Here is a 72,089-nt window from a genome sequence, read left to right on the forward strand (position 1 = left end):
GTCTGTATCAACGTGTCTGTATCAACGTGTCTGTATCAACGTGTCTGTATTACCTGTCTGTATCAACGTGTCTGTATTACCTGTCTGTATCAACGTGTCTGTATCACCTGTCTGTATCACCTGTCTGTATTACCTGTCTGTATCACCTGTCTGTATCAACGTGTCTGTATCAACGTGTCTGTATCAACGTGTCTGTATCACCTGTCTGTATCACCTGTCTGTATCAACGTGTCTGTATCAACGTGTCTGTATCACCTGTCTGTATCAACGTGTCTGTATCAACGTGTCTGTATCACCTGTCTGTATCAACGTGTCTGTATCAACGTGTCTGTATCAACGTGTCTGTATAAACGTGTCTGTATCACCTGTCTGTATTACCTGTCTGTATCACCTGTCTGTATCACCTGTCTGTATCACCTGTCTGTATCAACGTGTCTGTATCAACGTGTCTGTATCACCTGTCTGTATCAACGTGTCTGTATCAACGTGTCTGTATCACCTGTCTGTATCAACGTGTCTGTATCAACATGTCTGTATCACCTGTCTGTATCACCTGTCTGTATCAACGTGTCTGTATCACCTACATGTGTGTCTGTATCACCTGTCTGTATCACTTACATGTGTGTCTGGATCACCTGTCTGGATCACCTGCATGTGTGTCAGTATCACCTGCATGTGTGTCTATATCACCTGCATGTGTGTCTGTATCACCTGCATGTGTGTCTGTATCACCTGCATGTGTGTCTGTATCACCTGCATGTGTGTCTGTATCACCTGCATGTGTGTCTGTATCACCTGCATGTGTGCCTGTATCACCTGCATGTGTGTCTGTATCACCTAAATATGTGCCTGTATCACCTGCATGTGAGTCTGTATCACCTGCATGTGAGTCTGTATCACCTGCATGTGAGTCTGTATCACCTGCATGTGAGTCTGTATCACCTGCATGTGAGTCTGTATCACCTGCATGTGAGTCTGTATCACCTGCATGTGAGTCTGTATCACCTGCATGTGAGTCTGTATCACCTGCATGTGTGTCTGTATCACCTGCATGTGTGCCTGTATCACCTGCATGTGAGTCTGTATCACCTGCATGTGAGTCTGTATCACCTGCATGTGAGTCTGTATCACCTGCATGTGAGTCTGTATCACCTGCATATGTGCCTGTATCACCTGCATGTGTGTCTGTATCACCTGCATGTGTGTCTGTATCACCTGCATGTGTGTCTGTATCACCTGCATATGTGCTTGTATCACTTGCATATGTGTCTGTCTTACCTGCATGTGTGTCTGTATCACCTGTCTGTATCACCTGCATGTGTGTCTGTATCACCTGCATGTGAGTCTGTGTCACCTGCATATGTGCCTGTATCACCTGTCTGTATCACCTGCATGTGTGTCTGTATCACCTGCATGTGTGTCTGTATCACCTGCATGTGAGTCTGTGTCACCTGCATATGTGCCTGTATCACCTGTCTGTATCACCTGCATGTGTGCCTGTATCACCTGCATGTGTGCCTGTATTACCTGCATATGTGCTTGTATCACCTGCATATGTGTCTGTATTACCTACATGTGAGTCTGTATCACCTACATGTGAGTCTGTATCACCTGCATGTGTGTCTGTATCACCTTCATGTGTGTCTGTATCACCTGCATATGTGTCTGTATTACCTACATGTGAGTCTGTATCACCTGCATGTATGTCTGTATCACCTGCATGTGTGTCTGTATCACCTGCATGTGTGCATGTATCACCTGCATATGTGCTTGTATCACCTGCATATGTGTCTGTATTACCTACATGTGAGTCTGTATCACCTACATGTGAGTCTGTATCACCTGCATGTGTGTCTGTATCACCTGCATGTGTGTCTGTATCACCTGCATATGTGCTTGTATCACCTGCATGTGTGTCTGTATCACCTTCATGTGTGTCTGTATCACCTGCATGTGTGCCTGTATCACCTGCATGTGTGCCTGTATCACCTGCATATGTGCTTGTATCACCTACATGTGAGTCTGTATCACCTACATGTGAGTCTGTATCACCTGCATGTGTGTCTGTATCACCTGCATGTGTGTCTGTATCACCTTCATGTGTGTCTGTATCACCTGCATGTGTGTCTGTATCACCTGCATGTGTGCCTGTATCACCTGCATGTGTGTCTGTATCACCTGCATATGTGCTTGTATCACCTGCATATGTGCCTGTATTACCTACATGTGAGTCTGTATCACCTACATATGTGTCTGTATCACCTGCATGTGTGTCTGTATCACCTGCATGTATGTCTGTATCACCTGCATGTGTATTTGTATCACCTGCATGTGAGTCTGTATCACCTGCATGTGAGTCTGTATCACCTGCATGTGTGTCTGTATCACCTGCATATGTGTCTTGTATCACCTGCATATGTGTCTGTATCACCTGCATGTGTGTCTGTATCACCTGCATGTGTGTCTGTATCACCTGCATATGTGCTTGTATCACCTGCATGTGTGTTGTATCACCTACATGTGAGTCTGTATCACCTACATGTGTGTCTATCACCTGCATATGTGCTTGTATCACCTACATGTGAGTCTGTATCACCTACATGTGAGTCTGTATCACCTGCATGTGTGTCTGTATCACCTGCATGTGTGTCTGTATCACCTGCATATGTGCTTGTATCACCTGCATATGTGCCTGTATTACCTACATGTGAGTCTGTATCACCTGCATGTGTGTCTGTATCACCTGCATGTGTGTCTGTATCACCTGCATGTGTGTCTGTATCACCTGCATATGTGCTTGTATCACCTGCATATGTGCCTGTATTACCTACATGTGAGTCTGTATCACCTACATATGTGTCTGTATCACCTGCATGTGTGTCTGTATCACCTGCATGTGTGTCTGTATCACCTGCATGTATGTCTGTATCACCTGCATGTGTATTTGTATCACCTGCATGTGAGTCTGTATCACCTGCATGTGAGTCTGTATCACCTGCATGTGTGTCTGTATCACCTGCATATGTGTCTGTATCACCTACATGTGAGTCTGTATCACCTACATGTGAGTCTGTATCACCTACATGTGTGTCTATCACCTGCATATGTGTCTGTATCACCTGCATGTGTGTCTGTATCACCTGCATATGTGCTTGTATCACCTGCATATGTGCCTGTATCACCTTCATGTGTGTCTGTATCACCTGCATATGTGCTTGTATCACCTGCATATGTGTCTGTATTACCTACATGTGAGTCTGTATCACCTACATATGTGTCTGTATCACCTGCATGTGTGTCTGTATCACCTGCATGTATGTCTGTATCACCTGCATGTGTATTTGTATCACCTGCATATGTGCTTGTATCACCTGCATATGTGTCTGTATTACCTACATGTGAGTCTGTATCACCTACATATGTGTCTGTATCACCTGCATGCGTGTCTGTATCACCTGCATGTATGTCTGTATCACCTGCATGTGTATTTGTATCACCTGCATGTGAGTCTGTATCACCTGCATGTGAGTCTGTATCACCTGCATGTGTGTCTGTATTACATTTACATTTACATTACATTTAAGTCATTTAGCAGTATCACCTGCATGTGTGTCTGTATCACCTGCATGTATGTCTGTATCACCTGCATGTGTATTTGTATCACCTGCATGTGAGTCTGTATCACCTGCATGTGAGTCTGTATCACCTGCATGTGTGTCTGTATCACCTGCATATGTGCTTGTATCACCTGCATATGTGTCTGTATTACCTACATGTGAGTCTGTATCACCTACATGTGAGTCTGTATCACCTACATGTGTGTCTATCACCTGCATATGTGTCTGTATCACCTGCATATGTGTCTGTATCACCTGCATATGTGCTTGTATCACCTGCATATGTGCCTGTATCACCTTCATGTGTGTCTGTATCACCTGCATATGTGCTTGTATCACCTGCATATGTGCCTGTATCACCTACATATGTGTCTGTATCACCTGCATGTATGTCTGTATCACCTGCATGTGTATTTGTATCACCTGCATGTATGTCTGTATCACCTGCATGTGTATTTGTATCACCTGCATGTGAGTCTGTATCACCTGCATGTGTGTCTGTATCACCTGCATGTGTGTCTGTATCACCTGCATGTGTGCTTGTATCACCTGCATATGTGTCTGTATTACCTACATGTGAGTCTGTATCACCTACATGTGAGTCTGTATCACCTACATGTGTGTCTGTATCACCTGCATGTGTGTCTGTATCACCTGCATGTGTGTCTGTATCACCTGCATATGTGCTTGTATCACCTGCATATGTGCCTGTATCACCTTCATGTGTGTCTGTATCACCTGCATATGTGCTTGTATCACCTGCATGTGTATTTGTATCACCTACATGTAAGTCTGTATCACCTACATGTGTGTCTATCACCTGCATATGTGCTTGTATCACCTACATGTGAGTCTGTATCACCTACATGTGAGTCTGTATCACCTGCATGTGTGTCTGTATCACCTGCATGTGTGTCTGTATCACCTGCATATGTGCTTGTATCACCTGCATATGTGCCTGTATCACCTTCATGTGTGTCTATCACCTGCATATGTGCTGTATCACCTACATGTGAGTCTGTATCACCTGCATGTGAGTCTGTATCACCTGCATGTGAGTCTGTATCACCTGCATGTGTGCCTGTATCACCTGCATGTGTGCCTGTATCACCTGCATGTGTGCCTGTATCACCTGCATGTGTGCCTGTATCACCTGCATGTTTGCCTGTATCACCTGCATGTGTGCCTGTATCACCTGCATGTGTTCCTGTATCACCTGCATGTGTGCATGTATCACCTGCATGTGTGCATGTATCACCTGCATGTGTGCCTGTATCACCTGCATGTGTGTCTGTATCACCTGCATGTGTGTCTGTATCACCTGCATGTGAGTCTGTATCACCTGCATGTGTGCCTGTATCACCTGCATGTGTAGTCTGTATCACCTGCATGTGAGTCTGTATCACCTGCATGTGTGCCTGTATCACCTGCATGTGTGCCTGTATCACCTGCATGTGTGCCTGTATCACCTGCATGTGAGTCTGTATCACCTGCATGCGTGTAGTCTGTATCACCTGCATGTTTGCCTGTATCACCTGCATGTGTGCCTGTATCACCTGCATGTGTTCCTGTATCACCTGCATATGTGCCTGTATCACCTGCATGTGTGCATGTATCACCTGCATGTGTGCATGTATCACCTGCATGTGTGCCTGTATCACCTACATATGTGCCTGTATCACCTACATGTGTGCTTGTATTACCTAAATATGTGCCTGTATCACCTGCATATGTGCCTGTATCACCTGCATGTGTGCCTGTATCACCTACATGTGTGCCTGTATCACCTGCATGTGTGCCTGTATCACCTGCATGTGTGCCTGTATCACCTGCATGTGTGCCTGTATCACCTACATGTGTCTGTATCACCTGCATGTGTGCCTGTATCACCTACATGTGTGCCTGTATCACCTGCATGTGTGCCTGTATCACCTGCATGTGTGCCTGTATCACCTGCATGTGTGCCTGTATCACCTGCATATGTGCCTGTATATGCATATGTGCCTCCTACAACCTTTTCCACCTTCCTACTACCTCTTCCATCCCAACCCTCCTACTCCAATACTCCCATTTATGGGCCCTGGTCAGAAGTAGTGCACTATATAGGGGATAGGATGTCATTTGGGATGTAGATATAGATCCCCAGTAATCCCTGTTCCAAGTACATCCTGTGTCAGACTTAGCAGTCAATTCCATCCAATGATGAAGTGCTGGTGAACAGAGATGCTCGGTAGATGAAGTGTTCTAGAAGGGGCTGTTGTAGCTCTGCCATCTAAGGGCACCGTGACACAACGATAGGGGCTGCATTCCTTGGCAGGGCAGACTGAGAGGGAGGAGGCATGGGGAGAAACAGAGATCTCCAAAACTGCTGACAGACAGACAGACATGCTGACCATCCCCCTTGGGTAGAAGAATCTCTCTCTCTCTAACTACATTATTCCAATTAGTGACCTCTCTCATGTCCCTCATTGTCTGTCCCCAAGAAATAATTACAGGAAGCACTGGAACCAACACGGGGACAAACACTGGGATGGGAAAACTGTCCTTTGTCTCTGGATCTCGTCTCTGTCTCTCTAATGAGTTGCTAGATCACATCCTAAAATAGAGCCTTCCAATGTCCCATGTTGTTGTTGTTGTTGTAGTAGGGGGCAAAAGATCGTGAGACCTGGCATCAGATTAAGGCTCTAAACATGGAGTGTAACATATTGAACTTTGTCATACACTGTCCAATCCAGCTGAGTCTCTTATAGGGAGGTTCCCTGTCACTTTCAAACCCAAGCTCTGAGCAGCACTAGACAGGATGAGACTGGTTCTGAGCAGCACTAGACAGGATGAGACTGGCTCTGAGCAGGACTAGACAGGATGAGACTGGCTCTGAGCAGGACTAGACAGGATGAGACTGGCTCTGAGCAGGACTAGACAGGATGAGACTGGCTCTGAGCAGGACTAGACAGGATGAGACTGGCTCTGAGCAGGACTAGACAGGATGAGACTGGCTCTGAGCAGGACTAGACAGGATGAGACTGGCTCTGAGCAGGACTAGACAGAATGAGACTGGCTCTGAGCAGGACTAGACAGGATGAGACTGGCTCTGAGCAGGACTAGACAGGATGAGACTGGCTCTGAGCACTAGACATGATGAGACTGGCTCTGAGCAGCACTAGACAGAATGAGACTGGCTCTGAGCAGGACTAGACAGAATGAGACTGGCTCTGAGCAGGACTAGACAGGATGAGACTGGCTCTGAGCAGGACTAGACAGGATGAGACTGGCTCTGAGCAGGACTAGACAGAATGAGACTGGCTCTGAGCATGACTAGACAGAATGAGACTGGCTCTGAGCAGGACTAGACAGAATGAGACTTGCTCTGAGCAGCACTAGACAGAATGAGACTGGCTCTGAGCAGGACTAGACAGAATGAGACTTGCTCTGAGCAGCACTAGACAGAATGAGACTGGCTCTGAGCAGGACTAGACAGGATGAGACTGGCTCTGAGCAGGACTAGACAGGATGAGACTGGCTCTGAGCAGGACTAGACAGGATGAGACTGGCTCTGAGCAGGACTAGACAGGATGAGACTGGCTCTGAGCAGGACTAGACAGGATGAGACTGGCTCTGAGCAGGACTAGACAGAATGAGACTGGCTCTGAGCAGCACTAGACAGAATGAGACTGGCTCTGAGCAGCACTAGACAGGATGAGACTGGCTCTGAGCAGGACTAGACAGAATGAGACTGGCTCTGAGCAGGACTAGACAGGATGAGACTGGCTCTGAGCAGGACTAGACAGGATGAGACTGGCTCTGAGCAGGACTAGACAGGATGAGACTGGCTCTGAGGACTAGACAGAATGAGACTGGCTCTGACTAGACAGAATGAGACTGGCTCTGAGCAGCACTAGGGATGAGACTGGCTCTGAGCAGCACTAGACAGGATGAGACTGGCTCTGAGCAGGACTAGACAGAATGAGACTGGCTCTGAGCAGGACTAGACAGGATGAGACTGGCTCTGAGCAGGACTAGACAGAATGAGACTGGCTCTGAGCAGGACTAGACAGGATGAGACTGGCTCTGAGCAGGACTAGACAGGATGAGACTGGCTCTGAGCAGGACTAGACAGGATGAGACTGGCTCTGAGCAGGACTAGAGAGACAAGAATCTTCTGGACTAATTTCTAATGCGGAGGAAGTGGATGCTTTTTTCGACTCAATGTACTTGAATAAAAACACAGGGAACCCCTAGCAAATTCAGGAAATGATTTAGGGCCCGCTTCCTGCCTGTCTGCTGACTTTTTCCTCTACAGATCTTGTCAATACGGAGCAACCATATATGGGGATACCCAACACACACTCACAGGCACACCTACATTTAGGCCTACACACTCAATGCTTCCTCTGGCGAGGCCTTAAACAACCTCTGTTATAAAACAGTGGTTCCCTTCGGCACCAAGGTTGCCTCTCCATTGGGATATTAACTCTAATGGACGTTGGCCCTTTTCTCTAGCAAACCTCTTGAATTTCACAGCCCTTATATAAGTGTTCACTTTGGCTGACTTTTTATTTTCCTAACAAGAGTGCCTCCGCTTTGGCTGGTGGACATGTCTTGGACCTCTCGGCTCTTGAGCCGGCCGCTGCAGACTCCTGGCATTGAGCTTCCCCATGGTGCCGTGAATAGATTGGATCTTTGACAGACACACATTGAGAGTGGAGTGGTATGCACTGGACTGGTCAAGGGAAGTGATCATTTGTTAGCTGTTGCATTGATAGTGAAAGAACGCAAAAAGAGCCATGGAAATGTGCTTTTGTGTTTCTTTTTCTGAAGCCTCTGAAACGAATAGGCCTCTGCAGCACAGTCCTCCTTTTGTTTCCATTACGATGCAACATAACGACAGACACCACTGCAATATCATCAGGTACATGCACATGTGTTATCATAATGAACTAAATGAATTAATATGACTAAATGGGGAAATTGGCTGTAAAGTCAACTCAGATTGAAAAGTCATACGGCAGAGAACAATGAGGTTGTTCCCAAATCCTGTGTGTGTGTGTGTATGTGTGTGAGTGTGAGTGAGAGAGAGAGAGGGGGCACAGCTACCATCTTTCCTCTCCATCTTTGAAAAACTCAATTTCATCGAGATGCATTCCTACAATACAGATATGAGCATGTGTAGACAACAACAGAACCCTACTTCCCGATCAAACATCCTATACAGCCTCTAGCAAGTACTGGAACACTGTTCTTCTTTAACATATCTAATGACTAAAGGTTAACCATTAAAAATATTTATGGTACACAATGGAGAAGAAGAATGGAGCCGGCGGGACAAGTACTCTGGAAAAGCACCACAAAGACTGAGTGCAAGAGGAGGAGCGAGAGAGGTGGAGGGAGAGAGGAGGAGAGAAAGGAGAGAGGAGGAGGGAGAGAAGAGGGAGAGAGAGAGAGGGAGAGGAGGGAGAGGAGGGAGAGAGGAGGAGAGAAAGGAGAGAGGAGGAGGGAGAGAGAGGAGAGAGAAAGAGAGGAGAGAAAGGAGGGAGAGAGGGAGAGAGAGAGGAGAGGAGGGAGAGAGGGGAGAGAAAGAGAGGAGGAGAGGGGGAGAGGGGGGGAGAGAGAGAGGAGAGGAGGGAGAGAGGGGGAGAGAGGAGAGGGAGGGAGACAGGGGGAGAGAAAGAGAGGAGAGGAGGGGGAGAGAAAGAGAGGAGAGGAGGGGGAGAGAAAGAGAGAGAGGAGGGAGGGAGAGAGGGGGAGAGAGAGAGGGAGAGGAGGGAGAGAGGGGAGAGAAAGAGAGGAGGGAGGGAGACAGGGGAGAGAAAGAGAGGAGAGGAGGGAGAGAGGGGGAGAGAAAGAGAGGAGGGAGAGAGGGGGAGAGAAAGAGAGGAGGGAAGGGGGAGAGAAAGAGGAGAGGGGGGAGAGAGGGGAGATGAGGGGGAGAGAAAGAGGAGATGAGGGGGAGAGAAAGAGGAGATGAGGGGAGAGAAAGAGAGGAGAGGAGGGGGAGAGAAAGAGAGGAGAGGAGGGGGAGAGAAAGAGAGGAGAGGAGGGGGAGAGAAAGAGAGGAGAGGAGGGAGAGAGGAGGGAGAGAGAAAAGAGAGGAGAGAGAGGGTGAGAAAGAGGAGAGGAGGGAGAGAGAAAGAGAGGAGAGAGGGGGTGAGAAAGAGGAGAGGAGGGAGAGGGGGAGAGAAAGAGAGGAGGGAGGGAGGGAGAGAGAGGGAGAGAGAGAGGGAGAGAGAGAGGGTGAGAAAGGAGAGGAGGGAGAGAGGGGGAGATAAAGAGAGGAGAGAGAGGGGGAGAAAGAAGGTTGAGAAAGAGGAGAGAGAGAGAAAGGGAGGAGAGGAGGGAGAGAGGGGGAAGAAAGAGAAGAGAGGGGGATAAAGAGAGGAGAGAGGAGGGAGAAAGGGAGGAGAGGAGTGAGAGAGGGGGTGAGAGCGTGAGAGACTGTTTCTCTACTTTATCTGAAAGATCAGACATCTTATATCTCTCCCATCTCAATCAAGGTGTGTGGTTTCAGGAAGGATGAACTTAAGTGGAGCCCGTTAGTGACGCACAACTCAGGGTCAGGAGGCTTGAGCTTGATTGATGGAGGACCAGTCTCAATGGCAGATCTAACTGTGACGGCCAAGATGCAAGTTTTATTTAACCTTTATTTAGGCAGGGAGTCCCATTGAGACCAAGGTCTCTTTTTCAAGAGTGCACTGCATGACAAGACCACCAGCAATTATCCAATACAAGTAATTACAGCAATTACACAATAAATGTTAGAGACAGATACTTCAATCATGTATTGGAACAGTCACAACACAACTCTAGTATTTATTGGTCGACACTTCCTGGCAGTTTCCTGCCAGTCCTAGCATGAACTTCTGGTAACACTATGCCTGCCAGTCCTAGCATGAACTTCTGGTAACACTATGCCTGCCAGTCCTAGCATGAACTTCTGGTAACACTATGCCTGCCAGTCCTAGCATGAACTTCTGGTAACACTATGCCTGCCAGTCCTAGCATGAACTTCTGGTAACACTATGCCTGTCAGTCCTAGCATGAACTTCTGGTAACACTATGCCTGTCAGTCCTAGCATGAACTTCTGGTAACACTATGCCTGTCAGTCCAAGCATGAACTTCTGGTAACACTATGCCTGCCAGTCCTAGCATGAACTTCTGGTAACACTATGCCTGTCAGTCCTAGCATGAACTTCTGGTAACACTATGCCTGCCAGTCCTAGCATGAACTTCTGGTAACACTATGCCTGTCAGTCCTAGCATGAACTTCTGGTAACACTATGCCTGTCAGTCCTAGCATGAACTTCTGGTAACACTATGCCTGCCAGTCCTAGCATGAACTTCTGGTAACACTATGCCTGCCAGTCCTAGCATGAACTTCTGGTAACAATATGCCTGTCAGTCCAAGCATGAACTTCTGGTAACACTCATGCCTGTCAGTCCTAGCATGAACTTCTGGTAACACTATGCCTGCCAGTCCTAGCATGAACTTCTGGTAACACTATGCCTGTCAGTCCTAGCATGAACTTCTGGTAACACTATGCCTGCCAGTCCTAGCATGAACTTCTGGTAACACTATGCCTGTCAGTCCTATCATGAACTTCTGGTAACACTATGCCTGCCAGTCCTAGCATGAACTTATGACTGTAACACTATGCCTGCCAGTCCTAGCATGAACTTCTGGTAACACTATGCCTGCCAGTCCTAGCATGAACTTCTGGTAACACTATGCCTGCCAGTCCTAGCATGAACTTCTGGTAACACTATGCCTGCCAGTCCTAGCATGAACTTCTGGTAACACTATGCCTGCCAGTCCTAGCATGAACTATCTGGTAACACTATGCCTGCCAGTCCTAGCATGAACTTCTGGTAACACTATGCCTGCCAGTCCTAGCATGAACTTCTGGTAACACTATGCCTGCCAGTCCTAGCATGAACTTCTGGTAACACTATGCCTGCCAGTCCTAGCATGAACTTCTGGTAACACTATGCCTGCACTTTAAAAAACAAATCCAATGCAGACCTTTTTATCTCAATATCAAATCATTTCTGGTTAACAATTAAGTACCTACCTTCAATTAAATTGGGGAAAAAAATGAGCAAAGAGTAATTTCTCAGGACTGTCTGGGAGTGGTTGTAGGGAGGGGGAATCTGAAAACGTGATGTTATTGGCAGAGAGGTTTGGAACACTTTTTTTATTGGTCGATTGACTAATTTACCACATGGTGATGTCACCAGGAAGGCCACAACTCCCTCCCACCAAAACAGGCTGAAATGTCAGTTTATTGGATTATATATATTTTAAACAGTTCTTACACTAAGGGCATTATACATTTCACAACATTATTACAACCTCATAGTGTGTAAATATATACAAAAACATCTAATTGACTGCACTGTGTATTCATGTAGTGTATTCTTCCCTGAGCTCATAGTAACATATATGCAATGTTTTCACACTTTATTTATACACTGGATTCTCAACATAGCTCACTGTGATATCTACTGCTGCACACACTCAGTATATATTTGTGTTGTATAAACTGCTGCAGTCCACCAACACCTGAACAACAGTCCAGGACTGATTGTACTTTCAGTTCTGTCAGATGTGTCTCACGTTTGGAAATCAACTAAATCTATCGAACTTATTAGAAAATATGCTCAAGTTTCCATTATCTGAAGAGGCAATGACACAGGAATGTCCATCTGTGTGTGTGTGTGTGTCTACCACCTTGTGTGGCCATTAGCAATGCTAATGACAGGCTAACCTTTGGCAGGTAGATGGAAAGGGGTTTCACAAACTTCTCAATTAAAAGTTAACAAATTAGCCTGTCTACCAGGCAGAATATTGATTATGTGCACCAATCCAGTGCTAAGGTCATGTGCACTTTAATTAAAGGGAAACTGTTTTTGGTGCCCTGACGTGGTTTAAGCATCGTTGTTGTTTACCTGTGTTTGATACCATTCTATTGTTATGAGCAGTCCTCCCCTCAGCAGCCCCCACTGGTAACGAGTATAATAAACCTGGTATCCAAGTCAAAATGATGGTATGGCATAGTGTAGACGCAACGATTGCATTTGGATTACTGAGTGTTATTTGGGTTGTTAACTGGTTTCGTTCTGACATTTGATTTCTTGTTTGACATTTCTGCTGCCCTGTACAGAGCAGGTAACAAGCATTTCTACTGCACTGTACAGAGCTAGTAACAAGTTCATTTCTGCTGCCTGTACAGAGCTAGTAACAAGCATTTCTGCACAGAGCAGGTAACAAGCATTTATGCTGCACTGTACAGAGCTAGTAACAAGCATTTCTGCTGCCCTGTTCAGAGCTAGTAACAGCATTTCTACTGCACTGTACAGAGCTAGTAACAAGCATTTATGCTGCACTGTACAGAGCAGGTAACAATCAGCCTGTACAGTTCATTTCTACCCAGTCATGCAGCCTGTACAGTTCACTGTACAGAGCTAGTAACAAGCATTTATGCTGCCCTGTACAGAGCTAGTAACAAGCATTTATGCTGCACTGTACAGAGCTAGTAACAAGCATTTCTACTGCACTGTACAGAGCTAGTAACAAGCATTTATGCTGCCCTGTACAGAGCTGTAACAAGCATTTATGCTGCACTGTACAGAGCTAGTAACAAGCATTTCTACTGCACTGTACCAGAGCTAGTAACAAGCATTTATGCATCAGCCTGTACAGAGCTAGTAACAAGCATTTCTGCTGCACTGTCCAGAGCAGGTAACAAGCATTTCTGCTGCCCTGTACAGAGCAGGTAACAAGCATTTCTACTGCACTGTACAGAGCTAGTAACAAGCATTTCTGCTGCCCTGTCCAGAGCTAGTAACAAGCATTTCTGCTGCACTGGCTATAGCATCTGCTAAACTGTGATTTAATCATGATTCTACAATCATGGTCAACAAATGATAAAACGGGATACTCAAGAAGTTTGGTGCGATAACAGTAATTGACAAGGACACATTTTATTTAAGAATAAAGCCTTTATTTTCTTCCCACAGTTCAAGTTTGTCAGAACCACCCAATGACTTGGTGACATGTAGAGTGAATGAAAGAGGTAGACCATCAGTTCCATCCACCCAGTCATCAGCCTGTACAGTTCCATCCACCCAGTCATCAGCCTGTACAGTTCCATCCACCCAGTCCTCAGCCTGTACAGTTCCATCCACCCAGTCATCAGCCTGTACAGTTCCATCCACCCAGTCATCAGCCTGTACAGTTCCATCCACCCAGTCATCAGCCTGTACAGTTCCATCCACCCAGTCATCAGCCTGTACAGTTCCATCCACCCAGTCATCAGCCTGTACAGTTCCATCCACCCAGTCATCAGCCTGTACAGTTCCATCCACCCAGTCATCAGCCTGTACAGTTCCATCCACCCAGTCATCAGCCTGTACAGTTCCATCCATCCACCCAGTCATCAGCCTGTACAGTTCCATCCACCCAGTCATCAGCCTGTACAGTTCCATCCATCCACCCAGTCATCAGCCTGTACAGTTCCATCCATCCACCCAGTCATCAGCCTGTACAGTTCCATCCACCCACCCAGTCATCAGCCTGTACAGTTCCATCCACCCACCCAGTCATCAGCCTGTACAGTTCCATCCACCCAGTCATCAGCCTGTACAGTTCCATCCATCCACCCAGTACAGTTCCATCCACCCAGTCATCAGCCTGTACAGTTCCATCCACCCACCCAGTCATCAGCCTGTACAGTTCCATCCACCCAGTCCTCAGCCTGTACAGTTCCATCCATCCACCCAGTCATCAGCCTGTACAATTCCATCCACCCAGTCATCAGCCTGTACAGTTCCATCCACCCAGTCATCAGCCTGTACAGTTCCATCCATCCAGTCATCAGCCTGTACAGTTCCATCCACCCAGTCAGCCCTGTACAGTTCCATCCACCCAGACGTCAGCCTGTATAGTTCCATCCACTCAGTCATCAGCCTGTACAGTTCCATCCACCCAGTCATCAGCCTGTACAGTTCCATCCACCCAGTCATCAGCCTGTACAGTTCCATCCACCCAGTCATCAGCCTGTACAGTTCCATCCACCCAGACATCAGCCTGTACAGTTCCATCCACCCAGTCATCAGCCTGTACAGTTCCATCCATCCACCCAGTCATCAGCCTGTACAGTTCCATCCATCCACCCAGTCCTCAGCCTGTACAGTTCCATCCACCCACCCAGTCATCAGCCTGTACAGTTCCATCCACCCAGTCATCAGCCTGTACAGTTCCATCCACCCAGTCATCAGCCTGTACAGTTCCATCCACCCACCCAGTCATCAGCCTGTACAGTTCCATCCACCCACCCAGTCATCAGCCTGTACAGTTCCATCCACCCAGTCATCAGCCTGTACAGTTCCATCCACCCAGTCATCAGCCTGTACAGTTCCATCCACCCAGTCATCAGCCTGTACAGTTCCATCCACCCAGTCAGCCTGTACAGTTCCATCCACCCAGTCATCAGCCTGTACAGTTCCATCCACCCAGTCATCAGCCTGTACAGTTCCATCCATCCACCCAGTCATCAGCCTGTACAGTTCCATCCACCCAGTCATCAGCCTGTACAGTTCCATCCACCCAGTCATCAGCCTGTACAGTTCCATCCACACTGTATTACTCCATCTTCAACACATAAGGAATCAGTGTGTTGTGAGGAGCCTCTGTACTATGCGGAATAGTCCCACTCCACTTCTAGATCCTTAAGCTTCACAAACTGCAAAGTGACCCATAAACAACTAACACAGTCAGTCAGATAGCCATGAACACATTGTGAATGGGCCCTAGGTTGTAATGTGTTGTTCACTGCTCTAGTCTGCTTCACGGAACTAAAAAGTGGAACGGAACTATTCCGAGGACGACAGTGGTCCACTTCTAAGATGGCCGACAAGAACAAAACAAAAAGGTCAAATCACAGCAGCTCTTTATTTGCTTTCCCTTCTTTACTCACATATTATAAATACTCCTCATCCACCAACTTTGATAAGAAGCCCACTACAATGTACATCAGAGAGGCTGAGAGAAGACCGGGTAGGCTTACCAGTTACAGACCAGGGCTGCGTCTGAAATGGCACCCGGTTCCCTAGAAAGAAGAGACAGGAAATAGGGCATCCTTTTGGGCGCACCCTAAAAACACTAAGGGCAAGTGCCACCACCACCACCGGCGGTCACATGGCAGGATCCTGATAGTCCTGATGGAAGACCTGAGGGCCACGGCAGAGTCCAGAGGGTTGAGTTCCAGATCAACCCAGAGCCTCCCTACTCCCCAGGGCACTTCTAGAAAGAATGGAGTGGAAACTGGAACCAATATGCTGATTACTTCACCTTGTTATAGTGCTCATACCTCCAAATCGGTCTCAGACCTAGATGATTGTCTAGGGATTGGGGGGGGGGGGTCGATTTGGGATTCAAGCCTAGATGGCAGGTACCCATTCACAGCCTAGCATGATCTCACACATAAGTAGTCTTCCACCATAATGGGTTGCGTTCATTGGGGCAGGCAACGGGAAGTGTTTAACATTTTGCAACGTGGAACCAAACATTAGCGTTTCTTATTCGGACCAAGTCCAGGTAGTTCCTCACTGTTTGTTTTCTTCCGTTTGGTGCCTAATGAACACAACCCAGCGCTGAAGAGAGGTACAACATGGTGGGGAAATAAACATGGCCGCCTCCGCTGACTTCAAGCAGGGCGTTGAAACCTGAGAGGTGGCTGCAGAAGATCGATCAAACAGATGATTACAGGAGTAGTCAGCAGGCTGCGTTTGCCTCTCTCACACACCGACTGCGTTAAAACCAGCAACAACACATCAATCAGCCGCGTAACCACGACGACACGTCCTCTCTGCCGCCACGTTGCCAACGTTACATTTAAAAAGACAAAACAGTATTTACATCTTCAACACACATAACGGATGTTCCCTGACATACTGTCCGTGTAAGGCATGAGGCTTCGTAGACCTCTCTGTGCTTCAGGGACCAAACACCATACTGACACGCTCCTGTCCGCCACTCGGGGAACGGAAATTGAGAAAAATGTAAAAGTTAAAATGGATCAAACAGCAGCCCCCAACCACATCCAGGAAACCAAGTGATAATAGTCACAATTAATAATGAAAATACAGCTTTTAAAACGGCTCGGAGGGGGGACTGGAAGATAAATACAGCATAGTCTGGATAGTTACATTATCATTCCCCCAATTACAAGTCCATGTACTATATGAGAATACACTGTTCACATACTCTTTAAAGCACTCTTGGTGACAGAGCAGATGGTTAGGAAGGGGCGGGGCAGAGGGGCATATACAGATGGTTAGGAAGGGGCGGGGCAGAGGGGCACATACAGATGGGTGATGGGGTTGTATATAGATTCAGATGATAACGGATGCCTTGCATTCCCATGCCACCAAAGAGACCTAGGTAGGACTTGCAATTCCTTTTGTACAGGGCCCCCAGTCACACCTTCGAACTTCCCTCTACAAAGAAACTTACTGAGTCTGACCCCTCCAGAGCCTCCCAAAACCCTGCCCGACGACAGCAGCTGCCGTCCCATTACTGACCAATCACCAAAAGGCGAGACGAGAAATGTAGGTCACCTCTTCCCCTCATGATACCATTCAGAAAGAGTAAAGACACACCCTTAAATTCATATTTGATGAAAATATACAGTATTACAAACTGTATCAGGAAAAACAAAAACGCATAAATGAAAAATATATATCTTTTCAATTCATCATACAGAGACGTACACATTTCACAGAATTCTTTTTCTCTTTCTGTGTAATTCAGAGTGATGGACATACAGTATGTGTGAAGAGAGATTTTCTTCCTGCTGACAGACACTGTCCAATCAGAAAACTGGTACAGTGAGGAGTTTGAATCAGTTCAGTTTGTAGGAGTAGAGGGGGGGGGAAAGGTTTGTTGACCATCTCCAGTTTGGGTGGACACCATCAACATCTTGAGTTCATACTACAAGCGCTTTCCCACGTGGCCTCTGTGAGCTGTCGTCAGTCTTTGGGGAAAGAAAGTTGGAGTTGTGTGGCAGATCAATTCCAGTGAGCTTTCTGAAAGGCCTTGGATTGGTGGGTGGGGGGAGAAGTCCTGCCTATCTCCTACCCTGGTGGGTGGAGGAGCCTGTCAGTCTGCCAGGATGATCTTGACAAAGCTGGCTACGTCCGTCTCTTTGGAGTCATGCAGGGTGAAAAAGGGGTGTTGCTGTAAAAAAAAATATATATATGAGAAAACACCATGAGTCAACAATTCCTAAAATAAAACAGGAGTCCAACAGAAAGTACACATTTACACACAAGACTTAAACATATGTGGTGCACACAAGATTTAAATACAAGAACACATCAGCATCATGGTTTGACTAAACACTTGGGTAAGCCTGTCCTCTTGTGGACACATAACAAAGAGGAAACAGAGACAGGAAGTGAGCTTTCACAAAGATCCTGTGAATGAAGAGAGAAAAACAACTCCGACAATCCAACAACATTACACGTATTCACCGGTCACTGATTTAATGCTGATGAGGATCTAAAACCAACCATTAGTTCAGTGTAGGCGGGTCTCTCGTTGGGTTTCTTTCTTAAGCTGCAGAGAGAGAACAAAACAAACAACTGAGAAACATCCCTCAATACTGGACACTTCTTAACATATACCTTTAGTAAGAGCCCCCAACACATCGAAGCCTGTTTGAGGACAACGTTCTGATAACCTGGGATTTTTGGGAAAGTTTTCCCAGATATGCCAGTTAGGAGATTCCCAGAATCAGAAAGGAATAAGCAGGAAATCCAGAATCCTCCAACCTGGGAAAGTTGCCGTAATTGTGCAACTCTAAGTACACCAAAACACATTTACACCAGATAAGCTACAGCATGACATTTATAGAGTGGGCCAGGGCGGGACGAGGTCAGGACAACTGGGTCGTCCACTAAAATGTAGGTGGATTCATTTCCAGGTTGTCTTTTTCCCCCAGGTTGCATTCACACTGGGCAGATAAACAGATGTGATCATGTCTGGAGAAGGTTTAAATGCTTTTATTTAACCAGGAAGTCCCACAATCAGTCTCACCAACCACATATGTTGTAGCAGTCAGAGATGCACAGGCTGAAGGGGACCCACAGGGAGGGGACAGCAGGACCGTGCCCAGGCCTGGACCCACAGGGAGGGGACAGCAGGACAGTGCCCAGGCCTGGACCCACAGGGAGGGGACAGCAGGACCGTGCCCAGGCCTGGACCCACAGGGAGGGGACAGCAGGACCGTGCCCAGGCCTGGACCCACAGGGAGGGGACAGCAGGACCGTGCCCAGGCCTGGACCCACGGGGAGGGGACAGCAGGACCGTGCCCAGGCCTGGACCCACAGGGAGGGGACAGCAGGACAGTGTCCAGGCCTGGACCCACAGGGAGGGGACAGCAGGACCCACAGGGACCGGACCCAGGCCTGCCCAGGCCTGGACCCACAGGGAGGGGACAGCAGGACCGTGCCCAGGCCTGGACCCACAGGGAGGGGACAGCAGGACCGTGCCCAGGCCTGGACCCACAGGGAGGGAGGGGACAGCCTGGAGGACAGTGTCCCAGGCCTGGACCCACAGGGAGGGGACAGCAGGACCGTGCCCAGGCCTGGACCCACAGGGAGGGGGACAGCAGGACCGTGCCCAGGCCTGGACCCACAGGGAGGGGACAGCAGGACAGTGCCCAGGCCTGGACCCACAGGGAGGGGACAGCAGGGCAGTGCCCAGGCCTGGACCCACAGGGAGGGGACAGCAGGACCGTGCCCAGGCCTGGACCCACGGGGAGGGGACAGCAGGGCAGTGCCCAGGCTTGGACCCACGGGGAGGGGACAGCAGGGCAGTGCCCAGGCCTGGACCCACAGGGAGGGGACAGCAGGGCAGTGCCCAGGCCTGGACCCACAGGGAGGGGACAGCAGGACAGTGCCCAGGCCTGGACCCACAGGGAGGGGACAGGCCTGGACCCACAGGGAGGGGACAGTGCCCAGGCTTGGACCCACAGGGAGGGGACAGCAGGACAGTGCCCAGGCCTGGACCCACAGGGAGGGGACAGCAGGACAGTGCCCAGGCCTGGACCCACAGGGAGGGGACAGCAGGACAGTGCCCAGGCCTGGACCCACAGGGAGGGGACAGCAGGACAGTGCCCAGGCCTGGACCCACAGGGGGAGGGGACAGTGCCCAGGCCTGGACCCACAGGAGGGGACAGCAGGACAGTGCCCAGGCTTGGACCCACAGGGAGGGGACAGCAGGACAGTGTCCAGGCCTGGACCCACAGGGGACAGCAGGGGACAGCAGGACAGTGTCCAGGCCTGGACCCACAGGGAGGGGACAGCAGGACAGTGCCCATGCTGACCCACAGGGAGGGGACAGCAGGGCAGTGCCCAGGCTCAACTGCCTCCCAGGCCTGGACCCACTGCCCAGCAGTCCCAGGCCTCCCACAGGGAGGGGACAGCAGGACAGTGGGTCCAGGCCTGGACCCACAGGGAGGGGACACAGGACAGTGCCCAGGCCTGGACCCAGTCCCCTGTCCAGGCCTGGACCCACGGGGAGGGGACAGCAGGACAGTGTCCAGGCCTGGACCCCAGGCCTGGGAGGAGGACAGGAGGACAGTGCCCAGGCCTGGACCCACCCAGGGGTCCAGGCCTGGACCCATGGGGAGGGGACAGCAGGACAGTGCCCAGGCCTGGACCCACAGGGAGGGGACAGCAGGGCAGTGCCACCTGGAGGCAGTTGAACCAAACACCACATCAGCAAGGCCAGACAGGTAGCATCCCAAATAACACCCTATTCCCTATACAGTGCACTACTTTTGACCAGGACTCTAAACCCTACTCCTATAGGTCCTGGTCAAAGGTAGTGCACTAAATATTAGGGATGGGTGGTTTACCTTTTAAATTTCTGTTCGAGTTACTCGCAGGATTTTTTTTTTCAGAAACTGAATGGAGAATATATCTATTTTTTGTTACTTTTAGAACACACGGACAGATGTGTGCATATATCTATTCAGTCAATAAAACAATTTCCATTTAAGATTCATTTCTTGAAACCATAATATCAACTGGTTATATTATATGGTGAAACAGAATCCTCAGCAGGGGCGCTTGCATGTAGAACTCTGTGGCTTTGCAATGGCATAGCCTGGTTTTGTTCATTTCCTGAGCACTCACCACAGTCAAGACACCTATTGTAGAGCAAAAAACATGATCTAATATAACAAGAAAACACAACAGATGATTTTTCCAAATGAAAAAGGGGTTGCCAGTGTGAAGTGATGTGCATCAGGAACTATTATTCTCAAACAGGGATCGTTTGAAACGGGCTCAGTTTGAAACATTGACATTTCTTCAGGGTTACAAACTAAAATCTGTCTTTTCAATATAGGCCTACAGATGTTCCATTTAGTTTATTCTGCCTGTTCTTTGGACTTTTCTAACTGGATTAACAACATTGAACACTGCTCACACTGATGAATTACAGCCACAACATCGGTTTGGTTTAGTATGTTTAGGCTTAATAATTCTTATGAAAATACACCAGTCTTTTTCAAACTAATGTTTCTGTATATTTTCAGCAATAGTTTAACAGTATTTGGGGAGAAAAAAGGTGACCCCTGGTTGAATAAATGAGTTCTGATTCCCTTCCTTACGAAACAGAAGATGGAGCCATTTGGAATGCAGACAGGGAGAGAGAGATGGGCTCACCACTGGGAGCTGAAGTCCACAAACTCAGGGGAGAAGCGGTCCGAGGGCAGCTGTGGAGAGGACTCATCCACTACCTGCTTCAGTTGCTGGAAGGGTGTACCCCACGAGTCATAGGGGAACTTCAGAATGGCCAGCTCAATCTGGGGCAGAGGACCAGACAGAGGTTTGTTATCCCACAGAGGGAGGCAGTCAGGAGCTCATCTTTCAACTATGGGGACTGGTATTTACCGTCACAAAGACGGTAAAGCATCACTCAGACCAGGGTTGTATTCATTAGGACACACCGTTACAAACTAACAGTGCAACAGAAAACAATCACATAAATGCAGGTAGCCCCTCTCCGTTTCAATCCCATTTTCTTGTTTGGTGCCTAATGAACATGACCCTGCTGTTGAAAGAATTGTCGATCATATCTGTGACTCACCATTGTGATTCCTAGACTCCAGATGTCTGACTTAACGCTGTAGCCTTTCTGGTTGAGGTCGGGGTTTATCCGTTCTGGCTGAAACCGAGGGAATGAAAACACTATCAACACCATTACACAATGACACCAACGCCATCACATAGGATAAGAATACCACTGTAACACATAACAACGACATCAACACAACAAGCACCAGTCCTATTCCATTCAGGCAGTGCGCTCCCAACCACAACTAGACCAGGGTGGTGTTAAGTAGTTGTTGTGTTGGACGTTTTCCATGCGATGCCTACTGAACGTGGCCCAGGCGGTGTCAGAGCCACCTCTCCTCTTCTCCCCAGTCCTCCTCACTATCGCTGTTCCTCTCACTCTCCTTGTCTTTCTGTTTAGTTTCTTTCTGGCATCAGTGGTTTCTTTCATCAGGATTATTCAGAAATTAAAAACAAAATACATCTGCACAGAGGTGATCGTCACGTTTAGTATCTCAGGAACCACATCAATATGATGTAGCAATCTCCTGAGAGGCACAGCTTGACCACGAAAAATAACCTGGAATCAACCAATGCCTGAAGAAGCCTGGCTGCAACCAGGGTCGTGTTCAGTCGGCACAAAATGGAAACGTAGGAGGTACCACGTTAACTTGTCCGATATGGAAGTTTCATGTTATTTCTTACGTGTCAAACGTCTCTAAAACAGGGTTTCCTTTAGGAAAATGTGGAGCGGTACATTTGACCGGCAGCATTTTAATTTTAACAGACATTTGAGAAATGTGCTCATTCACGAAATGTAGACATTGGGTGTGTCATCTGATTAGGGAGTCCATCCACTGAAATCACTTTTAGATGGTTATTCATATTAACAGACATGTGAGAAATGTAGACATTGGGTGTGTCATCTGATTAGGGAGTCCATTCACTGAAATCACTTTTAGATGGTTATTCATTTTAACAGACATGTGAGAAATGTAGACATGGGGTGTGTCATCTGATTAGGGAGTCCATCCATTCATTTTAACAGACATGTGAGAAATGTAGACATTGGGTGTGTCATCTGATTAGGGAGTCCATCCATTCATTTTAACAGACATGTGAGAAATGTAGACATGGGGTGTGTCATCTGATTAGGGAGTCCATCCATTCATTTTAACAGACATGTGAGAAATGTAGACATTGGGTGTGTCATCTGATTAGGGAGTCCATCCATTCATTTTAACAGACATGTGAGAAATGTAGACATGGGGTGTGTCATCTGATTAGGAGTCCATCCATTCATTTTAACAGAACATGTGAGAAATGTAGACATGGGGTGTGTCATCTGATTAGGGAGTCCATCCATTCATTTTAACAGAACATGTGAGAAATGTAGACATGGGGTGTGTCATCTGATTAGGGAGTCCATCCATTCATTTTAACAGACATGTGAGAAATGTAGACATGGGGTGTGTCATCTGATTAGGGAGTCCATCCATTCATTTTAACAGAACATGTGAGAAATGTAGACATGGGGTGTGTCATCTGATTAGGGAGTCCATCCATTCATTTTAACAGAACGTGAGAAATGTAGACATGGGGTGTGTCATCTGATTAGGGAGTCCATCCATTCATTTTAACAGAACATGCCACCCCAGGATGCAACGGTGTGCGTCCTGATAACCAAATTCTGATAAGCACTTTGAAGATGTCAGAATGACTGTCACGTGTCCTTCTACTCAGCCAACAAGACCAGAAACAAACAGCAACATCACTAGCCTATGTCAATCTAGTACCCCCCACAGCAGAAAAGTTGACCTATTCTATTGGTAGGCTTCTGGGACAGTTGTGGGACGAAGGATCCCAAATTCATACAACCAGTAGGCCCAGGCAACATTAAAAGAAAATAACGAGGCTGATGCAACAGAGCAGAACGTTAACTTAAAATGTCAGTAAACCATTATTTCTTCACTTTATTAGCACAACAATGAGCACAAGGCAGTAGGTTATACGCAGATGTTTATTCCATAATGCAATTAGCATGAAAACACTGTTGTCAAAAATCACACACAATTTAGAAAGAGGGGAGAACTAAAGATGCAACAACTAGCACGGGTTGCTAACATGACCAGGATTGTGCCTTTGGCTACTGGACAATGAAAGAAAGTTGAATATGCTACTGGTTTCAATGGCATATGGAAGTCTAAATAATAATTGCCACCACGTTTCTATGGTGGGATTTTACTTTGAAGGAAGGTAAGACATTTCTCATCACATGAAGTAAAACATTCAGGTTTCAAACAATTACATGCAAGTATGTTGTTTTCAAATTGTTACTGCCTCCAGCTCATTACAAAGTGGTGTGTGACGCACCGAAGCCTACACAGACCTTTGCATATATAAATGGGAAACACAATTTACCACTTGTGGACTCCAATCAAGTTGTAGAAACCTCAAGGATGATCAATGGAAACAGGATGCACCTGAGCTCAATTTCGAGTCTCATAGCAAAGGGTCTGGACGCTTATGCAAGTAAGGTATTTCGATTTGTAATACATTTGCAAATATTTCTAAAAACTTGTTTTCGATTTGTCATTATAAAAATAAATGAATTGAATCCATTTTGAAATCAGGTCTGAATACTTTCCGAATGCACTGTAAGCATGACCGGCCAAATGCTTTTCCGTCGACTGGTATTTCCATCAATCAATGGGCTAAATCACATTATTCTGCAAAAGGATTTTCTCTTTTGTCCCTCGGCAGATACATTTTTTTGGCTTTTCATTTAAAAACAACAACAAAAGCCGTCTATTACCGGCTAACAGAAACCCTGGTGCCTACTGAACATGGAGAAGGTGTCAGAGCGCACCCATTCCTACTCACCGCCATGTAGGGCTTGCAGCCGGCGTCCATGGTCTTGGCCACAGAGTCCACCAGGTGGCCGCTGATGCCAAAGTCACACATCTTCACCTGGCCCTGTGTGTTGATCAGCACGTTGGACGGTTTCACATCTGCACAAAGTTATAAAAAACAAATATGTGTTTAATAATCAGGAATAGTTTAGTCCCTCCAAACGTGGCGGAGAGCAAAAATAAATAAATAATACAAATCAAATAAAGAGCCATTTCAGATAAACATGAGTAAAGGAGGTGATCGAGTGATGAGTCACCATGCCCAAGACATGAAGACTTGTGTTAGCTTGGGGAGCTGTGTTTGCCTTGGCTTTAGCTCAGCAGGCTAACAAAACCGTATCCTTCATTTACCTCGGTGTATCACCGACAGTTTGTTATGCAGATGCTCCAAGGCCTTGACGATCTGGAGAGAGAGAAGCAGTTACACACACTGCATTGTAATGACATCACTCCAGATAACCTGAGGGAACTGTGTGCCTGTCCTTACACAGCATCACAACAAGCTGCTGTGGACACGTCTTAAAGATGACAATATACATCATATCAACAGGAACGTGTACTTCAGCATTATGAATGTTGTTCTGTTCTCTCTCTCTGGCATCAGTGGTTTCTTTCATCAGGATTATTCAGAAATTAAAACTAAATACATCATCTGCACAGAGGTCAGTGTGATGTTATACTGTAACCCTGCAGGGTTGTGCTCATTAGGCACCAAACAGAATAAAGAACTAAACCAGGGAGGGACTACCTGGACCAATAAGAAACTCCTGTGTTTTCCACTGCGTGCCCTGATGAACACAGCCCAGGTGTCCTACTCACCGCTACAGTGATCTTCCCCAGGATGTCTTCAGGGATGGTCATGCCTTTATCCATCACCTGCTTGTACAACTTATCCAGAGACGTGTCCATCAGCTCCATGCAGATCCACACGTCACCCTGGCAACGCAGAGACAACACCTATTACTGTACAACTACCTCTAAAATACTCAGCCTGTTTGTTCTCTCTCTCTGGCATCAGTGGTTTCTTTCATCGGGATTATTCACAAATTAAAACTAAATACATCATCTGCACAGAGGTCAGTGTGATACACAAAAACACAAAGAAAAAAAAATAAGTCCTTCCATGACTAATACAGAGGAGACTACTTTTAATCGTAGTTTGAAAACCCAACTGAATTGAAAATGTATTTGAGGGAAGAAAGTGGCCAAGTGAAAGCCAGCCGAGCCACAGGCTTCCACCATAATGTCGTTTTCACATGTTTGTTTTTTCCATTTATGTATTGAGGTTGGACTTTTAGCACGTAGGGCGCACTGACTGGTGTCATCTCATTAGTCAGCACGTGTTACACCTGTGCTGGTCCCCCCCCCCCCATCTCGTTAGTCAGCACGTGTTACACCTGTGCTGGTCCCCCCCCCCATCTCATTAGTCAGCACGTGTTACACCTGTGCTGGTCCCCCCCCATCTCGTTAGTCAGCACGTGTTACACCTGTGCTGGTCCCCCCCCATCTCGTTAGTCAGCACGTGTTACACCTGTGCTGGTTCCCATCTCGACACCCCTATGAGTGTCCCTCAGAACCCCTCCTAAAACCCCACCCGTTTCCTTTTGGTTGTTCTCAGTGACTCTTAGTTCCCCTTTCGGTTTGTGTGACAATTTGTTGATTTTCTTGTTCTTTACTACCAATTAAAATTAAGTCCAGATAACTCTATGGCTGTTTACACAAGTAACTTAATTCAGAAATTTGGCCAATAATTGGTATTTTGAACAATCAGAACTTTTGCCAATAAAATACAATAAATTAAGCTGCCTGTGTATAACCCAGGCTGTGCTACAGATGTGGTGCTGAGAGACTGTCCAGGCAAACCCAGGCTGTGCTACAGATGTGGTGCTGAGAGACAGTGTCCAGGCAAACCCAGGCTGTGCTACAGATGTGGTGCTGAGAGACAGTGTCCAGGCAAACCCAGGCTGTGCTACAGATGTGGTGCTGAGAGACAGTGTCCAGGCAAACCCAGGCTGTGCTACAGATGTGGTGCTGAGAGCTGACCTCTCTGAAGAGAGCGCCGTAGAAGGTGACCGTGAAGAAGCAGTCCACGGTCCTCATGGAGATGTCCAGATCCATCAGCAGTCTCTTCTGCTCCAGGGTGTTCACTGTGGCCCGGATCCTCTGGGGGGGGGGGAGTCACAGAAATACAATCACTAGAAGGAACAAAGCCCTTTGGCTCAGACCACAGCAATTTGAATGGAAGACTCACAGGAACACTAATTATCTCTTCCATAATGTATCTATTTTATTTTTTGTGTGTAAATGACATATAGTTCAGGGGTATTCTTGTTAAAGATGATGACTTCCCGGTGAAAGTAAACTTTACATTTGGTATGACATCTGCATACGACACCATCACCTCATCTATTACTGTTAAACTACCTGTTCTCTCTCTCTGGCATCAGTGGTTTCTTTCATCAGGATTATTCAGAAATTAAAACAAAATACATCATCTGCACAGAGGTCATTCATTGTCCCGTTTGGATTGACAATAAAAACATATTTAACCTTTATTTACCTAGGCAAGTCAGTTAAGAATAAATTCTTATTTACAATGATGGCCTACCCCAGCCAAACCCTAACCTGGACAAAGCTGGGCCAATTGTGCGCCACCCTATGGGAGTCTCAATCACGGCCGGTTGTGATAAAGCCTGGAATCAAACCAGGGTCTGTAGTGACGCCTCTAGCACTGAAATGCAGTGCCTTAGACCGCTGTGCCACTCGGGAGCCCAAAATGACCATAGGAGTTGTCAAAACAGCACAGGTCTGTGTTGGTCAGGAGTGTTGATGTTGAGATAGAGCTGTGTGGCTCGTCTTATAAAGTGACACACACACTTATCTAATCAACATCTCAGATATGTAAATAGAAAATGTTTATTAGATATGTTTTCAAAAGTCAAAACAGACATCTCTGATAAAGTGCCGTCGGAAAGATCTCAGATCCGTAGACCTTTTCCACATTTTGTTACGTTACAGCCATATTCTAAAATGGATTCAATAATTCAGAAATAAATAAATTAAATACCTTATTCACATCAAGGGGTCTGAATACTTTCCGAATGCACTGTACAGAAATCTAAAATGTCTGTTTCAGTAGAAGGCAACATTTTGAAATATTCAGATACACATATGCTATGTAGAACAAACACGCCTCTGGCACGTAGAATAAGGAATCGTGTTGTCTCTATTCATGGCATTTCTATCTGCAACGTTCCATAACATTGGCTCATTAAACATGCACCCTGGAGCACTCCACCCACCTTGACGGCCATGATAAGCCCACTGGGCACATGTCTCATCTTGTCCACCACGCCATACGCTCCTCTACCCAGCTCCCCAATCTGCTCCAAGTCATCTGCCTTCACAACAAAGTTCTGTCGAGAGGGAGAAACACAGTGGAGAGAGACAGAGGTCTATCAGCCAATCACATCAAGTTCAACCAACACATGCAGAAGAGAAAACCCCAGAGTCGTGTTCATTAGGACCCGTCGCAAAACAAAAATACGTATTTCTTATTGGACCCAGGTGGTATAGTTTTGGATTTCTGAGTCAGGTAATGACATCACCATTTTGACACCAAAGCCATATACTTATCGTTGACTACAGTACAACTCTCTTCAACACCCTCCCTATCTTTCTGTTTAGTTTCTCTCTGGCATCAGTGGTTTCTTTCATCAGGATTATTCAGAAATTAAAACAAATACATCATCTGCACAGAGGTGATCGTCACGTTTGTCTGAGATGCACAGCGTGAGAAAAGTCTATCAGTCACATCAAAGTCAACCAGTAAAGGCATTAGAGAAAACGCTACGGTCGTGTTCATTAGGACATGCAACAGAAGACATTTTCAAAAAGCTTAGCAACGAAAAACAAAAGTAAGTGCTTCTTATAGGACCAGTCCAGGGTTGTAAACATTAGTCCAAAGTTACAAAACATGAGTTTCTATTGGACAAATTCAGGTCCGTCCCCAATCCGGTTAAGAAACTTTTCCCAACAGAATCGGCGTAATGAATACACCCAAGCAGCCCCTCCCTGTTTCAGTCTGTTTTCGTCCGTTTGGTGTCTAATGAACATGACCCAAGTAAAACCAAAAGGTGATAGAAAGTGAAGTACTACAGCCTGAGCACAACGTTCTTCCCTACCTTTTCTCCAATGGTAACACAGGCTTTGGAATCCAGATCTCGAGGGGGCTGAGGAGAGGATAGGGAGTGGGATTAATACCATGCATTCGTTTAAAAATGTGACATCGATATCAAACTTAACACAAAACAACTAATGCTCTTTCTTATTGAACATCACACTGCATGACTGTACTTTGACAAGATGCTATGTGAAACCTGGGTGGTTTAATTTAGGGTGTGAAAGAGGAGGTTCAGGTAATGACATCTACATATGAAATCATAACCTCATCCTCTATTACTGTACAGCTACCTCTTCAGTACACTCTCCCTGTTTCTTTTGTTAGCTTCTCTCTGGCATCAGTGGTTTTCCTTGTCACCATTATTAAGAAATTAAAACAAACACAACATCTACACTGAGGTCCTCGTCACGTTTGTGACAAACACACAGCAGTGGCTAATTTCCAGGGCATCTTTTTTTTGGAGTCGTGCTGCACAGATAATGAGCTCTGACAATATCTGGAGAAGTGTTTAGCCCACCATCTCAGAAACCACGTTAATATGATGTAGCAATCTTCTGAGATGCACAGCGTGACCACGAAAAAGACACCCAACCAATGACAGAGAAGAAGCCTTACGCCGCGGCTGCAGGTGGGGGCTGATCAAAGACCTCTTTGGAGAGCTTGAGGCCTGGGTTCTTCTTCTTTCCTATGAGAGGAGAGGAAAGGGAGAGGAAAGATCAGCCTCGTTCTTTAAGAAAACCTATCTATACCATGACCTGTCAATCTTTACTTTCAATAAAGCAGAACAGAGAAACCCCAGTTGAACCGTGTGTTGTGAGAATGCTTGGTTCTGTTTTTGGTGTGGACTTCCGACTTGTACTGTAACGTGTTAGTGACTCTACAGCTCCATTTGTTGTTATCTACCCAGAGATTGCTCAACAATAGAAAACAGGTGAACGGCTCGCTCATAAATCGGAACGATGACACAGAGAGCGAGAAAGCAGAAACAGATTACCTCACTCATTAACCCTCGGTTTTGTCTAACCCTATTGTCATACAAGCAGCAATTTAACCGCCTTGGTTTGTCCCAACCAAAGTCTCCACCATAATCAGAAGAATACTCACTGAACAGTGACTCATGTTAGCTCCTGCAGTAGGGCTGCTTCTGCCTACACAATGGAGACCAGAGACCTCTCCCTGTGTGAAATGCACACTACAGTGCATTCATAAACACTGTTCACAAGCAACAAGTGGGGACTTCTCATCCAGGCTAGGGCAATGGGGCCATGCTGGTGTAAAACAACAACCCCAACTGAAGGAACGTGGGATTCAGACGAGGACTGTGCCTCTATAGTCTAAACATGGACCCTTTTCTCCTCTCCTGATCTGCACAACATTGGATGAGTGGGAGTGATGCAGCATAAAGATATTTAGGATCTGCTCTCATCTGGGGCCTGAGGCAGGTTGATTTCTGCCAGCTATTGGCAGGTACATTTTCAGAGGTCCTGTTGAATGCAGAATTCTGTGTTTTCACACAGACAAAAAAAAGAAAAACACAAAAGAAAAATCTTGCTATGTTTTGTAAAATGCTGGTTAAAAATCTTTTTTGTTGTTGCCTAGACTAATTTTGTGCTTCAGTTGCACTTCACTCAGATGAGAATACATGAAACAGGCATTCTATCAGCAGACAGCACTCTGAACTGACTCTCTCTCCGGAAATGGAGCTAGCAACATTCTTTCTATGATAAACACTAGAAATTTGATGGCCATGTATTGTTTTTTGCTAAATAATAAATAACACAAAAAAAATATATATAGCTATCTTTTTCATTGTAAGCTCATTTACTTGTGTGGCTGAATGCCAAATAGAGTTGCACTTCTATTGTCATCTGATGAAATAAGCTATTTTCTGCCGAATGTGTTGCACTAATGTATTTTCTGTGAAGGTAAACTATATTTTTATGCCCCTGATCACTACTGAAGCAAAATAATATATATACAGTGGGGCCGCCCCAAAACATCACTGCTCTAGAGGAGATCTGCATGGAGGAATGGGCCAAAATACCTGCAACAGTGTGTGAAAACCTTGTGAAGACTTACAGAAAACGTTTGACCTCTGTCATTGCCAACAAAGGGTATATAACAAAGTATTGAGGTAAACTCTTGTTATTGACCAAATACTTATTTTCCACCATAATTTGCAAATAAATTCATTAAAAATCCTACAATGTGATTTTCTGGATTTTTCTCTCTCATTTTGTCTGTCATAGTTGAAGTTTACCTATGATGAAATTTAGAGGCCTCATCTTTTTAAGTGGGAGAACTTGCACAATTGGTGGCTGACTAAATACATTTTTGCCCCACTGTGAGTGTGTGTGTGTGTGTGTGTGTGTGTGTGTATATATATATACTTTCAAAATAAAATGCAGGTGTAATGGTTTTAAAAAAAGGCAGATTTGATGGACTGCGTTTTGAAGATCCGGCTGTATGAACTCTAAAGCAACCCCATGCATGTCTTCTACACCAGCCACCTTGGCTGGTAGCCAATTACAGGCTCTGCTCCATGTTGGTAGATTTGTGTTGGAAAGAACAAGAGGAAATGACAACACTTGAGACTATTGAGATGCATCCTGGTACTGTCATTGACCTGGACATGATGATGTTCCCTCTAACCCAGACAGGCCATTAGGCAAGGAAGCACCACATAACCAAAAGTATGTGGACACCAGCTCACTCCAAAATCATGGGCATTAATATGGAGCTGGTCCACCCTTTGCTGCTATAACAGTCTACACAATTCTGGGAAGGCTTTGTTACCAAAGCCCCTTATACCACCCACCACTGCGACCTGTATGCTCTAGTCGCCTGGCCCACTGGCTCCAGGTCATCTATAAGTCGATGCTAGGTGAAGCTCCGCCTTCTCAGCTCACTGGTCACGATAACAACATCCACCCGTAGCATGCGCTCCAGCAAGTATATCTCACTGGTCATCCCCAAAGCCAACACCTACTTTGGCCGCCTTTCCTTGCAGTTCTCTGCTGCCAATGATTGGAAGTAATTGCATTTTTTTTATTTTATATAAAATAAATGATTTTTTTTTAAATAATAAATATAATAATAAAAAAATTATATATAATAAAAAAAATGTTACATTTTTTTTTTTAAATTGCTGAAGCATGGAGACATATTTCCTTCACTAACATTAAACATTAGCTATCTGAGTAGCTAACTGATCGCTGCAGCTGTACATAGCCCATCTGTAAATAGCCCACTTAATCTACCTACTTCATCCCCATATTGTTTTTAATTTACTTTTCTGCTCTTTTGCACATCAGTATTTCTACTTGCACATCACCATCTGCTCATCTATCACTCCGATGTTTAATTTGCTAAATTGTAATTCCTTTGCAACTATGGCCTTTTTATTGCCTTACCTCCTCATGCCGTTTGCACACACTGTATATACACTACTGCGTTATTTGACTGTATGCTTGTTTATTCCATGTGTAACTCTGTTGTTTGTGTCGCACTGCTTTGCTTGATCTTGGCCAGGTCACACAGTTGTAAATGAGAACTTGTTCTCAACTGGCCTACCTGGTTAAATATGGGGCGGCAGGGTAGCCTAATGGTTAGAGCGTTGGACTAGATTCGGATGGCCGTTTAGTGTGTGGATTAATTGTCGGAGTAGAGGACCTTGTGCATTTCAGGTAAAATAACTCAATGTTTATATCCCAGGACAAATTAGCTAGCAACAGCAAGCTAGCTAAATAGGACAAATTAGCTAGCTTTTCGACCTGTCCCCAAATTAATGTCATTGGTTCAGAGTTTGTTTTGATATTTTAACCTGTGTGTTGTGATCGCGTTTGGTGTGGGGGGGACAAAATAAATGTATGCACGATAGCAGGCGTGCAGGCGGTTTGGGTCCGTGTAAGGCCATTTTACTGCCAACGTTTGTCTATGGAGATTGCATGGCTGTGTGCTGGATCTTATACATCTGTCAGCATGGGGTGTGGCTGAAAGAGCCAGATCCACTCATTTGAAGGGTTTCCACATACCTTCGTATATAGTGTACATTGGCTCAGAAGTAACCAGACACTTAAACACCACTTGCTGTTTAAAGCTTCCAATGGCTCCCTGTACCACTAACAACTGGGAAAAAGGCTGCAGAGAGCGTCAGAGACACCATTCATAAACGCAAGGCAGTGCACCGTTATGCAATGTTTCAAGTGAAGCATTTATGTTGGGTGTGCTGTGTTGGCCGGGTGATACAGTGCAGCCTAACCGTGGGTGGATTCTCTGCAGTACATACACAGGAGGCTAAATGTTAGCAAATAACCTACATATCCGGAAGAAAGCAAGTTCGTAAAGACTGGACTGGTAGCATCTCGTGCTCTCCTCAGAAGAGCCACTGCAGACACATCCAGCTTCCCAGGAGACCAGCTTCCCAGTGAAACACAGGGGAGACTCATTAACTTCCCATGAAACACAGTGAGGGGAGATTCATTGACTTCCCAGTGAGTGAAACACAGTGAAACACAGTGAGGGAGACTTCATTGACTTCCCAGTGAAACACAGTGAGGGGAGATTCATTGACTTCCCAGTGAAACACAGTGAGGGGAGATTCATTGACTTCCCAGTGAAACACAGTGAGGGGAGATTCATTGACTTCCCAGTGAAACACAGTGAGGGAGATTCATTGACTTCCCAGTGAAACACAGTGAGGGATTCATTGACTTCCCAGTGAAACACAGTGAGGGGAGATCATTGACTTGTGCTATGCTCACATGCACCCAGCAGAGTAAAAATAGATCTTCATTTCCTCCGTCGAGCTAAAAAAAGAGCATTCAAAACCTTCTTAAAATGACCTAGAACAACAGTATAAAAACAGCCTTTGTCCCAACTGAAGTAGCATGGCAAGAAATGGCCTTTTTCGCCTTCATTCACTTTCTCCAAAATATCGCTATTTTTAAAACCAGCCATAGAAAGCTGGTTGCAAATTTGGTTTAATATTTGTTCAGTGTTTTCTGGTGGATTAAACAAATATTGTTCAACTCAACAACAACAAAAAAATAACGTTTTTGAAAAATATGTTTAAAAATGGTTTAATATTTCTAAATTATATAAATAGGACGGGTGGAATTGTTAACAAAAATATGGAAATGTCTGCTGTATTCAAAATTACAACCAACTGACTGCAGCATCACTGCAAAAATGGAGGCGGCAGGTGGAAAGGAGAGGAGGTCTAAGGATTCAAAAACGACATCGGATTCAAAACTGAGTTTTTCCAATTAAAAATTATACAACATTTTTGCAACCAATACAACTGTTATACATATACACACACACACACACGCACACTACCAGTCAAAAGTTGACACCTACACATTCCACACTTTATTTTCACTATTTTCTACATTGTAGAATAATATTGAAAACATCAAAACTACGAAATAACACATGGAATCATATAGTAACAACAAAAGTGTTAAATATCAAATATATTTTGATTTGTTTGAGATTCTTCAAAGTAGTCACCCTTTGCGCACACTTGGCATTCTGTCAACCAGCTTCATGAGGTAGTCACCTGGAATTAATTTCAACACACAGGTGTGCCTTGATAAAAGTGAATGTGGAATTGCTTTCCTTCTTTATGCATTTGAGCCAATCAGATCAGCTGCGACAAGGTAGGGGTGGTACACAGAAGATGGTATTTTACCAACTAGGGCTAAGTCCATACTATGACAAGAACAGGTCAAATAAGCAATGAGAAACAACAGTCCATCATTACTTTAAGACATGAAGGTCAGTAAAATCCAGAACTTCTAAAGTTTCTTCAAGTGCAGTCGCAAAACCAAGCGCTATGATGAAGCTGGCTCTCATGAGGACAGCAAAGGAAGACCCAGCATTACCTCTGCTGCAGAGGATACATTCATTAGAGTTAAACTGCACCTCAGATTGTAGCCCAAATAAATGCTTCACAAAGATCAAGTAACAGACACATCTCAACATCAACTGTTCAGAGACTGCATGAATCAGGCCTTCATGGTCGAATTGCTGCAAAGACACCACTACTAAAAGGACACCAACAAGAAGAAACTTGCTTGGGCCAAGAAACACGAGCAATGGACATTAGACCAGTGGAAAACAAATGAGATTTTTGGTTCCAACCGTCATGTCCTTGTGAGATGATCTCTGCATGTGTGGTTCCCACCGTGAAGCATGGAGGAGGTATGATAGTGTCACCAGCAAAGCACGGTCTGTGATTTATTTAGAATTCAAGGCACACTTAACCAGCATGGCTACCACAACATTCTGCAGCGATACACCATCCCATCTGGTTTGCACTTAGTGGGACAATCATTTGTTTTTCAACAGGACAGTGACCCAACACACCTCCAGGCTGTTTTTGTATTTATTTTTATTTCACCTTTATTTAACCAGGTAGGCTAGTCGAGAACAAGTTCTCATTTACAACTGCAACCCGGCCAAGATAAAGCAAAGCAGTGCAACACAAACAACAGAGTTACACATGGAAAAAACAAACATACAGTCAATAATACAATAGAGAAAGTCTAAATGCAGTGTGTGAAAATGAGGTAGGATAAGGGGGGTGACGCAATAAATAGGCCATAGTGGCAAAATTATTCCAGTATGGCAAATTAAACACTGGGGTGATAGATGTGCAGAAGATGAGTGTGCAAGTAGTGGTACTGGGGTGCAGAGGAGCAAAATAAATAACAATATGGTGATGAGGTAGTTGTATGGGCTATTTACAGACTGGCTATGTACAGGTGCAGTGATCTGAGAGCTGCTCTGACAGCTGGTGCTTAAAAAGTTAGTGAGGGTGAAAAGAGTCTCCAGCTTCAGTGATTTTTGCAGTTTGTTCCAGTCATTGGCAGCAGAGAACTGGAAAGAAAGGCGGCCTAAGGAGGAATTGGCTTTGGGGGTGACCAGAGAAATATACCTGCTGGAGCGTGTGCTGCGGGTGGGTGGTGACCAGTGAGCCGAGATAAGGCGGAGCTTTACCTAGCAACAACTTATAAATTACCTGGAGCCAGTGGGTTTGGCGACGTATATGAAGTGAGGGCCAGCCAACGAGAGTATACAGGTCACAGTGATGGGTAGTATATGGGGCGTTGGTGACAAAACGGATTGCACTGTGATAGTCGTTTGCTGATGTCAAGGGTGTGAACAGAGTGCCCCATGAAGCCGTTGGGGTTATGGTATGGGCAGGCATAAGATACAGACAACAACACACAATTGCATTTTATCGATGGCAATTTGAATGTACAATACCGTGGTGAGATCCTGAGTCCCATTGTGAGGCCCATTTTTTAAATGTTTTTAAAAGGTATCTGTGACCAACAGATGCTTATCTGTATTCCCAGTCATATGAAATCCAAATGCAATTCAATTGACTGATTTCCTCACTGTATTTCAGTAAACTCAATGAAATTGTTAACATATATTGTTTTTTATTAAAAAAATATATATGGGGGATTGGAAATGATGCAGACAATTACATTGTGGCTTCTAACAATCTGCAATATTAAAGCTGATCCACAGCGCAACATTGTTTTAAGCATGGCAAGAAACTATTTAGTTTGGCTAAATACTGCCCTTAGCTCGTAATGCATAGCTAAAATGCATGGCAGAAACGGATCTTACGTGGCACTCTATTTCAGCTGAACTCCCTGACATACAGTATACCTTGAGCGTCTGAGGTCACATATTTGACTAGTTGACAGCTAGGCCCACATCAGGCCTCATATCAATGAAGGAGCTATTAAAAATCCTACAACTCTAAGCATTTCAGGCATGGGACTATGCAGTATCCAACACTTTCTTTGTGGGAATGTCTGACGTCGAAGAAACCAAGTTGGAAGTTCTCATGTTACAAATGGTAGCCCATATGGACGATGCTTACTGTGTTAACTTCCTCAGGGTTTGGGGGTGGGGGGGCAGGTGTGCAATCCCCTCTAGTGCCTGTATCCAGGCAAGAGAGGATGACTCCCAACCAAACAAGACATCCTTTCTGAAAAGCTGTCACGTGATCCTTTGGGAAGCATGATGTCATTGGGCATAGCTCCAGCTTTCTGAACCCCTGGTACATCCACCTGAACCCTGAACCCAGCCAAATAAGCTTACTGCACGACTACCCTTTGGTTATAGACAGTGGGCTTACACTCCACTATACGAGTTGCTTTGCCATCAGCATCGTGTCAATGTGACATTCTACCTGCTACACAGATCGTTTTGTAAAGCGTTGTAAAATAACCAGTGGTGTGTATAGTCAAGGCCATATGTAACCAAAATTAACTTGACGTTTCATTCAATTCACAAGATGGAATGAATGTGCGCGTCAGCAATCCATTCTTGAGTTTAGACGCCGCCATCAGACGTGACAACTCGAGCAATAGAGCAGATTTCCAAGGAAGCCTCCCCTCAACGGCCTGAACCATGCACAACAAGAGCCTATAGGCGGTAAACTGAAATAATTGATGCTGACTAATCTAGCTACAGCCGTAGCTGTGGTGTGTGTCTCATGTTACAGGTGATTCACTGCCTTCTAGAGGAAAATAACCCCACCCGGCTTTAGTCACAGACAGGTGCACTGGTTTGAAGACTCCTGCACAAGGTATGCTATGTCTCTCTGTGAAGATGAATACTCAGAATTCTTGGGCAGCCCATTGGATGACGGCGTGAATAGCTGGGTCACGAGCCACCATCAACCCGCTTAAACCAGCAACGATGAAGCTACCAAGTAACAGGTTATTTTTCACTCTGGACAAGCAGCAGTGCTTTCTCACTGTCAGAGTTTCTGTGCATGGGTTCACGTCACACTCCAACGTGGTAGGTACAGGACCAAAACAGCAGAGACGTTTAGTCTTGTGCTTCACCGTTCTTAGTTGTTGTCGAAATCGGCCCGATATTGCTGCGTGAAACTCATCTTATCTTAATGAGAAAAAAAATGAATAAAACACCACATCACAATGCCTCTCCCCTGTCTGACCTAAATAACTCTGGGGCATAAGTACATGTACTGATATGTGGGTAACTCAGTAATATGTGTAACTGTCAGTAGGACCTTTTTAGGGTTCTATTGTTATTTAAGATGTGTAGTTCAGTCGTTGAGCTGTTCTTGTCTATTGACGTTCTGGGATTATGTCATGGTTTTTTTGTGGATCCCCAGGAAGAGTAGCTACTGCTTTAGCAACAGCTAATGGGGATACGAATAAAATACAAATGAGTTTACCTCTAAACCTAGTCCTGGACTACGACACACTTTCCATGGAGATAAACCATCCCCGGATGGGACTGGCTGCCAGTCAGACCGTGTTAACCCACTGTGCTAAAGCCTAGCACTGTCTGTAAATCAGTATGGATAAGAGTGTCTGGTAAATTAAAAGGTCAATGAAAAACAAAAACGGGGTGCTTGAAAATGTGTCACATTGCAGCTGATATTTCTTGTATGGGCAGGGCAAACACCATTGTAGAAGAGTGCATTATTTGTTGTAAAACCTCCTTAAGCAACAGCAACTTGAAATGAACACACAAGCATTGCAAAGCACTTAAGCCAACTCCACCCAATACCTTAAACAAAGTGAAACTGGCTACAGCGTTCAAGAAAAGTCCAGACACAACGGAAAACCCAGGGCTCATCCTACACTTTTACTATAAGCAAACAGGCTGTTGCTGCTCCCGAAAGAAAGGTGAGCACCAATAACGTCAGCATAGCACAACAGTGTAGCAGCTGTACAACCACAGGTTGCAGAAGTCGCTGGAAGTACAAGTCAACACATGCATTCAGGTAGCTAGGCTATAGAGGGGCTGCCTGTGATAGCATAATAGTCCGTGAGCAGGCCTCTCACAATCCTGGTGGTAATGCCAGTTAGGATTGTGTAGATCAGCACTTCCCAAATTGGTGCTGGGGACTTCAAGGGGTGCACGTTTTGTTGTTTGCCCTAGCACTACACAGCTGATTCAAATAATGAATGCTTGATAATCAGTTGATATTTTGAATCAGCTGTGTAATGGTTAGTGTTAAGGCAAAAACCAAAATGTGTACCCCTTGGGATCCCCAGGACAAGAGTTTTGGAAACGATGGTGTAGCATAATATCACATCATCAACAACATAATGTCCCCATGTGTGACGTAGGAGGGCCTTGATTTATTTTCCACCAGGTGTTTTTATTCAGCATTGCTTGTTGCTAGCTAACTACACATCACTTAGTGTCAGAGGGAGACCAACTGAATGATAGACCAGGCATTTGTAGAAAATATGCGAGACAAATAAGTGAACAACTATTGCAAGAATGCGTGAGAGACGACGCACACGGTAATATTAGACCAAGTAACGCAGTCGGAAAAATACATGACTCATGTTTTCCCATCAAAACGACAAGTCGCGAGGCATGGCGTGCGTGCTCCCAATGAAATAACGCACGAGATATTGCTAACGTTACATCGATACCGGTGTGGATAGCTACGCACTTTTCGTTTGTTCGAATAGACAATGCTATAGGTAACGTTAGCTCGGTAGGTAACGAACAAGCAACAGTTGCAACTTACTGCCCCAAGTAGCCTAACTTAACGTTAGCAACGTTATCGCGTGTTCACAAACAATTGTTTAAATTTCCAGGAATTGACAGGAAACAACCAACCACGGGGAATCCGCAAACATTTTATGGTTTCTAGCCAGGTTACAGAGAAATGCAATTAGGCACCACATTACAACTTGTACTGTAGCTAGCTGGAGTTAGCTAGCAACTTTGTACAAGGACAGACCCTAACGTTAAGCCGGAAACGAACTGATATTTAAAAAAACGTCTAATGCAATGACGCAATACATAACCCTGATTTCCAGCAATGCATCTTTGTCGGAAATTCAGTCTTGTTGCACGATTAACATTATTGTTAAAATTCTTACCTCCTTTAGAAAGAGACATTTCCCCCTTTGCTTTGATGAGGGGGAGGGGAAGCACAAAGACTTTTTTACTCCCTCCCTCCCTGCATCTACCCCGCTCAGAAGCTGCGGCTTGTCCTGCAACTACGATGCAAGTCTGTTTCAATCTTCATGCATGTTGCGTTAGTTTGTTTCCGTGTCGCAGGGCTTCTAAGTTAAAAAAAATATATATAAACCGAAAGCACATATGATTCCGGCGAAATTAACTCGATAACGTTACATTACCAAACTGTACACTTTTTAGACAGCGAAGAAGTGGTCGGATTAGTTTTTCATAGCCCGGTGCTCCTGATGTGTGGAGATTTTTATTCAGGACCAATGGAATGGTCTAAAATGAGTCAACTCTGTCCATCCGGGGCACCGGGCTATGCAAAACGAACTCGATCAATCTGACATCTGAATGCTCGAGCGTCAATTGCGTTATGACGTTTTTCCTCCCTGTGTTGTACATAGTTGTGGGATATGTAGTCTCTGCTGTCATTGCCAACAAGCGTGGACATGTCCAAGACAAGTCCATGGTCACAACAATCATGATTGAAAAATATATATATTCTAAGAATGCCATTGTACAATTTGTGGTTTTCAATGGCTTCAAAGCATTTTGATTTCAGGGAGATATCCCCATACACACATCTCTGAAACTGGAAACACTTATCTCCCTCACTAGCTTGAAGCACCAGCTGTCAGAGCAGCTCACAGATTACTGCACCTGTACATAGCCCACCTATAATGTAGCCCAAACAACTACCTCTTTCCCTACTGTATATTTATTTTTATTTTGCTCCTTTGCACCCCATTATTTTTATTTCTACTTTGCACATTCTTCCACTGCAAATCTACCATTCCAGTGTTTTACTTGCTATATTGTATTTACTTTGCCACCATGGCCTTTTTTTTTGCCTTTACCTCCCTTATCTCACCTCATTTGCTCACATCGTTTATAGACTTGTTTCTACTGTATTATTGACTGTATGTTTGTTTTACTCCATGTGTAACTCCGTGTCGTTGTATGTGTCGAACTGCTTTGCTTTATCTTGGCCAGGTCGCAATTGGAAATGAGAACTTGTTCTCAACCTGCCTACCTGGTTAAATAAAGGTAAAATAAATACAAGGCATGTGAAATTCATTTTGATAGGCCTACCTTGTTTGTTTTTGATTAAAGCTTAATTTATACCGTATCTACAGTACTATAAAATACAAGAGCTACAAATAGCTATGAAAAATTTCAATGCTGTTTTGTTGAGTAGCAAAAACACACACACGTCTGCAGCCCCACGATTATAAATGTGATGCCAGTTTGCAGGGTTGCCATTTTGTGTTTGCATTACTTTGTTGCATTGTACGATATAAATTAGGCTTAAGTCACAATTGTCCTCTGTATCACATTATGTTCTGCATATTAGGGTGAATCAAGTAAACAGACCAATTACAGACTGGGTAAAATAACATTTTATTCAGGATATAGGAAGAGGACATAGAGAGATATGGTAGCTACATGAACCAGTAACGTTCTAAAGACCTGGAAGTATAATTTAGACCAACAATGTCGTCCATAGGTCTGTGCATAATTCATTATAAAAGCACTACTCACAACAACACAATCCTTCTAATAGCACTAATACTGCAGGTTGGCTTAAAGATTCAATAGAAATGCTCCTCAATTGCAAAAGAGTAGGGCAACAGCAAAATGGCTTCTAGAGAAACTCTGGTATAGGAATTGTCCAGTCACTGAGTATCAGCATGGCTATAACATTTAGGCCTGTAAACTTATGTGTGTGATTGTGACTAATGGTATGAATGCATGCTTTTAAAATGGCCTGTACTTATGGTGATGGCAGTGTGCAAAGCGACGAAGGAAGCTTCACTTGATCCTGTGAGGTTTGGTTAGCACCAACAAAGTGAGGGTTCAGCTAATGGAAACAATACCAATAACTGACACTTTGATTTACTAGTAGTATCCTATAGCTATGCAGATAACATCATACAGTTAAATATGTCATAAAGATTGTGCCTTTCCTCTAATCAGGGGCCATCAAGGAAATATCCAACTATTGACATAATCATATCTCTAACAAATACAGTGCAGTCGTGTTTGCCCCTACCATGTGTGTAAGATTTGTGGGTAGGGACAATGTGGAGGAACTGTTATTATCTGAAACTCTTTCATTGACTTCTTTAATAGATGCAGTACAGTTACAGCTGGCTCAATACACCTCTTTTCAGAGTTAAAACAGTTTGGAGACAAACTTAACCACTACTGTAAAAAGTACCATTACCTTATGTAGAACAGAGGTGCCCAGTACCAGGCCAATAAACAGGAGTTGTGATATGAGTGTGTGCATGTGTGACTTTGTCTGCAGGCTAGGGGGGGACTCAGCAGGGAGGGCGGTTGGTTACGGTCATCACTGTCTGGGCAAGTTCCAAAGTCATACACCCAGACTATTTCTATAATTTCTGTTTTTGAAATATAACCTCAACCACACTGCAAACCTTATGCCGTGTACCTTAAATTAAGACCAAAAAGCAAATGTTTTGTTTTCATCATTTTTTTATGATATAGCCAATTTTTACTCTGCAACTTGACCATGTAATGGGAACCGTTGGTTACTAAGGCAACAACAACCTCTTGGCCTATTTCCTGGCAACGATGAGGCTGTGGTAAAGGGGCTTTACCACGACGTGCAGGTAGAGGGAGCTGTCGATGAGGTATTCAGACGCCCGGCGGTGAAGGTCGGCTTCCACCAGGAAATCCCCGGCCTCCTCAGTGCTCTGGTGGAAGTTGTAGACGTGACGAACCACCATTTTACCCCCCTGCCTCGCTGTCACGATCACCGTTTTCTGGAAGCTCACACCTGCGAAATCGGGGCTGGAAGTGGCTGGGGTGACGATGATGCGAGGACGACCGCCGTCAGTGCGTGTGGCCTGCATCTCGTTTGTATAGGCAGAGCGCACGCTGAGCGGGAGCCAGCGTGGGGAGAACAGGGCGTTCCAGGTCACTCGCTTGCTGGCGTCGCTCCCCGCTGGGGCCCAGCTGGGTCTGGAAGCTGAAGCTGCGGTCATCGCGCATGGGGTTATTGATGACCCACGGAGAGCCCCAGGACGGTGACAGGTAGTTGCGTGGCGTGAATATGCTGCAGTTGACGTCAAAGTATTTGGCCAGCTGGACAGGCGAGGCCGAGTGGAACTGGAAGGCCAGGAAGAGCAGGTCACGGATTGACTCGTAGTATTTCAGCATGATTGGGGACTGCTTCTGCAGACGGAACAGGTGCTGCGGGGAGATCATGCCGTAGCGCACATGCCTCAGGGCATTCTCCACCGTTAGGCCGGCCGGCTGGTTCTGGCCGATCCAGGCTTCCAGTGCCTCGTAGAGCTCCAGCTCGCTCTGCAGGATGAGGTCTGAGCGCTGCATCAGGGACAGCAGCAGGTCGTCGCTGATGGAGCCCCACTCGCCGCTCTGCAACACCGACGACAGGTTCCAGGAGAGGTACTGGAGGCAGCTGTCCCTCAGGTTGGCGTCGCCGATCTGCATGGCGTACTGGTACCAGCCAACCACATGGCCGGTCGGGGAGTCGCTGGACAGGTGCCCTGTCATGTACTGGCTCAGGCCCTGCTGGAGGCTCCACACACGGTACTTGCTAGCCAGCTTGTGCAGAGGGATTGCCTGGTCCAGGCGCACAGAGATGTCACCGCAGTAGAGGTACCTGCAGAGATAAAACAAGGCTAGATCGGTCTGCAGAAACATCGGGAAAGGAGGTCACTTTTTAAAATAAAAAACATGAAACACCAATAGCCCATTTCTGTTCCTCCCCTATCCTCTTGAGGTGTACACTCATTCTACCCCCCCCCAGTCCCCTCACCTGATGAACTTGTCAAAGACAGCAGCACAGTCGGCAGGCTCTCTCAGGACCAAGGTGCTGGTGTTTTGGCTGAGCAGCAGCTCCTCAAACACCTGGCTCTGCAGCGAGAGCACCAGCGTGTGCGCCTGGATCACCTTCACCTCATCCGTGTTGACCGTCTGCACGCGGAGGGCCACATCACTGCCGTTGCCTTGGGCCAGAAGACCTTCCATGCGCTGCACCATTGCCATGGAGTGATTCAGCGTTGTGGCGCCATTCTCCAGCGCCACCTCCTGCTTCAGCGCGGCTGCAGGAAGAGAAGATGTAGGGATCCCATTCAACACCGGGTCAACTGCAAGTGAAAACACCTCTTTCTCAATTCATCTGTCCTCGATTCCTCACAACCTCATTCTATTCACCATTCTCTCTATTCTATATGGTATCCTCCCCTTGGACCTTCTCCTCCATTACGGTTGTGAAGGTAGTGAGGAATTGCGGAAAGACAAATTGAGATAGAGCCCTTCTTCTCCAGTCATCACTCACTTCCACACTGAAAGTTGAGTTGACAGTTAAGCCTTCTGCCAATCAACACCGGTTGAATTACAACCGCCAACCAATCATGAATTATGACAAGTTGTCTACCAGCCTTAACACTCTACACCCTCTCCTTCAAAGCTTAATTAACAGTACAGTGATGAGATAAACAGCCATTAACTTGAAGAGTTGCTGAGTTTGTCTGCAGTTGAAAAGTGACTGACCTAGTCGCTAATGGGGAAATCCTACCCGTGGTTTGGGTTTAGGGTCAGCATCTTGGAGTGTAAAACACATTGTTAATAGACAGATAATAATGGATGGTAATAGTGTAGGCTATGAAACCAATAGGCTACTTGTCTTTAAGTACAATTATGCCGAGGCTATACTGTATAAGCACCAGACATGTCGAAAACATTTTTTTATCGCCTGACTAAACTACTTTTTAAAGTTTTTAAATCCATATTTGCAGATTATTACATGAATAGACTGAATTAAATTGCTCGGTGTCTACATCACTGAGGACTTAACATGATCCTCTCACACCAGCACGACTGTCGTGCCTCTTCTCCCTCAGGAGGCTGATACGATTTGGCATGGCGCCTCAGATCCCTAGGAACTTTTACAGCTGCATCATCGAGAGCATCCTGACTGGTTGTATCACCGTCTGGTATGGCAACTGCAACCCCCTCAACCGGAAGGCCCTACAGAGGGTGGTACGGACGGCCCAGTGCATCACTGGGGGTGAGCACCCAGCCATTCAGGACGTAAATACCAGGCGGTGTCTGAGAAAGGCCTGAAAAATTGCCAAATGGACTGTTCTCCATGTTCCCATCCGCCAGGTGGTTCCGATGCATCAAGGCTCAGGCCAACAGACTCCTAAACAGTTTAAATCTCCTGGCCATAAGACTGTTAAATGGTTAACTACTGCACACACCTACACTGCTGGTAAAAGTATTATTCATTAGATGTATTACTAACGCTATAGGGTCCCTGTGAGTTTGAGCACAAGATGTCTCCTCCTTCACTACAGGGTCCCTGTGAGGTTGAACACAAGATGTCTCCTTCTTCACTACAGGGTCCCTGTGAGGTGTAACACAAGATGTCTCCTTCTTCACTACAGGGTCCCTGTGAGGTTGAACACAAGATGTATCCTTCTTCACTACAGGGTCCCTGTGAGGTTGAACACAAGATGTCTCCTTCTTCACTACAGGGTCCCTGTGAGGTTGAACACAAGATGTCTTCTTCTTCACTACAGGGTCCCTGTGAGTTTGAACACAAGATGTCTCCTTCTTCACTACAGGGTCCCTGTGAGGTTGAACACAAGATGTCTCCTTCTTCACTACAGGGTCCCTGTGAGGTTGAACACAAGATGTCTCCTTCTTCACTACAGGGTCCCTGTGAGGTTGAACACAAGATGTCTCCTTCTTCACTACAGGGTCCCTGTGAGGTTGAACACAAGATGTATCCTTCTTCACTACAGGGTCCCTGTGAGGTTGAACACAAGATGTCTCCTTCTTCACTACAGGGTCCCTGTGAGGTTGAACACAAGATGTCTCCTTCTTCACTACAGGGTCTTCTTGAGGATGAGCACAAGTGGCACATGCACACTGTAGAGTCACATGAAAGAAGGTCTCAGCACGACAAGCTGCACGCTCACTCTCTTTAACGCCCTCCTTCCTCTGCCTCCATTGACACCAGCTGCTTCCTCCTGTTACTGTAGGTTTAATGAGACACAGGGGGAGAAAGACTCCTACCCCCCACTCCCTTAGCTGCCTCACCCCCAGTCTTCGTGTCACCACTTTCGGCTAATCATGCACCTCCACTTCAAAGCAACCTTTGTTCAGTTCATTAGACACAACTAGCCTATACCCTACATCTCCATGACGGCAGCTGATGCTTGTGGGCCATTGACAAATAACTTTGACATTTGCATATTGCATTTGTGTAATTTGTGTCATTCACCCAGCTCAAACAAAATTGGACTTCTGAAGTTCAATTTGTCTATTAATTGTGATAGGTAAACATGCCATTTAATTGTGACGTGAATTGTGATGGATTTGTTCTGGCTAATTACTTCCTAGTTTAAATGTGCTGCAATCAAGCATTCCATTTGTTTCCTTTAAAATGCCGTGGTGAATTCATTGCCATAGATTGAAGTGAGAACTTCAGGGGAATTGATACAGCTGAGGAGGATGTTATTAATAAAAGATTACCGATGTTCTCCTCTAGTCAAGCGCAGTGATTTTTAGAAGCTGGTGGGTTGAATCCCCTAAATTAAACATATAAATGCATGTGTATGAGTACACAGGACGAGCACACAAAACGCATGAGGAAAAAACTGCCATGCAAGATGAAGTTGTTATAGCCTGAAATAAAGTGTCATTCAATTGATGCTTCCCCAGTCAAGTCCTTCAATATAAGAAAGGGCATTTTCTTCAGTCTCTAAAATAGCATCCTCATCGATTGTGACTCACAAAGGCCCCACAAAAACAAACATCTCAGGCTCTCCCTGCAAAACATCACAGACAAACAGAGATAGGATGTGGGAAAGTGAACTGGGGGACAGTGCTGCTATTCCAATACTCAACCTAGTGCCTCTGGGCTTAAAGAGAGCAACCCACATGCAACGTGTCCCACCACCGTTTCCCCAACACACTGAGTGGGGCGATATTCCTCTAAAACAGAGTTGTATCTCTTTCCTACCCTTCTGTGGGATAAGAAATGTAAATAGAATAGGAAATAAAACGGATGTTGTTGATGTACTGTAGTGACAGAGGAAAGAGTGACTAAAATAGACAAGCTAAACAGTTGATCACTATGCAGAGCAGTCTGTCACACAGTCACCTTACCTCCTCCAACGGAGATGGGATGGAAGCAAAGAGCCACGAGCAGGGTTCCCAGATAGACCCGGGCAGGGATTCCTCCTTCATAGGTGTGTGCCATATCTAGGCATATATATCTCCCTCTCTCTCTCTCTCTTCTCTCTGTTCCTTCTTTTTCTCTCGTTTCACTCTTTCCGTCTTCCCCTTAGTGCTTATTGTCTTTGTGTGAGTGTGTGCAAGAGGTGGGTTGCCCCGTTGTGGCGCCCTGACTCCCGTCCCGGACTCTTTATGTAGGACGCCTGGCCTTTTTCCCCGCCTGGCGCCTCTCACATCGCCTTGCGGACTCCATTGATTGGTGGAATCTGGCAGGGGCCGTTGCCATGACGACGGCTTTGATTTTGAATTTCTCCTTTTCCATGTTAACATGGCATCGATCTGTGGCCCAATAGGGACTATCTCTTCATTTTCTGAGTGGAGGTGGATGAGAAAGGGTTATTAAACACTATATTATGGAGTCAATGTGAATCAACTATTTTATGATAAAGTACACTGTTATAATATAATTAGGCTATTGTATGTGAGGGTTTTATTTATGTTAATTAGAAGTAATGAGACCAGTATATGAAATGTGTAACAATGGCACGATTAAGTAATTAACCACAGAGTTAATTAGTGAGGTGATATCTTCCTGGAGAGCTACTGTCCTATAGGTTTTAACTCCAACCCTGTTCCTGAAGAGCTACCCTGCTGTAGGTTTTAACTCCAAGCCTGTTCCTGAAGAGCTACCCTGCTGTAGGTTTTAACTCCAACCCTGTTCTTGAAGAGCTACCCTGCTGTAGGTTTTAACTCCAAGCCTGTTCCTGAAGAGCTACCCTGCTGTAGGTTTTAACTCCAAGCCTGTTCTGGAGAGCTACCCCCTGTAGGTTTTAACTCAAAGCCTGTTCTGAACTACCCTGCTGTGGGTTTTAACTCCAAGCCTGTTCCTGGAGTTACCCTGCTGTAGGTTTTAACTCCAAGCCTGTTCCTGGAGAGCTACCCTGCTGCATCATCCGTAGTAGTTCCTGGAAAACCCTGCTGTAGGTTTAACTCCAAGCCTGTTCCTGAGAGGTTGTAGGTTTTACTCCAAGCCTGTTCCTGGAGAGCTACCCTGCTGTAGGTTTTAATCCAGGTTCCTGGAGAGCTAGCATCATGTAGTCAAAACTTATAGGTAGGTATCTCTCCAGGAACAGGGTTGAGTTAAAACCTACAGGACGGTATCTCTCCAGGAACAAGGTTGGAGTTAAACCCTTACAGGATGATATCGCTCCAGGAACAGGGTTGGAGTTAAAACCTACAGGAGGGTATCTCTCCAGGAACAGGGTTGAAGTTAAAACCTACAGGACGGTATCTCTCCAGGAACAAGGTTGGAGTTAAACCCTTTACAGGATGATATCGCTCCAGGAACAAGGTTGGAGTTAAAACCTACAGCAGAGTAGCTCTCCAGGAACAGGGTTGGAGTTAAAACCTACAGCAGGGTAGGTCTTCAGGAACAGGGTTGGAGTTAAAACCTACAGGAGGGTAGCTCTCTCCAGGAACGGGGTTGGAGAGCCTTGCATTAGAGCGATGGTCACTCTCCAAATTTTAATGTGACAATTTCAGTGCACTGCTCTCTGATTGGGTTAGTGAACATATCCTGCTAGGGGACATCTGGGACTTCGTCTACTTCACTCATCTGTTTGTACTCTTCGTAAAGAAAATACATTCACATGGATGTACACCACAGGAGGTTGGTAGCACCTTAATTGGGGAGGACGAGCTCGTGGTAATGGCAGGAGCGGAATCAGTGGAATGGTATCAAATACATTAAACACGTGGTTTCCATGGTTTCCATGTGATTGAGGCCATTCCATTCACTCCATTCCAACCATCTTTATGAGCCGTCCTCCCCTCAGCAGCCTCCACTGATGTACACACCTATCTTCTTCTTCATGTCTTGCTTTTATGACAAATGGCTTGATATGAATTCAGTATGGACAATGCTTCATGTCCAAATCATCCTAAAATATCTAACATTGATTGTGTAGCTCAATAGATGGTTTGGACATGAAGTGTGACACATTTGAGTACTATTGACTTGCATTGGATTTGTGCCACGAATGAAAAACAAAGTTAGCATTTGGAAACAGTGGCCAAGTAAATAAAACCAAAGCATGGCACCGCTACAAAGATTCTAGTGGGCTGGTCACCACTTCCACCATCGAAGACCTTGGTTAGGTACCCCTCATGTAACATTATCGCTCAATTGTTGTATCTTGAACTGCTGTATCAATCTCCCCCCACCCCGTTCTTGCTCACGTTTTGTTGCTGTAGTAATCATGTGATTGCTATATCTTATTGCTTGACATTGATAAAAACACCAAATAATAAAACATGTAAATGGGTGCTGTCATCATACCTTGTTCATAGACTGCTTACAGGGTAAGGAAACCAATATATAATTTAGTCATTTGGGTGAACTATCCCTTTAACGTTTACTTATTGTGTTGAAAAGGATTGAAATGTGGTTAAGAGACAAACCACACTAACAAGCGATACCTGAGTCAGTGCATGCAGAGTGACTGTGTGTTCTGTGTTCTGTGTCACTGTGTTCTGTTCCACTGTGTTCTGTGTTCTTTTCCACTGTGTTCTGTCCCACTGGGTTCTGTTGCAGAGTGTAAAACGAATGTGCGTGATCTGATCCTCAGCGACAAAAGAAACAGCTGGTCAAAGAGTTCACAGGTTGCTGCTGCAGGCAGGGAACATGCTAATTGCTCGTACGGGGAACCATGAAATCAATACCACGCATACTATCCACTCTGGTGAGTGGTATCAAACTACATCCTAAAACTCTTACTCGGCCTTATTGACGAGCATGAAGGTTACTGCCTGGTGCATTGTGGTCCCGGCAGAGAGAAGCCGCCCGTGACATTGGCACATGAGAATGTAGTGATGACCTAAAAAGGTCAAAGGAATGTTAAAGTAATTGACCAATGAACAAGGTGTTCATTTGACCCTTTCTCTGCCATGAAGTTTCTATATGGATTTCCTGTCTCTGGGGTAATGAGGAGTCAATACCCGAATGGTTTTGATGATCTCTTCTTCGGGGAAAGATGAAGAGATGTTCTCAAAGTGTGTTGGACCGCTGACTGAGATGAAAGCAAATGAAGGAGCCTCTCAGACTAATTAAGCCGGTTGATGTTTATTGGGATGAGTCTTATACTTGAGGCAGAACTGAGCGATTATGGCTAGAAGGACCAGCTGCAAAGACAGAATTGGCTATATTATTGTAAACATTATTGAAAACAAAAAATGTGCTATTAGGTCTTAATTTAAGGTCAGGCATTATGGTCAGCAGTGGTCAGGTTAAGGTTATGTTAAAAATCAGATGGGATGACTTTGTGACTGTGCCAGCTTGTGACCACTCTGCAAAGCTGCCTCCAGAGCAAGATTCATGACAAAACCTAACCTGCACTAATTAGTCTTCCGTCTAATCTCTCGTTGACAGACGTCTATCGAAGCATCTGAACAAATTACGCAAGATTTTAGTTCTGTGTTAAATGAGATTACCTTCAGTCGAGTCAAATCATCTCTGTTGAATAACCAGCACATAAGAGAGATAAATACATCTGTAGAAAGAATATGGGTTTGGTTCATTATGGTATCCTACGTAGTCCACCAAGGATAGCATAAAACTTTGTGTCAGACGGAATTGGGTTGCTAGTAAGAATGCATCTATGTAGTTGCCTACAGATGTCCTAGGAGATCCATACCAAGCCTGTGTGCTATGAATAGCATGACATGTTCTCTGAGGAGAGCTGGGCAGAGGTACTCTCTAATGAGGTCTGAGACAGGAAGGAAGGAATTGGAATGGCAACTGGAGGACAGGGGACAGGAGACTCTGCATCTCCTTGAGAAGAAGTGATAGCTTGCCCTGGTCTTACGTAAATGTGTCGTCAATTAAATCAAATCAAACTTTATTTAAAGTGCATTCAAAATCGCAACACACTTTACATTAAAACAATCAAATGAATAAAGTTAAAGCGAACAGGTCGCATGAAGGATTAATAAAATAACACAACACTGAGGATGTTTAAAACAATTCCCGACTAAAAGACATGCTAAAAAGGTGGGTTCTAAATGTGATTTAAAAACCTAAAATGGTACCTGACCCTGACAGACTGTAACCAACTATAGTTGCCATGGAATGACAATGAAGAAACAAAGAGAGGCTGTATTTGAGATGGTGATACATGATGCAAAGCCATCACTCTACGTACAGTCAATTACAGACACGGACCGATCCCATCCAATAGGTTTAATTCAGGCGGCTTTTTCAGGCACAGTGAGATTCAAAAGGAATATTTCACTACCTGATCTAAACGTGTCGTCTCTCCTCTCTCCCTAATCATTCTGAATCGTCTGAGGGTACCCAATACATTTTCTGCCAAACTGGCATCTTTTCTTCTGAAATGTTTAAGCACTTTCTCAACCAGTGTGCCAAAGTCTGACAGAAGCAGCGTTCAAACTTTTGTTAAAGCATTGCAAAGATGTGTCTAATTGTTGCTCTTTTAGACCAATTTTGCTTTTGAATCGAAACATTCAAATACCAGCAAAATGTCTTGCTTCTCTGTTGTGAAAGACATCTGCTTTGATATACATAATATTGGATTAGACAGGGTTTATTAACCAATGTCCAACACTCCCTGCATATTGGGATGTTCCTGAACATCCTTAGATTCAGATGTGTTTGACAGGAGAAAATGGGACTATTTATTCTCTGTGCCTTAAAATGTGGCTTCTGAGAAGTTATTTTCCTTGAATCATCTTTTGGACTTGTCACCCAAGCACAGGAGGCTACCGAGGGGAGGACAGCTAATGGAAAGCATGTGTTTAATGGGTTTGATACTATTCCATTATTCCGTTCCAGCCATTACGATGAGCTGTCCTACCCAATTGGCAAAGTGCCACCGGCCACATGTGCACCCAAGGCATCAGTGCTTACAAACTAAGTTCACATTGCTTTCCACTTTTAAGGAACATGCTCCAAGGATGACCAATATCTACTCTGTTCTTTGTCTTTTGTTCGTCTTCTCATCCTCTGGCAGTGAGTAGATCAATCCTAAACTGTAAAACTGTTCAGTGTAGGTTCACTGTGAGCCGAAATGCAAGAAATCATTATCTTGGTTGCAGCTTAGAATTAGAACTCTAAGGTGACTTCCAGAGCTTTACCAAGGTCATCTCTTCCCCAAGACCAGTTCTAAGAAGAATGTACTGACAGGACAGTGGTCACAAAGTTCAGAATCCAATTGACACCCTGCCAAATCTCTAAAAGCACCCCTGGGGAGGACTGAATGGTAGGATCAATGAGACCACAGGGGGCCTTGCCTGGTCCGATCGCAGCCCTGTTAAACACCTTAGTTTAACGAGTGGTAAATGGCAGTGCCAACACCAGAAATGTGTCCTGAGTGACCTCACGTTGTGTGTTGGGACCACAGGGTATCAACCAGTTGATTGGCTCCCTTGGAGACCCTCAAAACTTCATGCCAATCTAAACACTCAATACTGAAATTAACTGAAAGCACAACCTGAATGTTCCCTCTGATCTAAAATACAGGCGGTTGCATTCAGTGATCTAAAATACAGGCGGTGCATTCAGTGATCTTGTCACGTCTTGACCTTAGTTCCTTTGTTATGTTTCTTGTTTACGTTGGTCAGGGCGTGAGTTGGGGTGGGCATTCTATGTGTTGTTCTAGTTTTGGTTTTCTATGTGTTTGGCCTGGTATGGTTCTCAATCAGAGGCAGCTGTCAATCGTTGTCTCTGATTGAGAAACATACTTAGGTAGCCTGTTTTTCCCATTTGATTTGTGGGTAGTTGTTTTCTGTTTTGTGTGTTTGCACCTTACAAGACTGTTTCGTTCACTCTCTTTGTTGTTTTGCTATTCAGTGTTCAGTTGCTTTATTAAATATTAACATGGACACATACCACGCTGCGCATTGGTCCGATCTTGACTACTCTTCCTCAGATGACGAGGAGAACCGTTACAGGTCTAAAATACAGGCGGTACATTCAGTGATCTAAAATATTATGGTGTTCTTTTAGAGGACAAATTACACATTTGGTGCACTTTAAAAATATCTGCATAATCTTTTCTTTTCTCTTACAAGGAGTAATAAGAGAGAGAAGATCAAACACTCTGTCCACTGGTCAACATTAAAATGGACGGGATCCATTGATCTGAAAAGCACATTGTGTGATATCAATGAAACAGCTCATACATACAGCTCATGTTCTTTCCTTTTCAGTGTCATAATGTTCCCATTCTGTTTCTATTTTCAGTCTCATAATGTTCCCATTCTGTTTCTATTATCAGTCTCATGTTTCCAGTCTGTTTCTATTATCTGTCATAATGTTCAGTCTCATAATGTTCCCATTCTGTTTCTATTTTCAGTCTCATAATGTTCCCATTCTGTTTCTATTTTCAGTTTAATGTTCTTCTGTTTCTATTTCAGTCTCATGTTTCCAGTCTGTTTCATAATGTTCCCATTCTGTTTCTATTTTCAGTCTCATAATGTTCCCATTCTGTTTCTATTATCAGTCTCATGTTTCCAGTCTGTTTCTATTATCAGTGTCATAATGTTCCCAGTCTGTTTCTATTATCAGTCTCATAATGTTCCCATTCTGTCTCTATTTTCAGTCTCATAATGTTCCCATTCTGTTTCTATTTTCAGTCTCATAATGTTCCCATTCTGTTTCTATTATCAGTCTCATAATGTTCCCATTCTGTCTCTATTTTCAGTCTCATAATGTTCCCATTCTGTTTCTATTTTCAGTCTCATAATGTTCCCATTCTGTCTCTATTATCAGTGTCATAATGTTCCCATTCTGTTTCTATTTTCAGTCTCATAATGTTCCCATTCTGTTTCTATTATCAGTCTCATAATGTTCCCATTCTGTTTCTATTATCAGTCTCATAATGTTCCCATTCTGTTTCTATTGTTGTGATGCAAAACACTAATGAAGTATTGTTGGACATGGACCTGACCAACATCCTTTCAGGGATGGAAACATTTGTCTTTGAAAGGGTTTCTCTGTCCAGTTTCCAGGACTACTTTATTCCAGTTCCCATTCTGTCAAAGGTCCCTTTATTTGGTGAAAAGGTTCTTCCTGGAAGAGTGAACTAATGTTTGGATCATCTCTGTCATTACTATTTTTTGGATCATCTACTTCATTAATTAGCTTTTGGACCAGAACCCCCAAAATAAGGCATATGTGTTTTACTATCAATGCTATGTGATGCAAATCACCCATGTTAAAGGTCATGCCTGTCTGTGATATCATTGCATAGGAGTCACTGATTTTAAACAACTATACATTTGTTTTAGAACATTTGGTTTTATAATAAAAAGTTCCACCACCCACTAACCTCCTCCCTAAAGGTCCCAGTTTGCATATCATTATGAAAACAGCATTAGTTTTAAAACAGAAATATGAAAATGGGCAAGAATGGACCAATAAATAATGCTTAAATACACATAAAATAGTAACATATGCCAAACAACTGCAACAGTGATCACAGAAAAGCCAGAAACAAGATATTAGGACAGTGGACCTCAGCAGACCTCAGTGGCCCTCAGTAGACCTCATTGGACCACAGTGGACCTCAGTAGGCCTCAGTGGCCCTCAGTGGACCTCAGTGGACCTCATTGGACCACAGTAGACCTCAGTGGCCCTCAGTAGACCTCATTGGACTACAGTGGACCTCAGTAGACCTCAGTGGCCCTCAGCTTTTGGACCAAGTGGACCTCAGTAGACCTCAGTGGCCCTGTTGGACCAGTGACCTCAGTGGCCAGGACCCTATTCCAGTGGCCCTCAGTAGACCACAGTGGACCTCATTGGACCCAACAGTGGACCTCAGTGGACCTCAAAGACCTCATTGACCGCAGTGGACTTCAGTAGACCTCAGGCCCTCAGTAGACCTCATTGACTGCAGTGAAAAGGTAGTGGACCTTCCTGGACTCAGAGACCCCAGTGAAGACCTCACCGTGTTGGTCCTCATCTACTTCAGTGGACCTCATTAGTGGTCTATTAGCTTTTTGGACCAGTAGGCCTCGTACCTCGGTGGACCTCAACCTCAGTAGACCTCAGTGGTCATATGTGTTTTACTATCAATGCTATGTGATGCAGTGGCCCTCAATCAGTGGCCCATGGACATTAAAGGGCCCTCAGTGCCTGTCTGTGAGTCCTCAGTGAGTCACTGATACAACTTTTTTGTGATACATTTAGTTTTAGAACATTTTCAGACATAACAACATAAAACACTAAAAGAACACCCATCCACCACCCACTAACCTACTTCCCTAAAGAAATATGTGGGCCCAGTTTGCATATCCAAACAACTTGATCATAGGTGGACTAAATGAAAACAGCATCATTTTAAAACCACAGAATTGTGAAAATGGACCTCAGCAAGAATGGACCAATAACCTCAGTAATGCTTAAATACACATAAAATAGTAACACATGCCAAACAACTGCAACAGTGATCACAGAAAAGTCAGAAACAAGATATTAGGACAGTGGACCTCAGTAGACCTCAGTGGACCTCATTGGACCACAGTGGCCCTCAGTAGACCTGGGTGGACCTCAGTGGCCCTCAGTAGACCTCATTGGACCACAGTGGCCCTCAGTAGACCTCAGTAGACCTCAGTGGCCCTCAGTAGACCTCATTGGACCACAGTGGCCCTCAGTAGACCTCAGTGGCCCTCAGTGGCCCTCAGTAGACCTCAGTAGACCTCAGTGGTCCTCAGTGGACCTCAGTAGACCTCAGTGGACCTCAGTGGACCTCAGTAGACCTCAGTGGACCTCAGTGGACCTCAATAGACCTCAGTGGACCTCAGTAGACCTCAGTGAACCTCAGAGCAATGAGTTCTGATGTCTTAGAACTTCCATCTGTCCATGTCATCAGTGTGGAGGCCTTGGCCTTGTTCATCCTAGCGGTGGACAACTCTAACATCACAATGTCCTGAAACTGTCTGAGTCAGTGTAACACAAAAAGCTCATGTGGAGGAATTCACAGCTCGGCCAGCCAACAATGATTTGATGTTGTTTGTCCACCAGGCCAATTTGGAATCATCATTAAGCAACAATACTACAGGGTGCAGGAGTATGTCTCATTCCAGAATGTCTGTTAATAAAGATGTAACTTTTCCACGGAATACGAACCTACTGATACAACTTAAACACACAGAGACCAGAAAAAGGTTGAAAAGGCTCCAAATCAATGGCAGTGACTCGATAGCTTTCCTATCAAATAGTTTCTAATTGACGTAGCCTTTATAGCAGATTGATAACTGAGTCCATCTGTTTGACAATGCTATTTGATTCAATTGAGTCAGTAAAACATTGGGCAGTGTTCAAAATGCTCTCAATATTCAATCTAGGACATGTAGCCAGATGTAACAGAGGTGGTTTGTACTACACTGACGTGGCGTGTAACCTTGCCTGAGACCTGAAGACTTCTGTTAGCTGCCCAAGAGAATGTCCATGCTGGCAGGCTTCAGCTCAGGGTAACATGGTTGTGTGGTGCGCTGGCAGGCTTCAGCTCAGGGTAACATGGTTGTGTGGTGCGCTGGCAGGCTTCAGCTCAGGGTAACATGATTGTGTGGTGCGCTGGAAGGCTGCTGGGTGGTTGTGTGGATGCGCTGGCAGGCTTCAGCTCAGGGTAACATGATTGTGTGGTGCGCTGGAAGGCTTCAGCTCAGGGTAACATGGTTGTGTGATGCGCTGGCAGGCTTCAGCTCAGGGTAACATGGTTGTGTGGTGCACTGGCAGGCTTCAGCTCAGGGTAACATGGTTGTGTGGTGCACTTGAAATCCGGTTTTGAACACAGTCAGTCACAAAAAAAAAATAGATCTGAAGAGATGTGTTGTATTACAGTGATAAAAAGGGCTACATGAGGTCTTATCATTGAAATAACATAGATGATGTGATAATCAATCTGATGAAGGTCCTGGCATATTGCCAAGTCTTGCTTCATTATCCTGTATCGACATCCCCCACCAGATGGCTCTACAAGACCAACTACGTTTGGTTGTGTTCCTTTGATAGGGGTTATCCGCTACTATTCCATAACACAAGGCTCTCCAACCCTGTTCCTGGAGAGATACCCTCCTGTAGGTTATAACTCCATCCCTGTTCCTGGAGAGATACCTTCCTGTAGGTTATAACTCCATCCCTGTTCCTGGAGAGATACCCTCCTGTAGGTTATAACTCCATCCCTGTTCCTGGAGAGATACCCTCCTGTAGGTTATAACTCCATCCCTGTTCCTGGAGAGATACCCGCCTGTAGGTTATAACTCCATCCCTGTTCCTGGAGAGATACCCTCCTGTAGGTTATAACTCCATCCCACTGTTCCTGGAGATACCCTCCTGTAGGTTATAACTCCATCCCTGTTCCTGGAGAGATACCCTCCTGTAGGTTATAACTCCATCCCTGTTCCTGGAGAGATACCCTCCTGTAGGTTATAACTCCATCCCTGTTCCTGGAGAGATACCCTCCTGTAGGTTATAACTCCATCCCTGTTCCTGGAGAGATACCCTCCTGTAGGTTATAACTCCATCCCTGTTCCTGGAGAGATACCCTCCTGTAGGTTATAACTCCATCCCTGTTCCTGGAGAGATACCCTCCTGTAGGTTATAACTCCATCCCTGTTCCTGGAGAGATACCCTCCTGTAGGTTATAACTCCAACCCTGTTCCTGGAGAGATACCCTCCTGTAGGTTATAACTCCATCCCTGTTCCTGGGAGGATACCCTCCTGTAGGTTATAACTCCATCCCTGTTCCTGGAGAGATACCCTCCTGTAGGTTATAACTCCATCCCTGTTCCTGGAGAGATACCCTCCTGTAGGTTATAACTCCATCCCTGTTCCTGGAGAGATACCCTCCTGTAGGTTATAACTCCATCCCTGTTCCTGGAGAGATACCCTCCTGTAGGTTATAACTCCAACCCTGTTACTGGAGATATAACCTCCTGTAGGTTTTAACTCTAACCTTGTTCCCAGAGAGCTAACCTCCTGTAGGTTTTAACCAAGCCTGTTGCTGGAGAGAAACCTAAAAGAGGGTATTCGCTCCAACCCCAGTTGAAACTAACCAGATTCAGCCTATCAATCAGATAATTAGCTGAGTGAAAACATCTCAAGGAACAGGGTTGGAGAACCCTGCCATAACAGCATCATAAGAGATGTTCACACCCCCATCCCCTCCGGCTCGGGGTCCAATCGCCAGTGGAAAGAAATTAAGGCAAATATTTTATGCACTTATTATGCTAGTACGCTCTCAAAAATATGGGTACGGTTAGGGTTCAGTATTGTTCCCTTGGGTACAAAAAGGTCAAAAGTACACAAAGTATCTTCAGAGGTAAACATACTGTACTGTTCGGTACCTTTTAGGGTACATGTCCAGATAATCTAGTATAATGGTACATTTCTATACACAATATTTTGAATATAAGGTACAATCATCACTGCGTTTTTTTTTCATGTTTGTGTGGGCAATGTAGCTGAGGGGGCTCATTAGCATATTGTATGGCCGTGGTTTCCACAGTTTTGTATTTGTGCCACCCGTTAATGGAAGTTTTGTACCAGTTTAGGTGGTCTGTGGTTATGTTCAGGTTGATCACCCTTATTGTCCAACGGCAGTTCTAACGTCTTTGTAAAGGATTATGTAAAAGTATGTGACAACAAAGAGGTCTTGCTAATATTCATTGTTGTTGAATCAACATTATTTTACATTACATATTGTAAATGCAGAGAGCTTTAGAACGTCTAACGTCTTGCTTTTTGCAACTTAAAGGAACAAATGTCTTTGTCATTGAGGTGGCACCTTAAGACAGCAAATGTGTACGCTTAATGGTACAATTTTGCCACTTGAAAGGAACAAAGGGCTTTGTCACCAGAGTGGTACCCCAATGCAAATTTGTATCATTTCTGGAATATAAAGTTGGTCCCCCATTTGCTGCTATAACAGCTTCCACTCTTCTGGGAAGGCTTTCCACCAGATGTTGGAACATTGCTGCAGGGACTTGCTTCCATTCTGCCACAAGAGCATTAGTGAGGTTGGGCACTGATGTTGGAAGATTAGGCCTGGCTCGCAGTCGGCGTTCCAATTCATCCCAAAGGTGTTCAATGGGGTTGAGGTCAGAGCTCTGTGCAGGCCAGGCACGTTCTTCCACATTGATCTCGACAAACCATTTCTATATGGACATCACTTTGTGCATGGGGGCATTGTCATGCTGAAATAGGAAAGGTCCTTCCCAAATTGTTGCCAAAAAGTTAGAAGCACAGAATTATCTAGAATGTAATTGTATGCTGTAGCATTAAGATTTCCATTCACTGGAACTAAGGGGCCTAGCCCAAACCATGAAAAACAGCCCAAGACAATTATTCTTCCTCCACCAAACTTTACAGTTGGCACTATGCATTCGGGCAGGTATGTTGTCTTGGCATCCACCAAACTCCAGATTTGTCCGTCGGACTGCCAGATGGCGTGATTCATCACTCCAGAGAACACATATCCACTGCTCCAGAGTCCAATGGCAGCGGGCTTTACACCACTCCAGCCGACACTTGGCATTGCGTATGGTGATCTTAGGCTTGAGTGTGGCTGCTCGGCCATGGAAACACATTTCATGAAGCTCCCAACTAACAGTTATTGTGCTGACATTGCTTCCGGAGGCAGTTTGGAACTCGTTAGTGAGTGTTGCAATCGAGGACAAACTATTTTTACGCACTACATGCTTCAGCACTTGGCGGTCCTGTTCTGTGAGCTTCTGCGGTCTACCACTTCACGGCTGAGCCATTGTTGCTCCTAGACCTTTCCACTTCACAATAGCAGCACTTACAGTTGACTAGGCAACTCTAGAAGGGCAGACATTTTGTGAATTGACTTGTTGTAAAGGTGGCATCCTACGACGGTGCCAAGTTGAAAGTCACTGAGCTCTTCAGTAAGGCCATTCTATTGCCAATATTTGTCTGTGGAGATTGCATGGCTGTGTGAGCCAAATACAACAGGTGTAGTAGACCTACAGTGAGATGCTTACTTACAGGCTCTAACCAATAGTGCAAAAAAAGGTATTAGGTGAACAATAGGTAAGTAAATAAAAACAACAGTAAAAAGATAGTGAAGAAATGTAGCGAGACTATTTACTAATTGCCATACCAGGCAGTGATGCAACCAGTCAGGATGCTCTCAATGTTGCAGCTGTAGAACCTTTGAGGATCTCAGGACCGATGCCAAATCTTTTAGTTTCCTGAGAGGGAATAGGCTTTGTCGTGCCTCTTCACGACTGTCTTGGTGTGTTTGGACCATTCTAGTTTGTTGGTGATGTGGACACCAAGGAACTTGAAGCTCTCAACCTGCTCCACTACATCCTCGCCGATGAGAATGGGGGCGTACTCGGTCCTCCTTTTCCTGTAGTCCACAATCATCTCCTTAGTCTTGGTTACGTTGAGGGATAGGTTGTTATTCTGGCACCACCTGGCCAGGTCTCTGACCTCCCTATAGGCTGTCTCGTCGTTGTCGGTGATCAGGCCAACACTGTTGTGTTGTCTGCAAACTCAATGACTGTTTTGGAGTGGTGCCTGGCCAGGCAGACGTGGGTGAACAGGGAGTACAGGAGGGGACTGAGCATGCACCACTGGGGATCTCCAGTGTTTAGGATCAGCATGGCAAATGTGTTGCTACCTACCCTTACCACCTGGGGTGGCCCGTCAGGAAGTCCAGGAACCAGTTGCAGAGGGAGGTGTTTCGTCCCCAGGATCCTTAGCTTAGTGATGAGCTTTGAGGGTACTATGGTGTTGAATGCTGAGCTGTAGTCAATGAATAGCATTCTCACATACGTGTTCCTTTTGTCCAGGTGGGAAAGGGCAGTGTAGAGTGCAATAGAGATGGCATCATCTGTGGATCTGTTTGGGCGGTATGCAAATTGGAGTGGGTCTAGGGTTTCTGGGATAATGGTGTTGTGTAAAGTGTTGGTCCCATGTTCATGAGCTGAAATAAAAAATCCTATACATTTTCCATATACACAAAAAGCTTATTTCTCTCAAATTTTGTGCACAAATTTGTTTTCAAGTATGTTAGTGAGCATTTTTCTTTGCCAAGATAATCAATCCACCTGACAGGTGTGGAATATCAAGAAGCTGATCAAACAGCATGATCATTACAAAGGTGTACCTTGTGCTGGGGACAATAAAATTACACTTTAATAAAGCCCCTTTGTGGGGAAAAAATGATTCTGATTGGCTGGGCCTGGTTTCCCAGTGGATGGGCCTGGCTGCCAAGTGGGTGAGCCTATGCCCGCCTGCCCATGGCTGCCCCCATGCTCAGTCATGTGAAATCCATAAATTAGGGCCTTATGAATTTATTTCAATTGACTGTTTTCCTTATATGAACTGTAACTCATGTTAAAAATGTTTGAAATTGTTACATGTAGCCTTCATATTTTTTGTTCAGAAAACTGTAATTAGTTTGTAATGCAATTCGATACATCTTTATTTGAGAGTGTACCGCACGGTGAGGACTTTGGGAGCTATACAACAAGAGGCATGGCGCAGCAACACTTAGAGTAAAGCAAATCTCACACGTATGACAAATTATAGTATTAGTAAGAAATGACATTGGGCTTGCATCCCAAATGGCAACTTTTCCCCCCTATATAGAACCCCATGAGCCCTGGTCAAAAGTGGTGCACTATATAGGGAATAGGGTGCCTTTTGGGATGCATCCCAGCTATTCCCCAGCAACACTTGATGCAAACATGACATGACAACTTGGGGAATGTAGGTTATCTGACCACCAGGGTTAGTGTGTTTGATTTAGATAGTGGAAATGCACTACAGGATTGTTTTTTTATGGTTCACTACACAACAGATAAAGCCTCTCTGCATTCTTGCACACTTTGAATCCATGGCAAATGTCTTGTGAAGGTTAGGGTCAGTTTACTTTGTACAAATAACTCATTTTGCAGACAGAAATACATCAAAGGAGTATCAAACTTTCAAAGAAAAGGTTAAACCCCAATCAAACAAATAGGTCAGATTTACTTTGAGCTGTTAAAGTTTTGTATGTATGTTTTTATTCTGTTCACAATTTTGCAATGGACTCAAATGACTTCTTGATGGTAACACATTAAATACATTTTTATAGAAATGGCTGTTGGCTAAAGGTATGTTTGGATAAAAGGGGTTGGCTGTGGTTTTACTGGAATGTACAAACTGTCGTTGTGTTCATAACCCCCAAGGTTGTTCTATTATATAGGGAGGTTGTGTCCATATTATTGAGAAGTCCTATGACTAAGTATATTGATACAAGGATTTCTGACAAAGAGTCGTTTTATTCATCTGTCAGGTTAGTTTCTGTTTGGATTTAAAAGTGATGAATAAGTAACTCAATGCCGGTAATCACAATATAAATGTTCTTTATGGTCACATGATGTGTCCTAGGAAACGGTATAAATGGAGCTCCCAGGTGAAATCCAGAACCCATGTCCTCTGAGTGGTAAGTCAACGATGGAGGTCCTGGAAGACTTGACCATTCTAGCAGACTAAAACTACATTGTTGGATGGTTCAATTATGCTTTATTTTATTTGTAATTCCTAGTAACACTTTATGTGAATTGGTTTCTAGATGTTTAACTATATACAGTATCACTCCATTGTCCTCTAACGACCCACTACTAACTCTAAACCTCTTCTCAGGTGTGTTTTGGATCTGAATGATGGTGTTCTTAACGATGTCCTCAGGGGCTCTGCTGCTGTTCCTGTTCATACAGGCCACCACTGGTCATAGCTCAGGTAACAGGGTTGATGATCTTGGTCATTATGTGTTTCAGATCCTTGTGTTTAAGATCTGGGCAGAGTTACATTTTCATCATAGTAGTTGACATTTTTCCTGAAGGTGTTGTAAGTTATACATAATTATGGTACATGACACTGTGGCTAGTAGCCAATGCTTCATCAGAAACTCAATTCTTTCAGTTCGGTCAGATGTCAATGCCACCTCTCCAACACAGATGTCGACACCACCGCTCACCCCCACCCAGCGTGTCAGACAGTATGTTTTCAACAATGACATCCGATACAACAACATCAGCATTAGCCAATAGTCAAGTCAGATTGATCAATGGTCCTAACTCCTGCTCTGGGAGAGTGGAGGTCTACCACAGTGGTAGCTGGGGACGGTGTGTGACGACTTGTGGGACTTGAGTGACGCCCAGGTGGTGTGTAGACAGCTGGGCTGTGGAAGAGTTCTGTCTGCACCACGTGAAGCCCACTTCGGACAGGGGAACGGGACAATCTGGCTGGATGACGTTAGATGTACAGGCAGCGAGTCTAATCTCATAAGGTGCAGTCACAATGGGTTTGGATTACACAACTGTGGACATCACGAAGACGCTGGTGTCATCTGTTCAGGTAGGAGTATAGTTTTTTAAGCTTCTTTATCAACTTGACTCTTTTTTCTAATCAACAACCTTAGTAAAGGCTTTATGGATACAGTTAGAACACCACCCTGGTGTATTATGGTTTAAACCCCACAACAACTTATTTCACAGCCATAAATACTTAAAGACAAGCAAGCACACATTTTTCTTCTTAATGTATTCATTTTCCTCATTATTTATGTCTGTTTTATTTGAACCCAAACTCCACTTCTCCCCATCCCTTTAAAACCCAACCTCCACTTCTCCCATCCCTTTACAACCCAACCTTCACTTCTCCCCATCCCTTTACAACCCAACCTTCACTTCTCCCCATCCCTTTACAACCCAACCTCCACTTCTCCCCATCCCTTTAAAACCCAACCTCCACTTCTCCCCATTCCTTTATAATGGCAGGGTAGCCTAGTGGTTAGAGTGTTGGACAAGTAACCGAGCTGACAAGGTACAAATCTGTCGTTCTGCCCCTGAACAGGCAGTTAACCCACTGTTCCTAGGCCGTCATTGAAAATAAGAATTTGTTCTTAACTGACTTGCCTAGTAAAATAAAGCTAAAAACGAAAACAAATAACCCAACCTCCACTTCTCCCATCCCTTTATAACCCAACCTCCACTTCTCCCAATCCCTTTATTCCCCAACCTCCACTTCTCCCCATCCCTTTATAACCCAACCTCCACTTCTCCACATCCCTTTAAAACCAAACCTCCACTTCTCCCCATCCCTTTATAACCCAACCTCCACTTCTCCACATCCCTTTAAAACCCAACCTCCACTGCTCCCCATCCCTTTAAAACCCAACCTACACTTCTCCCACCTCCACTTCTCCCATCCCTTTATAACCCAACCTCCACTTCTCCCATCCCTTTATAACCCAACCTCCACTTCTCCCCATCCCTTTAAAACCCAACCTCCACTTCTCCCCATCCCTTTATAACCCAACCTCCACTTCTCCCACCTCCACTTCTCCCATCCCTTTACAACCCAACCTCCACTTCTCCCCATCCCTTTAAAACCCAACCTCCACTTCTCCCATCCCTTTATAACCCAACTTCTCCCAACTCCCTTCTCCCAACTCCACTTCTCCCATCCCTTTACAACCCAACCTCCACTTCTCCCATCCCTTTACAACCCAACCTCCAATTCTCCCCTCCCTTTATAACCCAACCTCCACTTCTCCCATCCCTTTAAAACCAACCTCCACTCTCCCCATCCCTTTATAACCCAACCTCCACTTCTCCCATCCCTTTATCAACCCAACCTCCATCCCTTTATAACTCCTCCACTTCTCCACTTCTCCCATCCCTTTACAACCCAACCTCCACTTCTCCCCATCCCTTTAAAACCCAACCTCCACTTCTCCCATCGGCTTTACAAACCTCCAACCTCCACTTCTCCCCATCCCTTTAAACCCAACCTCCACTTCTCCCACCTCCACTTCTCCCCATCCCTTTACAATCCAACCTCCACTTCTCCCCATCCCTTTACAACCCAACCTCCACTTCTCCCCATCCCTTTACCCCAACCTCCACTTCTCCCCATCCCTTTACAACCCAACCTCCACTTCTCCCCATCCCTTTAAAACCCAACCTCCACTTCTCCCCATCCCTTTAAAACCCAACCTCCACTTCTCCCATCCCTTTACAACCCAACCTCCACTTCTCCCATCCCTTTATAACCCAACCTCCACTTCTCCCACCTCCACTTCTCCCCATCCCTTTACAACCCAACCTCCACTTCTCCCCATCCCTTTACAACCCAACCTCCACTTCTCCCCATCCCTTTACAACCCAACCTCCACTTCTCCCCATCCCTTTAAAACCCAACCTCCACTTCTCCCATCGCTTTACAACCCAACCTCCACTTCTCCCACCTCCACTTCTCCCCATCCCTTTAAAACCCAACCTCCACTTCTCCCACCTCCACTTCTCCCCATCCCTTTACAACCCAACCTCCACTTCTCCCCATCCCTTTACAACCCAACCTCCACTTCTCCTCATCCCTTTACAACCCAACCTCCACTTCTCCCCATCCCTTTACAACCCAACCTCCACTAGGGACGTTAGTATATAAAAATAGTGTAAGGTAAGTTTGAACTGAAATCCTGTCTTTATCGCTGTCAGGAGGCAGCAACACCACAGCAGCACCACCGATCTCCCGGAGAACCACAACAGGAACAGCCCGACCAACCAACCAAACAACCACATTGGCAGGTAACTCCACAGACCCAATAACAAGGTGGCAAGATCATTGTAAAGTACACCCAGACTCTTGCCCTGTCCGAATACCTATAATAGCGTACTACATACTTAAACTGCATACTATGAACTCATCGTTGCATACTATTTAGCACGTACCGTTTAGTAAGAAGTATGCAGTATGCCACGGCCGCAACGCAGTAGAGTCTCCTGATTGGCTCCATAAATGGGGCGGGGCTGAGTGCAGGTGAATGTTTCCAAATTCAACAGACATGTATCGCATTAACCAACATGATAATACCTCATTTCCAATTGGATTAATTTCTCTAAACTCAGAATAGAATAGGAATGGAGTTATAGGCCTACTCAGGCTGGTTATAGGCAGACTATCACATTCAACCTAATGGAGTTATAGGCCTACTCAGGCTGGTTATAGCCAGACTATCACATTAGACCAATACCATAGCCCATATACAGTGGGGCAAAAAAGTATTTAGTCAGCCACCAATTGTGCAAGTTCTTCTACTTAAAAAGATGAGAGAGGCCTGTAATTTTCATCATAGGCACACTTCAAAAACAGACAAAATTAGATTTTTTTTTTTTCTCCAGAAAATCACATTGTAGGATTTTTAATGAATTTATTTGCAAATTATGGTGGAAAATAAGTATTTGGTCACCTACAAACAAGCAAGATTTCTGGCTCTCACAGACCTGTTACTTCTTCTTTAAGAGGCTCCTCTGTCCTCCACTCGTTACCTGTATTAATGGCACCTGTTTGAACTTGTTATCAGTATAAAAGACACCTGTCCACAACCTCAAACAGTCACACTCCAAACTTCACTATGGCCAAGACCAAAGAGCTGTCAAAGGACACCAGAAACAAAATTGTAGACCTGCACCTGGCTGGGAAGACCGAATCTGCAATAGGTGATTATCTGGATTCTTTTTCTCATTTTGTCTCTCATTGTTGAAGTGTACCTATGATGAAAATTACAGGCCTCTCTCATCTTTTTAAGTGGGAGAACTTGCACAATTGGTGGCTGACTAAATACTTTTTTGCCCCACTGTATGAGACTGCAGATTTGCTTAATCCGGAAATGGTGTTTCTTAAGTATTCGGGCTATGATTGATAAGCTTACTATGATGTTATGGAAGATGGCAGGGTTTTTAATAATCTCTTGTAGGATTTCCCACAGTCTTTTGGCATTTTTTTCAACCACCATTTGCACAATTGCAGCCTGCTGTTCTTCTGTAAATAAACACATTCTACCACCATGTGGTGGTTGTCTTTCAGTTCTACAAACACAAAATAGCATCCTGTACAGTAAACACTACATTAATACAGTATACAAGATAAACAGTACCGTAAACACTACATTAATACAGTATACAAGATAAACAGTACAGTAAACACTACATTAATACAGTATACAAGATAAACACTACAGTAAACACTACATTACTACAGTATACAAGATAAACAGTACAGTAAACACTACAGTAATACAGTATACAAGATAAACAGTACAGTAAACACTACATTAATACAGTATACAAGATAAACAGTAAACACTACAGTAAACACAAGATAAACAGTACATTAATACAGTATACAAGATAAACAGTACAGTAAACACTACAGTAATACAGTATACAAGATAAACAGTACAGTAAATACAAGATAATACAGTATACAAGATAAACAGTACAGTAAACACTACAGTAATACAGTATACAAGATAAACAGTACAGTAATCACTACATTAATACAGTATACAAGATAAACAGTACAGTAAACACTACAGTAATACAGTATACAAGATAAACAGTACAGTAAACACTACATTAATACAGTATACAAGATAAACAGTACAGTAAACACTACAGTAATACAGTAAACACTACAGTAATACAGTATACAAGATAAACAGTACAGTAAACACTACAGTAATACAGTATACAAGATAAACAGTACAGTAAACACTACAGTAATACAGTATGATAAACAGTACAGTAAACACTACAGTAATACAGTATAAACAGTACAGTAAACACTACAGTAATACAGTATACAAGATAAACAGTACAGTAAACACTACTAATACAGTATACAAGATAAACAGTACAGTAAAGTGACTACATTAATACAGTATACAAGATAAACAGTACAGTAAACACTACAGTAATACAGTATACAAGATAAACAGGACAGTAATCACTGGTTATTGAAGCCTTGTTAAGAGTAATGCTTTCCAGTTAAATGCTACATTAATACAGTATTTTAAACATGTTACAAAAGTGTAGCTCCATCAAACTGAGGCCTGGTCCCAAATTCAAGAAGCTTTCTTCCTGTTTTGACAAATGTTCTGTTGTCTGGGAAACAACAGGAAGCTGCTGAAAGGTGGGATAATTAGTCAAAAATACTGAGTACTCATCTGTAGCCTTTTTATCCATGCAAAAGTCTGATTGCAAAGTGAACATTTACGCAATTAGTGTTTGCACATGTGAAAAGGGACAGTGATCAATTGGTTAATTGAGCTTAGCTTGTTGAAGGGGTGCTTTCCATTTGCACACAAGAGATTTTAGTTGTGAAGGTTGTTCCAAAGGTAGAGAATTGTGTGTTGTGTTTTGACTGGGTCTTTTAGAATTGCAATCTGGTGTAAAGTGTCACATGTGCCAGTAGGTATTGCAGTTTGGGTCAGGTGTCCCTCACGGGCCAGTTTATTCTTCTAACAAATGGGGGTCCTGGGTCGTCGGTTTGCCTGGGCAGGTGTCCCTGGGTCACCGGTTTGCCTGGGCAGGTGTCACTGGGTCACCGGTTTGCCTGGGCAGGTGTCCCTGGGTCACCGGGTTTGCCTGGGCAGGTGTCCCTGGGTCACCGGTTTGCCTGGGCAGGTGTCCCTGGGTCACCGGTTTGCCTGGGAAGGTGTCCTGGGTCACCGGTTTGCCTGGGCAGGTGTCCCTGGGTCACCGGTTTGCCTGGGCAGGTGTCCCTGGGTCACCGGTTTGCCTGGGCAGGTGTCCCTGGGTCACCGGTTTGCCTGGGCAGGTGTCCCTGGGTCACCGGTTTGCCTGGGCAGGTGTCCCTGGGTCACCGGTTTGCCTGGGCAGGTGTCCCTGGGTCGTCGGTTTGCCTGGGCAGGTGTCCCTGGGTCACCGGTTTGCCTGGGCAGGTGTCCCTGGGTCACCGGTTTGCCTGGGCAGGTGTCCCTGGGTCACCGGTTTGCCTGGGCAGGTGTCCCTGGGTCACCCGGTTTGCCTGGGCAGGTGTCCCTGGGAAACAACGGTTTGCCTGGGCAGGTGTCCCTGGGTCACCGGTTTGCCTGGGCAGGTGTCCCTGGGTCACCTTCCTGGACAGGTGTCCCTAGGTCACTAGTTTGCCTGGAGGTGTCCCTGGGCCAGAAAACCCCTTACATAGATCATCTATTATCAGTTTCTGCAGTTCAGAAAATAGCCACATAATGTTAGCTAGTTAAGCAAAACAACAGGGAGTACTGTCATTTGTCATCAGGAGCTGAGGCCTGGCCCCAAAGTCCCAGGAAGCTTTCTCTCCTCGTCTCCTTAACGTTATGGTTCCTGTTGTCTGGGAAACAACAGGAAGCTGCTGAAAAAATGGGATAATTTGTCTTCTTTTCTTCTTCCTCTCAATTCGGTCAACATGGATGTAGAACCAGAAGTGATATCATATCCTGGCCAGACGGTTAACCTGCGGTGTACCTACAGTATAATAGTTCAGGTCAGTAGTAAATGTCAGTCACACAGGAAGTTGTGTGGACTAATATGTATATTGTTACAATATGCTGAAAAATATTCTTTGTAGATCATCCAAATTTTAACCTATAACAGTTCAGATAGTAGACTAAAAAATGTTTTTAATCTAGAATAGTTCAGGTAGTAGTAAATGTTTAACCTATAACAGTTCAGGTAGTAGTAAATGTTTAACCTATAATAGTTCAGGTAGTAGTAAATGTTTACCCTATAACAGTTCAGGTAGTAGTAAATGTTTAATCTATAATAGTTCAGGTAGTAGTAAATGTTTAACCTATAATAGTTCAGGTAGTAGTAAATGTTTAACCTATAATAGTTCAGGTAGTAGTGAATGTTTAATCTATAACAGTCAGGTAGTAGTAAATGTTTAATCTATAATAGTTCAGGTAGTAGTAAATGTTTAATCTATAACAGTCAGGTAGTAGTAAATGTTTAACCTATAATAGTTCAGGTAGTAGTAAATGTTTAATCTATAACAGTCAGGTAGTAGTAAATGTTTAACCTATAATAGTTCAGGTAGTAGTAAATGCACAAAAAAATACATAAAGTAAGAGTAGTCATACATAGAGTACCAGTCAAACGTTTAGACACACCTACTCCTTCCAGGGTTTTTCTTTATTTTTATATTTTTACTATTTTCTACATTGTAGAATAATAGTGAAGACATCAAAGCTATGATATAACACATATGGAATCATGTAGTAACCAAAAAAGTGTTAAACAAACCAAAATATATTTTAGATTCTTCAAAGTAGCCATCCTTTGCCTTGATGGTAGTTTTGCACACTCTTGGCATTCTCTCAACCACCTTCACCTGGAATGCTTTTCCAACAGTCTTGAAGGATTTCCCAGCATATATGGGAACTCTTTCAAGCATATATGGGAACTCCTTTTCCTTCACTCTGTGGTCCAACTCATCCCAAACCATCTCAATTGGGTTGAGGTTAGATGAGGCCAGGTCATCTGATGCAGCACTCCATCACTCTCCTTCCTGGTCAAATAGCCCTTACGCAGCCTGGAGGTGTGTTAGGTCATTGTCCTGCTGAAAAAGAAATTATAGTCCCACTAAGTGCAAACCAGATGGATGGCGTATCGCTGCAGAATGCTGTGATAGCCATGCTGGTTAAGTTTGCCTTAAATTCTAAATAAATCACAGACACTGTCACTAGCAAGCTCCCCTACACCATCACACCACCGCCTCCATGCTCCACGTGGAAACCACACGTGTGAAGACTATGTGGTCACCTACTCTGTGTCTCACAAAGATACAGCGGCTGGAAACCAAAAATCTTACATTAAGACTCATCAGACCAAAGGGCAGATTTCTACCGGTCTAATGTCTATTGCTTTCGTGTTTCTTGGCCAAGCACATCTCTTCTTCTTGTTCTCTTCTCATCCTTTAGTAGTGGTTTCTTTGCAGCAATTGACCATGAAGGCCTGATTCACGCAGTCTCCTCTGAACAGTTGATGTTGAGATGTGTCTGTTACTTCAACTCTGTGAAGCATTAATTTGGGCTGCAATTTCTGAGGCTGGTAACTCTATTCGGCCCCCTGAGTGGCGCAGCGGTCTAAGGCACTGCATCTCAGTGCAAGAGGCATCACTACAGTTCAATTCCAGGCTGTATCTCATCCGGCTGTGATTGGGACAATGCCCAACGTCATCAGGGTTTGGCCGGTGTAGGCCATCATTGTAAATAAAATTTATTCTTAACTGACTTGGCTAGTTAAATAAAGGTCAAATAAATAGGCAACTGTGTCTTCCTTTTCTGTGGTGGTCCTCATGAGAGCCAGATTCATCATATCGCTTGATGGTTTTTGTATGCGATAGCACTATCAAAGTTCTTGAAATTTTCCATGTTGACTGACCTTCATGTCTTAAAGTAATGATGGTCTGTTGTTTCTCTTTGATTATTTGAGCTGTTCTTGCCATAACATGGACTTGTTCTTTTACCAAATCGGGCTATCTTCTGTATACCAACCCTACCTTGTCACAACACAAGAACACAAGGAAAGAAATTCCATTTAATTAGCTTTTAACAAGGCACACCTGTTAAATGAAATGCATTCCAAGTGACTACCTCATGAAGCTGGTTGAGAGAATGCCAAGAGTGGGCAAGCTATCATCAAAATTAATGCTGAAAGTCCTCAAATATAAATATATTTTGATTTATTGAACCATTTTTTGGTTACTACATTGAATTGAATGTATTTGGGGGTAACAGACATAGCAACTAAATGTACAATGTGGACCCAGAGGATATCACTTGAAAGTATTAATTAAAACGTGTTTCCCAAGTGGTCCTCGATGGTAAAACCAATAACACATATAATGATTCCATGTGCGTTATTTCATAGTTTTGATGTCTTCATATTATTCCGCAGTATAAATGAGTCAAAATAAAGAACAACCATTGAATGAGTAGGTGTGTCCAAACATTTGTAATCAGTCCTGTATATGGACGTTTACTTGTTTCCTCCCATTCCCCTTGCTGTAATATTGTATGTAAATGCTATACAGGTGTCCTGAATTTTGAGTCCGAGAGGGCGAGGCTCAGCATGTGCGTGCCGCCCCGGTACAGAGTAATGTACTTGCGTCCGCCTGGAGAGCGGAGTTAGCTCCCCGCGCCCTCCCTCAGCGGCCC

At 44.7% G+C, this 72,089-nt stretch overlaps 2 protein-coding genes across 2 annotated transcripts; both read right to left on the reverse strand.

Annotated features, from left to right (window-relative positions):
- Positions 1–15,546: 15,546 nt before the first annotated feature.
- LOC135537073 (dual specificity mitogen-activated protein kinase kinase 6-like) lies at positions 15,547–28,879 on the reverse strand. The gene is made up of 10 exons (XM_064963278.1): positions 28,838–28,879; positions 27,956–28,069; positions 26,697–26,816; positions 25,473–25,589; positions 25,005–25,056; positions 24,625–24,752; positions 21,776–21,853; positions 21,352–21,491; positions 18,187–18,232; positions 15,547–17,851 (listed from the first exon to the last, which is right to left on the reverse strand). Exons 2-10 carry the CDS (start codon positions 27,992–27,994, stop codon positions 17,774–17,776), a joined length of 798 nt encoding a protein of 265 aa, XP_064819350.1. The 5' UTR covers positions 27,995–28,069; positions 28,838–28,879; the 3' UTR covers positions 15,547–17,773.
- A 12,334-nt stretch (positions 28,880–41,213) lies between these two features.
- On the reverse strand, positions 41,214–47,095 carry LOC135537075 (BTB/POZ domain-containing protein 17-like). The gene is given in 4 exon segments (XM_064963279.1): positions 41,214–42,794; positions 42,796–43,483; positions 43,640–43,925; positions 47,002–47,095. Coding segments are annotated over 4 exon segments (1,449 nt in total). The 3' UTR covers positions 41,214–42,413.
- Positions 47,096–72,089: the final 24,994 nt, after the last annotated feature.

Source organism: Oncorhynchus masou, unplaced genomic scaffold, assembly GCF_036934945.1.
Source record: "Oncorhynchus masou masou isolate Uvic2021 unplaced genomic scaffold, UVic_Omas_1.1 unplaced_scaffold_708, whole genome shotgun sequence".
In the NCBI taxonomy this organism is placed as follows: domain Eukaryota; kingdom Metazoa; phylum Chordata; class Actinopteri; order Salmoniformes; family Salmonidae; genus Oncorhynchus; species Oncorhynchus masou.

Coding starts and splice junctions, on each gene's coding strand:
- LOC135537073 (XM_064963278.1), bottom strand. CDS start 27,994: ATGAGACATGTGCCCAGTGGGCTTATCATGGCCGTCAAG. Junction 25,057..25,472: donor TGGGGAAGATCACTGTAGCG/GTGAGTAGGACA, acceptor CTCTCTCTCCAG/ATCGTCAAGGCCTTGGAGCA. Junction 21,492..21,775: donor GGAGTCTAGGAATCACAATG/GTGAGTCACAGA, acceptor CCTCTGCCCCAG/ATTGAGCTGGCCATTCTGAA.